Below are 72,089 nucleotides of genomic sequence, written 5' to 3'. Positions count from 1 at the left end.
TTATCCTCCAGCTTGTTAGCTTTTAGAACCCAGACTGAAGTTTTAATAATTGAATTTGCAATTTTATACTCCCTCCTTCCGTAAAAGGATGTCGGAGATTTGTCTAAATTCGCATGTATCTATACACAAAATGTCTAGCTACATCTAAATTTAGACAAACTTGCGACATCCTTTTATGGACAGAGGTAGTACATGTCTTTTGCTTGGGATCAGTTCATGCTTCTGTAAGCTTTCTGCTCACAAACTCATGGTCCATGGATGCCTCGCTTATTTTCATGGATTCTGCTCTTCCAGGCAATGTTGATAATTCACTGCCCTGCAGCAAGCAATTCATATGTCAGTTCAAAATAGACTGTTGTTTTGGTAACTTGATATATGTTTTGGTTAAAGATCTGTTCTGGTTTCAGTGTTGATAGACAGAAACTTTTACCTATTGTGGTGTGAACATTTTTCAACATGTGGCATGATACTGAAGTGTCTAGTGCACGCTGACTCTAGTGTCTACTCTTACTGTATTTGCTTTTGCTCTGGGTTTAGGGGAAATTATATCTGATTTCTGTATTGCATTGTTTCACTATCTACTAATCAGTTTCATGTAAGATTCTTAGACAAAAGAATGAGTTCCTGACTTTCTCATACCATTTGATCTAAATGAAACCTGGGATTAACAATCACGTGGTTCAAAAAATGCTACACTTGCATTAGTTGTGTAGTGTTAAGATAATTGAGCAATGCCCAGTGAATTTTAAAAATAATCATTGTTAATTCGTTAGACAAATAGTCAATTAATTACTGGGTAATTTTGAGTGGAAATGACAGGACTTGTGCTATTATAAGATGCATGCTATTGAACTTTAGGGATGAATCATTCTGTTAGATAAATGTCTTTAGTTAAAAAAATTATAGGCTTGTACATGTTATTTGTTGGTTTGATGAGCCTCGAGTGAGATATCTTTTGATCATTGTTTGTATATATGTGGACGTGATTTGTTAAAGACTTGTGCTCCAGCTTGTTATCTTTTGGAACCCTTAAATACTGAAGTGTTAATATATCAACTTGCAATTTCACATGTCTTTTGCTTGGGCTCAGTGCATGCTTCTGGAAGCTTTCTGCTCTTTTACAAACTCATGCTCCATGGATGCCTCACTTAGAGCATCTCCAGTCGCGTCCCCCAAAGGGATTTGGGGCGCGCTGGACAAAAAAAACGTTCCAGCCGCGTCCCACAAAGCCCATTTTTGTCCGGCGCGGCCCGATACGGTGTCCGGCGCCCCGAGCCCGTCCCCGTCCCACAGGGGACGGTCCGGGGACGCCGGACACAACGAAAAGCGAGGCGAACCGACGCGGGGCCGACCCGTCAGCGGCACAGGGAAAATTCGTCTCACACTCCCGCCGCTCCCGCCAAATCGCGCCTATACCGCCGCGCACAGGCCTCCCAAAACATATCCCGCCGCCGATTCATTTCTCCTATCCCGCCGTTTTCTTTCTCCCTCCCGCCGTCCACCCGCCGCCGCTACCCTCTCTACATGGCCCCGCCGACAGCCCCCAAAAAGATGGCGAAGAAAGCGGCCAAGAAGCCGCCGGGCAATGGGTCGAAAGGGGCGACAGCGCCGTTCGCGAATGTCTCCCCGGACGCGAGCGGCGCACAACTTCTTCAAAGGCCAGATCCTCGACGACATCGAAGCCAAAATGGCGGCGGCGGACGCGGTGGCCCTGGCAGCGGCATCGGCGGCAGCGGCAGCGCAGCAGAGCAGGCTGACGCGTCTTCTCTGCTACACCTGCGTCGGCCTCTGCGTCGGCGACGGAGCGGACGCACCATGCACGGGAACGGGCAGATCGCGACGAGATCGTCGTGCTCGACGGGCCTGCGTCGACTCAGGATACGACGCCGTCGCCCAACCCCTTCCCCTTCTTCTAATTTGCATGCACCACCGGTCTGTAATATGATCGCGCGCCCAGTACTTTGATCGATCGCCGCTACTCTGATCGCGACGAATCGGCGGGAACGATCTTTTTTGAATGCATCTATTTGAATTTCTGATTGGGGGCGGCGTTTGGGGGACGCGGCTGGGAGCGACGTCCCCCAAACGCGGCACGAACAAAACACGTCCCCCAAACGCTCGATCCGGCGCGCTTTGTGGGACGGTTTGGGGGACGCTGCTGGAGATGCTCTTATTTTCATGGATTCTGCTCTTCGAGACAATGTTGATATTTGACTGCCCTGCGGCAAGCAATTCATAAATCAGTTCAAAATATCTTGGTGTTTTGGTAACTGATGTATGTTTTGGTAACAGGAATGCCAATGTTGATCCGAAACTAGCTGATCCATGCCTTTTTCACACGGAAGACAGAGCCACTCGGTCTCATTTGTCAATATTTCTTAGAGGATCATGAGACATCATTGTACGGTCGATTTTTTTGAAAAACTCGTATGTTGTACAGTGCCTACACACCTTGCAGTGTGGCGTATGATTCTGAAAGGTCTCAATAGTTATGAACCTGTTTGTACACTGGGATTCATGTATTTTTTTTTTTTTTGACAATGCCGGGTCTAGAAGACCCCAGGGGAGCAAATATTCAACCACGTGGCAGGTACATAATTACAAAGAGGCCCTTTACATCACTTGCCCTAATGAACCTATTATTTGAAGATAAGGCCTCTTTTTTTGCAGAAAACACCCTGAAAGAAGATTGAAAAAAGCAATCAAGGACAACGGGCACTCCACCACTAGATCACCGGCGACCTCGAGGCTCTGCAGCCGAGATCAGAGAGCCAACTGCTCGCAAGCTCTTCTCCAACGAATGAATCCCACCGCCGGCTACACCAAGGAGACCGGGGACGAACCACTTGGTTTCCTGGGCGTGGCGAGCTCCGGCGATGGATCCAAAGACCTCCGTTCCAGAGGTAGAGATTAAGCCGCTCGAACGGCTGAAGATCGCGGCGACGACTGTCACCGCGTGATGTGCATAAGAACTCCCAAGGCACCTCCTCTGCTTGGTAGCCAGATCAACCACCGCCTGCTCTTCTCCCTCGCCACCGGGGCCGGCCAAGAGGAGCAGCGGAGCAGATTGACCACCACAGAAGAGGAGGCAGATGCGCTTATTTAGAGGGGGCCTCACAGCAACGGAAAGATTCACCGTCTCCCACCTTTGGAGCGCGGTGAAAGATCTCGTCTGCGATTGCCTGGCGCCGCACCAAGACACCAGGTAAGAAGGTGACCCCCAGCCGCGTCCAGATCCCGTCGAGGTAGCAGTCAGCTTCTTCTTCCCCTCGCCTCCATGGCCGGCCGGAGGAGGAAACCACTGCAAAATCACACGAGAAAACAGAAAGCAACAAGAAAGGATCTTATTTGCGGAGATCCCTAGAGCGAGTGGGTTCGCCGTCTCCGGCCGCCGGAGCTCAACGAGGAAGAACCACCCATCCAGTATGCACCAGATCTGATCCCAGAGATCTTGTGCCCTACTCCAAACTACCGGCAGATCGCCAGAAACCCTAAAACTAAACCTACCTACTACATCGGCGCCTTCCCTTTGCCATCTCCGGCCGGCAGCGCCGCCGGAGAGGACTCGGGGTTGGCCCGGTTTGCTTGAGGTGTCTCTCAAAGTACTGTAGACTCACGAGAGGGAGGAGAGGGGAAATGAGCTCTTTGTTGGTCCTTTGATGGGGATTCATGTATTTAAATGCACAAAACATAGAACACTTCTTGTTTTTTTTTTTGTAACTCAAGCCCAAGTTTCGGATGAGCGCTTTGGCAATCCAGTTATTCCAACTAGAAGAGGGAATCGATATGAAATAGAAAAGAGAATCCGCCTTTCTTTTCAAAAGAAACTACTGGAATGAAATCAGCTCCGGGTAGAGATGGAGGGGGCTTCGTAGCTTGACTTTAACGGATCCCTTGCAGCATGAGCATGTAGATGCTGGTTATGGTATCAGATCTGAGGACCAAGAATTTCAAAAGGATAGTATTAGACTCAATAAGAAGCTTTCAAAACATCACTTCTCATATTTGGTCTGTGGGCTACCACGCTTAAGCTTTCTTATCTTACTCCTTTCCACCCGCGACGCGATACCGGAGTTATCAGCTCCTTCGTTTTACTAAAGAGCCAAGTTCGCTGAAGGGGGGAAAACAAAAGGCGTTTTCTGGTCTCCCCTTCGCCTGGGGGTGCTTGTGTGTGTGGGGGGGGGGGGTGCCACGACGAAACAAGTATCATAGGTAAGAATGAAGCCAATGCAATGCTGGTGGAAGGTGTCGAAGGAATTGAATCAATAGTAGGAGCCTGATGCAGCCTTTGATTGAAAGGCAACTAAAGAAACTAGTTCAAGACAGTAGAGCACAGAGGGAATTACCAACATGGGTTCAATATTTCGTTTAGTGAATGCGGAGATAAAGGCAGCTGCTATTGATGCAATGCAATTGGACCGCTGGGTAATGCAAGGGAAGAATGTTCTCATATCCATGCCCCATATTGATTTTTTTATAGAATCAAGCCACTTCTATCGCTTCTCCTAATCTATATCGGGGTTGGCCACTGCTCAAACAAAGGGACCAAACAGAAGAGTCCCCAACCCCGAGTTGGCTCCTCTTCTCAATAATAAAGACGAGATACAACACTCCCACTCCAGGGGTGCGGACACACCTGCGCGGATTACAGGTGACGGTTACAAGAATGACGGGGAAGTGAAGAGTACCTACAATCTCTCTTGGCATGTCTTGGATTTCCATCGAAGAATCAATGCATTCAATCCGCATCTTCCTATTTAGGTTTGGCAGGTCTAGTCTATTTGTTGAGCCCCTTTGCTAAGGGGATGGGGTAGATAAATAACTAGTATCCGACCTCGGGAGGAATTCCTAAAATAGGGAAAGCAAGCTGTTAGTAGATGCATGCGAAGGGACAGGGACTTCGTCTCTCTCAATCGGTGTATCTGCGCCACTGGATCCACTTGGATCTGGCAGAACTGGTGGTGCGTCTGCGGGTTGTGCTGAAAACATGTAAGAATTGTACCATCCAAATCATACATGTAAGAATTGTACCACCCAAACCATGGAATCCTGATTATCCCCAATCTTCGGATGCAAGTAAGGAGTCGTCCACTCTTATGAAAGAGATTAGTGATAGCTTAGGGGATCGGGTAGCGAGCGCTCTCCTCGGCAAAGCAGACAAGGAGCAATTCCACAGATCACGCACCTATTGTATTTAGTGTGATCTTGTCCCTATATGCTGTTAGATGTACTGCAAAAAGGTTTGGCCTTCTGGGTTGACTAAATTTAATTTCATTGACAAACATGGCACCATGTTTTAAACCCATTTTTATGCACCATCCTGGCCTAGCTTACCACCGTCAACTTTCTGCTCGTGGACCTCTTGTGAGAGAACTGCTCCACTCAGTGGTGAATCTAGGACGAAAATGGAGGGTGGGCTCGAACTTATAAATTAATTAAATTGGAGAAAAAAGAAATATTGGTTGTTCAGTTAATATTTAAAATCGCATATCATTCACAGAGAAAGTTTGAAGTTGTGATAGAAGAAATGAGAAGCTACATGTTACTCCGTTTCTCTTGGCGACCGAGAAGACTTTGCGTCGCATCAAATGATCCCACAGCAAGAGCATGAAGTAATAGCAGCAAGCAGAGTTGCAGTACCAAAAGCAGAGTTGCAGCAACCAGCCCAGAGGGCTGCAACAACCATACTAACACACACACATGCCATGTACACACTAGTTTACACAACATATAGCCCGCCACTTAGCATTAGTAACAACCTGTACAAGCTCCACCAGCAACCACCAAACTCACAACATTATCATCGTCGTCATCATGTGCAGAGCAGAGCTTCCAGACGCGACCGGAGGACCCTTACGTCGAAACCATTTTCCTCCAGCAAAGAGAGTCCCTGCTTCTTCTCTTCAAACACTCGTCCAATGTCATCCTGATGAACATCTAGCATGCATATGCTTTCGGCCAAAGTAGCGAAGGATAGCATCAGACCCAATGTCATTCCTTCACGGACCTCGGGACCATGCTGCTGGAACTCATTCAGATTTGGTCGCTGCGGCATCTCACTGAATATTTCCATCGCCTCGATCCTCGCCCATACCGGGAGGTCTTCCGAAATGGAAGATGATGCTGGACTGCCAAGGATTCTGAATCCGCTGCTGAACCACGACCTTGTTGTGACACTGCATGCTGCGAACCTGAAAAATGGAAGGTGAAATGCTAGTAACATAGTGACCAACTCTTCTGTAACCAGTAGTCACATACCTCCTATGTCCTTTGGTGTAGTCGTGGGGCCAACACTATTCACTGTATCTGTTTCTGAAAGCATTCCACATCCAGCAGCTACATTATAATGCAGCTCAACATTATCATCACCATGTCTCGCTTTGGCCACTGCAAAATTACTAGTTAGCATATTGCAGTGTTTTCCTTAGCATGAAAAGTTACTAGTCCAAAACTTACAGTCTTCCAATATAGATACTTTGTTTCTGGCTTCCCCAATACTTTTAGTAGCTATCACTTCCTTTGGCTATAAATATACAAATGCAAGATTTAACTAAGAACAAATGGTAATTTCAATGATTTAGAAGTTTTTTGAAGTATGAAGACCATGTGTTAAAAGTAACAACTCACGGATTGAGGGGCAAGTGACCGCATTCCCAAAGGTGGGCCCTGCAGGAGAGGCCTTGGCTGTTCAAAAGTTTCAGACATCGAAGTGTGTAACTGTAGATGTTGAGGCGCCACCACTGGTGCAGAAGGTATGATAATGTTGGGAGAATGTGCTTGTTCAAGATGACTACTTTGAGCAAGTGAAGGAACACTTAGTTGTGAAAATCCTGCAATTGGTGGCAATGAAGCAGGTACCAACACTGCATTTCCTTGTTTCTTTTTTCCTCCGCGGGAAGAGCTGGACTGACACTTGATTTCATTGCTTTCATTACAAACATGCGAGAGAGGAGAAATTGGTTCTGATACAACATCTGTGTTCTTCAACTTTTTTTCACGGCAAGAACCATGTTTATCACTGGTTTCACCAACTTCTTTTTGTAATGACAAGGCATAAGAAACAGGCCTTTTTCGACAAGCTAACGAAGGAACATTAGCAGATATCTGAAATGCAAAAGAAATTACATCATCAGGGATATAATTCTCATTTGAAAAATCGTGGACATGATTTTGGTTTTAAAAAAATTACAGATAGGAAAAAACACATGAGTACACAATCACACTATGCTTGTTGCTGAATCTACAATCTTCAAGACAGTTCAAGTGGTGGTATTGAATAAGCTTTGTCCTCGTTTAAGAAGAAGAAGAATAGGCATAACATTCAAGGTATTAATGGACTTGCATATTTCTAATTCATTTGCAGAGATTTTTTTATCAGCAAGATGTTTCTGGCTTCACGTGCATATATGTTTGTGTAAACATACAAGATGCATACATTGTAACTGGATCATGTCTATGAGTTAGGCGTGGACCAAGCATTGCGTAATGAACCATATAGTGATTGAAGCTTCTGCTCCTTGAAACATTTCAAAAAAATGCTATGAAATAATAAATGTAACAGAAAAACTAAATAACACTTCATATCCCATCATAGAAAAGAATACCCACAAAGAATGACCGGATATATATGTGTTAGCTATGTGTACCTGATCCAGGCAGCGCACCCATTTTTTTCCGTTCCAGTGAAATTTAGGCCTTACGTGTGTATTTTCAACTGTCAACACATCCAAACATTCCACGTCTTCCATGTCTGTCTCATAGCTCGTCAATTTTACTACATACTTCTTGTTGATTCCACTACCTAAAACATCCAGAAGAACACCAGGCCACCAACTATGTTCATGCATCACCTCAACATGAAAAGATTGAGAAAATCTGTACTTCCGGATGGTTTGCGCTGGCCGAATATATTGAGAAGCTATAATCTCAGTGGCTAGTTCCCCGTCACTGCCAATATGCATGTACTGTACTAAGAATTTTGTAGTGCCAATAACTTTCAGAACAGAAGCTGGACTCCAGGATTCACCGAAGCTTTTTCCAGACCGCCTCACTTCAACTTGGGTTCCCTCCCTAAACAAAGCACTTCCATCGTCCTGCCCACAGCAACATCATCAGGAATATGGTGTTTCTGATTGTAAGCGTTCGCTCGTTTGTACTGTTAACTGTTCACTTTGTTCTTCAAACAGATGTCGAAAGAAAGACTATCAGCTCTTCCATAGGACACTACCATTTTTCATTTAACAAAGAAAATTCTCCACATATGAACAGTTCAAATACTTATTTCCAAAGTTGGATTCATCAAAAGTGTACCAGTGAAACAATTTATAAAAATTTATCTTACCATTTCCCAAATGTCAAAAGGTGATCCCGTACAACTCCATGAGTCTCAAAAGACAAAGCTCGTACAAACTCTACAATAAAATAGCTAAAATAAAATAGGAAGGACTACTGTTCTCGAAGAAAAAAAATAAGATAAAGTTTTGACTGTGCAGTGTTAAGAGTGCATTATTGATTTTTTCTAATATCACACATCATGATATGACTAAACATACAGTAATGGTGCTAACACTTGGAATTTTTCCCACTTTATTGTAGCTTGGTATAATCTCACAAGGGTGAAATAAAAGATTATAAAGTAATTGTGTCTGCTTAATGCGACATTTGGGTAGACAAAAACACCCTTTATCAGAAACTAGCATATGGCTAATTTTACTAAGTGCACAAAGCAGAGGCCAGATTTAGTATATGGGCTCAAACTAGTATTAACTCGAAGACATTCACAACTCCACATGATCAGTACACCTGAGAAACTCAAATGCGAGATTGTGTGTAAATTACGAAATGGTCTGTCTGAATACAATCATAAAACTGAATCCATCATTAATACATGGACCAGTAGCAAATTAATTTTAAAATGGATATATAATAGTATATTTTTTCATTTTTAAATCTTCAGTAATCCTCCATGCAGGCAATTAAGTCCTTTTGATTTCTTCCATGTAACTTTGGTTTCGAAAATTTCAGAACTGACTACTGAGCCATTATTCATCAAAGAATAATTTAACACTGAAGAGAGTTGAATTGTTTCCGTTTGAATAGTTACACAAAATTGTAATGCAAGATCTGCCGTGCATATTATACTCTGGATACTAACTAGTACTAGTATAATTTTACCCCAGAGTTCACAGAGGAAGAAACATGTATATAACACTCCATATATGTTTGTGTGAACATACAAGATGCACACATTGCAGCAGGATCATGTCTATTAGTTAGGCGTAGAACAATCATTGCGTAATGAACCATAAATTGATTGAAGATTTCTTCTCCTTGAAACATTTGAAAAAATGCTATGAAATAATAAATATTCTAGCAAAACTAAATAGCACTTCATGTCCCATCATATAAAAGAACACCCACAAAAATGGCAGGAGATATATGTGCTAGCTATGTGTACCTGATCCAGGCAGCGTACCCATTTTTTTCCGTTCCAGTGAAATTTCGGCCTTATGTGTGTATTTTCAACTGTCAAAACATCCAAACATTCCACGTCTTCCATGTCTGTGTCATAGCTCTTCAATTTTACTACATACTTCTTGTTGGTTCCACTACCTAAAACATCCCGGAGAACACCAGGCCACCAGCTATCTTCATGCATCACCTCAACATGAGAAGATCGAGAAAATCTGTTCTTCCGGAAGGTTTGTGCTGGCCGGATATATTGAGCAGCTATAATCTCAGTGGCTAGTTCCCTGTTGCTTCCAATATGGATGTACTGTACTAAGAAATTTGTAGCGCCAATCACTTTCAGAACAGAAGCTGGACTCCAGGATTCACTGAAGCTTTTTCCAGACCGCCTCACTTCAACTTGGGTTCCCTCCCGAAACAAAGCACTTCCAACGTCCTGCGCACAACAACATAAGCAATATGGTGTTTCTCAATGTGAGCGTTCACTCATTTGTACTGTTAACTTCTCTATTCAAACAGATGTTGGAAGAAAAACTATCAGCTCTTCCACAAGACGCTACCATGTTTTCACTTAACAAGAAAATTCTTCACATATGAACAGTTCAAATGCTTATTTCCAAAGTTGGATTTACGCCAGCGAAACAAGTTATACATATTGATCTTCCCATTTCCAAAATGACAAAAGGTGACCCCGTACAACTATACGAGTCTCAAAAGACAAAGCAAAAGACTATTGTTCTCGAAGAAAAAAAATAAGATAAAGTTTTTACTGTGCGGTGTTTAGAGTGCATTACTGAATTTGTTTCTAGTATCACACAACATGATAGGATTAAACATACACTTGAAAATTTGCCCACTTTTCTGTATCTTGGTATAATCTCACAAGGGTGAAATACAAGATTGTAATGTAATTGTATCCGCTTGATGCGTCATTTGGATCAACAAAAACGCCCTTTATCAGAAAGTAGCATATGGCTAGTTTGACCAAGTACAGAAATCAGAGGCCAGATTTAGTATATGGGCTCAAACTAGTATTAACCCGAAGAAGGTCACAAGTACACCTGAAAAGCTGAAATGAGAGATTATGAAATAGCCTGTCTGAATATAATCATAAAACTGAATCATACATCAGTAACACATAGCAATCCACCATGAAGGCAATTAAGTTCCTTTTGTTTACGACTACTTCAATTAAGATTGGATTCCATCTGAATGAATAAATAAATACAATTGCAATGCAAGATCTGCCGTGCATGTTACACTCAATTTTACACAGAGTTCATAGAAGAAGAAGAAAAGGGTTTACAGTTTACACTGCCCACTTGAGTTGACTTACCAGTACGGCCTGTGCATCTAGGACCCACTGGCCAGCTTGGAACACGCGGTGCGGCCGCAGAGCCGTCTCCTCGAACTCCATCGTCTCCCGCGACGTCGGGAAGGAGCCGACGAAGCCGGGGTCGTTGCTGCGCAGCTCCGCGTCGGCGCCGACCGGCAACGTGAGCGAGTCGGAGTCGGAGGGGGTCTTCTTGGGGCGGCAGCGCCCCATCGCGCGCAGGTGCCGGTGGGTGGTTCTTGCTTGTGGAGTTGGGGCCGGTGATGGTGTGAGGAGGAGGAAGAAGGTGGCAGACCAGCGGAGGCAACGATGTGAGAGGAGAGCAGCACGCCTTGCAGTAGGATTTTGGAAGAGGACTTGCGTGGTCAATTAATTGTCACCGCTGTTTGCTCCAATAGCTTTTCTCCTCATCCCATTTTTGTAAATTTTTTTCTTCATCCTTCTTTAGGAGAGGATAGCTGTCAGGAGGCTAGTCTAATTTTTTTACTACCTTTCATTATATTCCTTAACACTAATATAGATGTATTTAGATACATTTTAATTATAAATACATCTATTTTAGAGGCAAATAGTATGGATCAGAGAGAGTAATAAAAGATGAATCAGGCTGCTGTATTAGATAAGTTCAACAGTTACAAAACATCCGCTAGTAGAAAAAGGACCTTTAAGAGCATCTGTAGTAGAGCCCGTAAATTGTACGGAAACTGAAAAACTCCGACGGTTTACGGGTTTGGGCCGAAAATGAGCCAGAATGGAGCCCGAACCCGCGGCCTGGCCCGTAAAACGAGTTCAGGCCCCCGAAAAATCGAGCGATCGCCCCGTATTAAACTGGGCTGCAGAGGGGAGTTCGGGTTCCAAACCCTACTCCCCTCGGCCGCATCCACTCCCTCCGCCGCCGCCTACCCCGTTTTCCGGCGAGCAATCGAGCAGCCCCCAGCGACCTATCCACCCTCCTCGTCGGCGCGATGGCCTCCCGTGGCGGCTCAGCAGGCCGCGGCGCCGGATTGGGCGGCGGAGACTCGCCACCGCGTCCCCCCGTGTTCCGCACCGAGGCGGAACAGCGGGCATGGAACAAGTCTGAGGGCGTGCGCAAACGCAGCGTCAGCCGGTGGACCAACTGGGGGATCACGCCCCCAGGGAAGCTGGCTAGGTTCGCCAACGCCGACGAGGGGTCCTCGTCCGACGGCTCAAGCCGCGCACCGCAGCTCCCCATCGCCCACAACAGCGACGACGCCCTCGTCTCCGCGCGGTCACCCACCATCTCGGCGGGCGACTACGTCCACAGCAGCGACGAGGAGGAGGCCGTCCTCGCGCAAAGGATGGCCATCAGCGACGCGGAGGCCCGCGCTCGCTTCCGCCAGGAGGAGGCGGGCGCCGTTCGCCAGGTGCGATACTACGAGGCGGCCCGCCGGAAGCGGCACGTCCGCCGCGTCAAGCTCGAAACTTGACGCCGACGAGGAGTGAAGGTCCTCACGACAGCGTCGACGCCGTTTGCCGCCGAGACGCTCCGCCACCACCGGCACCGCCGCACGCATAGGCCACTATTTAGGCCATATTTTGCTTAAACTAAGTAGCGCTCGCCGGTGTATAAGTAATTTATGTTTAATTTCTCGAACCATGTAAGTTTTGATGCTTAATCGGAGCATCAAATTCATCTATATACATAATCATCGCCTAAATTACCCGCACCACGGCTCCTGGTGCTCCTGTCCTGTACCGGCGCCTCGCCATGGCCAGCGACTGGCCCGAGCACGGTCGTCGACGTGGCTGTCCGGAAGAAGCACGCCACCGAGATCCGGGGACCCACGCCGCTGGCCACCACGCGGTGCTCCACGCTCCTGAATATGTCGTTGGACACCAGCTAGCTGCAGCTGCTGGTAGTCGCCGACGTTCACCACCAGAGCCCCCGCCACCGTCGGCACGTCCATCCACCCACACAGCAGACTGCTTGTCGTCGTCGTCGGTCGGAGGGCCATGTGGTGCGCGGCTCCAGGCACGCCGGTTCAGATTTGCTCATCACTGGTTCATAAGACATGGCAGTGGTAGTACTAGCACAACAGCAACAACAGTGAGAACACAAGCTAGGTGACAACTTAATTAGCAACCGGTGGCATGCAGTACTACAATAATCCTGGATACAAGACGCAGATTTCGCCTGCGACAAAGTACAAACATAAACACCACGCACGCACGCACTCCCTAAAGTTAGCCCTGCGATCAACTTAATTTCTAGATTAGCTAACGAAGCTCCCTGCAGCTGATGATTACTACCGCGCGCTACTCCCCACCGGCTGGCGCGACGCAGATCTACTCTCCGAAGATGGCGACCCACCCGAGGCGGAGGTGCACGGCCACGGCCACGACGGCGCACGCGTGGGTCGGCGCCGCGCCGAGGTGCACAATGTGGGCGACTAGCGCTAGTGGCTACTCTTTGCTCGCTCGGTCTGTATTAGTGATTGGTTTGCCTACCGTGTGCGCACTACTCTCATATATATAGGCCAGAAATTACATCGTTTTCGTTATTTTTACTGCTCGATCGCTCCGTGTTACTATTGCTATTTGCGTGGCGTGACCGATGGAGTAGCCAGAGGAGAGAAGGTGAGCAGCGAGTCGCTCAAATCTGGTTCCAGCGTGGAAGAGGACCCGCGGAGTGTGTGCGTGCATGGTCAATTAATTGATTTGCGCTGGATACTACCCGCGCCGTTCACTCGCACGCACACACGGAGAAGACCAGAGCATGAATGCGTCCGTCGCGTTGGATAATAAACGGAACCTCGTGCGCGCTTCACCTTTCTTTTCCTTTTTCCAATAATAAATGGAATCCTTCTCAAACACACACGTACGTCCCTGCGCGCGTGCACGTACATGACAACGTACTCCACCATAATCGCTCCCCCGATTTAATTAATTAATACCACCAAGCAATCCAGTTCCTTAATTAGGAGACGGGTTCTCTCCTCTTTTTTCTTTTTTTCTTTTTTGCCTTCCTTAATTTGCTCTGATCATGGCATGGAGATGCACGCATATGCACTGCCCGGATTACTTCGGGGTACGTAGCTCGACGGCCCCGCTCCGTCGACGGTGCTGTACGTGCCGACTGCGGCCGTTCAGGCACTAAATAAATTTTTAGTAGTAAGTTACAGGTTAACAAGACACAATCACTAAATAAATTTATGACTCAGCCACTTAACTCTTGTAAACAGACCCAGCCACTCAATCAGTCAATTCGATCATGCAAGTCCAGCAAGTACCAAAGCTTTCCCACAAATACAATCTTACGATTCTTTAAAGACAAGAAAAGAAACGCTGGATAAGTTACTTATTAAAACCAAAGGTCTACAGTTGCAACATTAACAGCGCACAGCATATTATCAACAACGAAATCAACGCTGCAACTCAGCTCTCCTAAAGAGACCATTGGCAATTAACTTCTCCAGCAACAAATATTACACACATGAAAAGGAAACAATTACAGCATAATTATCGGTATCGGTGCTAGGACCCTCTCCAGTACCTGTTTTCAACTGCACCTAGCTTGCACAACTACTACTCCATCTATTCAAAATACATACACCCAGAGTCGTACAAGGCCGCCGCTGTTAACTCCTCGTCAGTTATCCTTCAACAAGAACCAAAGCATGGTCAGCAAACACTGAGATTTTCACAAGACTCCTTATAAGAGCCGCTAGTAAACACACATGTACCCTTCATTTGTTACCCAGCAAATAAAAACACTTGAACATAAGAAAGCATGCCAATATGTATCTACTACTTGAAACCAAAACAGAGTTTGGCAAAACTAAATAAATTTCAAAGGAGACCCACACAACTACAAAACATCAACGAGAATTTCAGCGCCACTAGCAACCAGGTTCATCGCCAACACAACAACAAACATCGACCAACCAATTAAACAGTCAACAACCAATTTGTAAGTGTAGATCCATAGCACAAATTCATACATTAATTATAAATAAGGATTTAAGAGGTACATTGACATTGTGAACATTGAGACGTGAGCCATTCAACAAGATGTCCACAATTTGAAGAAAAAATTTAACTGAAGGGAGCAACTAATGTTAAGTATTGCTTACCAGTTTCGCTACAACCCGATATACGATCAATTCTCAAAGAAATTTAAAGCAGAAACAGATGGAAATGACAAATAGTTGAACAGAGTGTTCTCTTGGGAATGTTTACGAAAATAAATATACGGATAGCTGCAATACGTTAGCAGGTGTGAAGACTCAAGAGTTATAAAGTTGGACGAGTTGCTAAAACATAGCAAGAAGGAACAATATCTGCAGAATATCGACTAAGGAAAATAATACCATTGAACTTCAAGGATGCACCAAAGCACTACACGTATACACAAGCATTTTTAAGGAAGTTAAGAAACTACCAAACCAAGTCCATCAGTTATTCCGTTCTTATCAGTTCTACAACCATAACTTAATGGTAGAAAGGATATATTCTTATATAATTCCTTAGCCAAGCAGTAGCTAGCACCTGGGGAAGCATGAAAATCATCGCCACATAAACTCTATTAGTTGAGTGACCGTGCTATAAAGGGGCCTGAACACAAATTACAGAAGCACCTGTAGTTCTATATGCAGAAGGGATTCAAATAATTTGGTTAGTACCTAGTAGCGCCACACACACACATGCAACATTTCTATGTCCAAGTTTTGGTTGATGCCTAACTGATCAATCAAGTCAATAACAATCAAAATCATTCATGAAGCAGACTGACCACAACAACAGTTTCACACAACATGATTGCTTCAACGTACAGGGGAAAAAGGCATCTTTCAGCTTACAATCAATACATGTGTGTACCTATCAATCTATTTGAGAGCATTGTGACCGCGAGTCAAACAAAGAGCACCACTCCTGTATATATTATGCAAGGAATTAATATGAACAAAAAGCAAAACCAAGTTGTTTTTTCTGCACAAAAATGTTCATTCCATGGTCTAGGAATAACCATTGATTGGTATTACAGTTATTCTAGTTTTAACTACTACAGATTGCATTTTCGGACAAGTTGATCTCAATCAGCTAGCCATTGGTGTGCATGCCTCTTTGTACTTATTTTTTAAAATCTAAAACAAGGGAGAATGGAGTAGCCAAGTCAGTAAAACTAACAATTGAACTGAATTTTCCAGCAGGGCATGCACACACACTGCAGAGCGATGAACCAGGAACTCTACTGAAGAGGTCGAAGACGAGGACTGGCTGTGGCCAGCACAACAGCAGCACAACCAGAACCATACATTTCATAGATAATGCATCAGTAAGAAGCTACAGCTCCAAGAGTATAGTGTATTGAAAAACCTTCTAGCACAAAGAAGAAAACATATTGATGGCACATGAAACAGATCCCATCCAGCTAAAACATGAGAGAAAGACACCAACACTTGGAACCCCATAGAATATAAATAGCACAGGAGTGGGAGCATGTTGCCGATAATATCAGGATTTGCAAAATCGACTGGTGAACAAAAGTAGCTTTTCGCAGAAACAAAAGCTTAAAGCCTCACATTGCGTATCAAACAAACCTTGGTGGAATTGAACCATGCTGCAGTGCTACATTCCAATTCAGTGTTCTGAAAGAATCATTCATTGTAACCTCAGGAATCAACTGTTGCGGCAGTTCAAGGTTGCGGAGTTCAAGATGCTAATTTTCTTTCCCATCGGGCAAACACTTGCCATTAGTTAATCCAGAAACATCACATGTTCCATTTTCCTTCTGTACATAGTTACAAAATTTTAGGATTATTATGGGTGCAATGACAGGAGGAAGAAATTAATGCATGATGCAGGGAGTACAAAAGCATAGAATTTAAGCACAAAGTATGGCTAATGGTAGTAGGATAAGACAATTAACCTGGTTATGCAGTTAATAGTTCCATCCAATCTTTCGGTCAGCAAAAATTACCCAAGAAATAACATCAAATTAACGATACACAGCTGTTTCGATAGGTCTGGAATAAACCACAAGACCAACGTATTAACCAACTCTGGATATCAGAAAGGACAAGCATCTCAACAATACCAATGAAGATAAGTCATGAGGAGCACACCTTTTCGAATAGTATCCAACAGCCTTTGGCACAATCCTTGACGAAGATAATCCAAACAAGTAGCGATGAAAGGCAGCTCGGATGCTTTTGTCACATGTAACCTGCAAAAAATAGTAAAGGGAACATCCGTAAACATGGGTGCTGCAAATGAGGGAAAGAACCCTCACAGTGTATGATAAGTTTTTTTCCAATTAATTTTCCAACACTATTTTCATCAAATAGGAAGTTCATGCGCTGAAAATTATTACTTGTCCAAAAATATGAAACAAGTCAGGTTTGGATGCTTCCGTTATGAGAAAGTAATGCACTACCATACATGAACAACATTCAGCGAATAAAAACAGTTGTAAGAAGCATGGATGTACAACAACCAAGAATTTGTATTTGCAAGTAACACCAGAACTAGTGCTCTCTCTAGACATCTGCAAACTACATGTAAAATAAAATCTCGATAGACAGAAGAGAGAGCAGTACATCCACGCTTGGTTGCTTCAAGAGAGATGAGCATTACCGTAATGTACCAGCAGTAAGAGAGAGTTTTTGTAGCAAAATTATTGACCGCACTATTAAACTATTTGCTCGCATTTGGCAAGAAGATAGTACACAAAGAGATGAGCATGTGCAGCAAGCATATCATACCAAAGAACCAGGGGTGGATATTACGTTGACCCTGCCATTCTTGATGGTGATGCCAGTCCTGCTGGAGGAAGCCCTAGTCGTTCAGGGATTAGAAGCAAGACAGTGTCGTCTCGACATAGCAGCGGAACTTGCGGGACCGATGCTGCGACAAGCAAGGGAAGCCCTTCCTGCCAACCAGATATCATTTCAGCAAGTACAGACACAAGAGATTTGAGCGGGGCAGGACTGGGCAAGGAGAAAAACAATACCTTTGGATGCCGATGTCGACAAGGTACTGAACAGCGGTGTCCATGGTGGACCTGTCCTTATGCACTATGCCACCGAAAACATATCAGGACCCTACAACTACAAGAAAAACCCAGGAAGTCAAACTAAATGGCAAAGGACATAAGAGGAATACAAGTACATAATCAGGTATAAAACACGGGGAAATCTCTTGGCCCGTCATTTTCAGAAACTTTCAAGCATGGTATGTGCTCAACTTATAGAAGAATTCTCAATTAAATTGTGAATCATATGCTGAAAACATTTCAGGGATGATCAAACTTTATCACATAATTTAGGAGGCTGCATATGTCATCAAACACTACTCAAGCATGATCAAATCCTAATATTTAGGTGGCAACATATCATCTTGGTTCTGGACATAAAAAAAATTCCAATGCTTTGACAACATACAAGCATATCTGGCACTACATCATTACAAGCAAGAAGATATTATAAATATGAACAAATTATAGAGAATGGCAGACAAAATGAGATCAGGTAGTTGCTGCATCAAATCAGAATACTGAAAAAGTATATCACATTTAAGATTTCACTACTGTGTATGCCAACTCAACGAATAATTATATAAAGACAAATGTGAAAATGAACATAGGCAAAGTAGATATAAAAATGCATACCCTAATACAGTACATATCTGAAAGGCACAAAGCTAACAGGTTAAATCTCTCAAGGTAGAAAAATTAGCTAGATTTAGCCCTCTAAGAAACCATTTTTCATAAGTGAAGGCATTCTTATAAGAAGGCATATATGACTATATGCATTTATGCACCTCGAACAAAAAGAAAAAAAAAACTTAGAGAAAGATTAAAACAGAATATAACCCACAACCACAAGGAAGAGGTCCACAAAGTTTCCATATGCAACATCATAAAGTGACTACTATAATCATGGAAAAATTGAAGTATAGACTGGAGGAAAAAGGTTACCAGAAAAAGAAACTGATATTGTACATGCATACACGTGTAGCTACTACCTATAAAAATGTGATAGGTATGTATATCTTTGAATTTACATATAGCTCCACACCTATTACTAAAACATCTCCAAATATTCAATCCTTACTGCTAAAACATAATTGACACAATTTCTAAACATATCGCTTCGAAAGTATATCAAAACAAACAAAACCATAATAGGTCCCATCAAATCAACAAGACTATAAAACATGACTTGTGTGTAAAATATTGTCTAGGTAGCTGGTACTCCACAGATCCATCACTTTGTACCGATTGTACAGAACTCAGTCTTCCAACTGGCTTCTCTATTAAAATTGTTAACTTATTCGTCTATACTCATATAGCATCAGAATAAATATGAAAAGATTCCGACTTGTTGTACATAGGCTGGATACAAAGGAATCGTCAAACTATATCATAAGACTACTGCCAAGAGTTATCATAGTTAAAAGATAGAAATAAAAAAGGTTTAAATTTCAGATATAAACACTTGCAAATACAAATCCAATCCCCCAACCCTTGGCACGAACATATTTTTAATTGCCCTATTAAACTGATGAAAAGTAATACTGAATATTGATGCTTTGTCGTGTGAATCTACCATACATTATCAGTTTGAAAGGTTACAAGTTGGAGACACATGTGGCTTCCTGAACTTGCAAGGCTGCCAGATACACCACCGGTGGGGTGCACCAGCGTGTGTGCTACAAGCTGCATGATGCAGCCAAAGCATCGAGGGGCGAGAGGTCTCACCGGCTAGGCCTTGTTTCCGGCGGGCGAGCCCACGGGGGGAGACGGCCGGGTCGGAGCCGAGGCGCTGCTGGAGCGGAGAGGCCTCCTCCGCCAGATCTCACGGCCAACGGCGTCAGGGACGTCCTGCTAGCCTCCCTGGGCCGCCGACGCGCGCGCGGACACAGGCAGGCCAGCTCGACGGGGCTCCGTGCGTCGTGCTAACGACGGGCACGCGCGCGTGGTTCCTGGGTCGGCACGCGGAGGCGAGATTGGATGCGGCGCTGGGGAGGCGAGGAAATGCGCCGGCAGGTGGGGGACGCCGGCGACGGGCGGAGGTGAGTGGCGGCGTGAGCGTGGAATGGGGATCGACGAGGGATCGCTCGAGTCACGGCGTTGGGTGAGGGCCAAGATCACATTTTTATGTGACACGCATGCATGCCACATTCATGGGAATGGGATCCAATCCAAGAGGCTGATTTTTCTCCCCAAAATCTTTTTTCCAAAATTCTGCGACGCATTAGTATTAACTTTGCCTTGTTAAAGGCATGATCTTGGTCTTCGCGATTGAAATTTGTCCTAAAAATGTGCAACGCATTAACTTGCTTTGATCTTTCCCAGTTTGTGCATTAATCTGCATCCCAAAATTATGCAACGCATTAACTTGGTCATTAAAGCATGATCTTAGCCTTCACGGCTGAAATCTGTTGCCGCTCGATCAGGTCAAAGATTAGTGCGTCCAAATTTGGTGTGCAAGTGTGTCACAGACTGCAAAAAAAAAAAAAAAAAAGCCATTATATTGCCTACATGTATCTAGCACGTAGCTCCTCCATGCACAAGCTTGCTGCTGGATCAATCGAAAATAGTCCCTCTGTCCTAGAATATGTTGCGTATTAGTTTTAGTCAAAGTATAATTTAGTAAACTTTGATCAACTTATGGTCTGGTTTCCAACGAGGAAGAACACGTCGCCAGCTCGTGCGGTCCGACGCGGCCTAGAAACACGGAGCGCGCCGTATCAGCGACTAGGCTCGTCTCCGAGAGACGACGTCGCCGCTTATCGTGAGGAACCGCGCCATCGTTGAGGCATTCCGCGGCAGCGCCACGCCAAGGCTCTTCTCCGGGAGAACGAAGCCGAGGCAGTGGCGAACCCCGATGACGAGGACGCGCGCCACCGCGTTCTCGGCACGCAAGAGGAACAACAGCTCGTGGTTGCGCTCCACATCTCCCTTGAGACTCTCTCTTCAGACGAATTACTGTCTCTGAGCGCTAGGAGACGAGCATTATGGCGTCTTTGTCCTTAGGTAGATCAAGGGTTAGGGTTAATGTTGTTGTTTAGGTTGTCTTTCTCCCCACGCCAATGAACTATGTATAAATGTATGATCGTGTGGAAATGAATGAACTATGATATAAATAAAGTGTGTATGCATCTTTTTCTTAATTTGCAGTATAAAATTTAGTGTATCCGCTACAAATGCTCTTAGCTAGTTCAGATTCAGTGTATATATACAAGTATTCATGAACCTTAATCCCCAAATCTAGTGTAAGAATCGGTCATTGGTCTGGGCATCTTTAATATATTCGATACTGTTAATGGTTCAATTATGATTCTCCTAATAGTTTATTTAGGTCTAATTTGGTCATGCCGTACTTTTTTAAAATATAAAGTTCATGACCATGTTTTAGCTTAAGTACGTGATAATAGTGGATTGCAGTGGCAACTCCAGAGGTGGCAGAGGAAGACGACACAAGAATAGTGGTCGAAGGATGCATATGACAACGTTGGATCTAGGAAAAAAACAGAGACATGCTTGTAGACTTGGATATTAGCTAGCTAATAGATATGGTGGAACCCCACCTGGTGATATGTAGCGCTTGGCTCGTGAGTTTATGTGATTTTGAGTGCAACGTAATATTTGTATCTCGAAAGTTCAAACTAGATTTGAAATTTTGTCGTCATGTAGAAAGATTGAGTTGGGTGGCACTAGACATTGTAGGAAACGATGATAACAATGCATGCATGTGTAGCTCCGTCGTGCTTGGGCACAGATCCGGGGGTCATTATTCATGTTGTGAGATGGTTAGTTCCTATTATTTCATGTGCAAGATGACCATGTGGTTACATTGTAGTTTAAGTTGTTGGCGCTAATGGTGGAGCTAAGCAATCGCGCGAGGAAGCATCGAAAACCCTACAAATCTTGCATGGGGTACTTACATTATAAGGGTGGTGGAAATAGGAAAATCCAAATGGTACACGACTCTAAAGTGGCATTGGCTTTGCAAATAAAGTTACGAGGGAGGAAGATCCTCAACTTATAGGGCAAAACTTCCACTTTGAAGCCATCCGGCCAAACTATTGTAATAACTTTGCCTCTTTTGGGGTTAGTCATGTTCGTATGACCAATTGTAACACAAACAAAGATAAACGACCACATGGAATCACCGCTTTTGATGGAAAAGCCATGGGGTTGGATGTAGTGGAGCCCATAGAAAGGGTTTCACCTGGAATCACACAAGGAAGGGGCAAAAAAACTATCCTAGTAATATATTGGTATATGGGGGTGGTGTATGTAATAAAGAGGCAAATACACAACGCTGAATTAGTGATGTTGCTTCACTATCCCTGAAAACCATGTGCTACCGAGATGGGCTCACATATGGAGTACTGTGGTCGAGTCACTACTAGGAAAAACCCTAGCAGTGGTGCACCACTTTTTGCCCATCAATGGCACACATGTGGTTCGCCACTACTCACACACCATTGCTAACAACTAGTAGTGGCGCACAAAGCACCATCTTGTGCGCCACTACTAGTTTCTAGGTCCACCACTAGTATTTATTCGAGGTGCGCCACTAGTAGAAAATTAGGTGCGCCACTTCTATTTTTGAAATCTAGATCTGGATCTCTGTCACCAATTTGTTTGCTCGTTTTTCTTTTCCAAAATATTAGTTCTCTAACCCTAGCCGACGGCCGAAGAGGGGAGATGAGTGTCGATGGCCAGTGAGGGGGGAGGGGTAGGCGGCCGAAGTAGAAGAGGATGGAGGGGTCGGTAGCCGAAGTAGGAGAAGAGGAAGGAGGGAGGAGGAGAAGAGGAGGCCGGGGGAAGGGAGGAGAAGGAGGTCGGACGCCGGAGAGGAGGGGATCTTGGGCGGAGAGGGGGTGGAGGAAGGAGGAGAGGATGGATATGATGGATGAGGAATGGAGAAGATGAAGGAGGGAGGAGGAGAAGAGGAGGCCGGACGAGGAGAGAAGGAGGAGGTCGAGCGCCGGAGAGGAGGGAGCTTGGGCGGAGAGGGGTGGAGGAAGGAGGAGAGGATGGAGGGAAGGAGGAAAGGATGGATATGATGGATAGGATGGATGAGGAAAGGAGAAGAGGAAGAAGGAGGATAAGAGGAATATGTGGAAGAGGGAGGTGGGATAAGGGTAGTGGGGGTAGAAATATTGGAGCTAGCTGTTTTCCTAGTAATAGGTACGTGGTGTGCAAAGTCCGAGATAGTACGTTATCAGCCAAATATTTTGTATTATGAAAGATCAATGTACTTTTCCATCTCATCATACGGAAAAAGAGAACGAAAGAGACAAAAAAAGTGAAATAAATAAATACATCGACTAGCTTTGCTTTGTGCATCTATAACATGGCAAAGCCATGCATCGTGAGCCTGGCGAGCTACTAGCTATGATTACATCTGCCTATATTGTAATGCGTAAAGGACCTTATAGTAACTAGTAATGTGGACGTTCTTCAATGTGCATGCATGTCGATTTTAAACTTTTTAACTGGCAAGCTAGCTTCTTCTATGGGCATAACAAGTAGTGATTTATCCCGGAAGCCACGATGCATCTTCCGTGTCCTGGTGGCATCCATTTCACAACGATCGAACATATGTTGACATGTGAGTTCGCTCGTTCTAAGCTGGCATGTGTGGGCATCGTCGCCTCGACATTAGCAAGCCGTGTAACCAATTTTCACCAAAACAATGGGCCGCAACTCATAAAATTTGCTCTCAATTTATTGTTGTTCATGAGATACTACAACAGAGGGGACCGAGAGTAGCTGGCACCATGGCGAACTGATGCAGAATATCCCACACATCATTTATGTATAGCCGAAATCTATGGAAGGCACCGATTTCACGGCCATGACCCATACTATATATTGTACTACCTCTATCTATTTTTAGATGTCTAAAATTTATTTAAATTTGGATGTATCTAGACACTTTTTAGTACATAGATACATATAAATTTAAACGAGCCTCTCGACATCCATTAATAGAAGGAGTAACAACCATTATTAAAAGACATTCTTTAAAGCAGCTGTTCTGTCGAGTTCCCCAAAAGCAGAGTTTGTACTGTGTTTCGGAAAAAAAAAATAGCACGAGAAAACTGCGGTGCAGCAAAAGAAATAGAGCAAATTAAGAAGTTGATTCGTGCATGCTTAGATTAGATTAATTAGCGCAACTTTTAAAAGGGAGGTTCATTAACGCAAAGCTTAATTAGTGGGAGGACCCAAAATCAGTCTTGAGGCGAAACAAAAAGAAGCACGATCGATCCGCATTCTACCCAACAATTCCTCCCCATCCTCTCCGATGGTGGGCGCAGCCCTCGCCCGCCGCCTCCATCCGCAACCCCCGAAGCCCTGGCGGCTCGTCTGCCGGCTCACCATCCAGCTCCGGCGGAACGACACCATCTAGCGCAGCCATCTTTTTCTCGCCCGCGACATCAAGCGCAGCTCCTCCCAGTTCCCTGGGCACCGGCAGCCTCCAATCCATGGACCGTCGACCCCATCTCGATCGAGTTCTCCTCGGCCAGTGTCGGGATCCTAATGCGTCTTCATCTTCGATTGCCGCGCTGCTCACACCCGGGTCACCCCTTGTGCTTCGATTCATAGCACCGACCAGGATGACGGTCATGGAGAAGATGGGGAAACCGCTGATCTCGCCGTCGAGCCCCACGAGCAGAGCTGCGAGTGGACGACGCACACAGGCTTGTAAGGATCTTTGTTTCCAAAACGCAATGGATGTTTGATTAGCAAGGTACTAGAACTTGATTACTATTTACTAGTACCCCTGTATTGTTCTTGTTTGTGAGCATACAAGTTTGTTTTTCTGCTGGTCATGGTTGACTCGTGGTTCTGCTGCCGGTCTTTAGATATGTAGCTGCTGCAAGCCTGTAATTAGTTTTTCTTTAGCTTTTTTGGTCTGTGAACTACTGAATTATCTGAATTTTCTTGATTCACATCAAGAGGTCTCTTTTCCCCATGTTCTGCTATGTGCTACTCCCTAGTTTCCCATGCATGACCATTTGGTTTGCAAGTTTGCTACTGTACAAAAACATTGTGGCTAGCAGCAATAGCCAAGTTGTGGAATTCCTTGTGTTTATATGCAAGATCTTTGTTCATTACGATGAAGAGAAATATGTTTGGTGCCCTTGTCGTCAGTGTAGTTTCAATTGGAATACAATACAATGTAAGCTAACACACGTTTTCAACCATATGAGAATTTGTGTCAATTTTTTCTTTAGCATCTTGTCCATTTGGTCTCCGCTTGCTGAAGTGGAGTGGTTTCCTACATACGGTACCTGTGTTTATTTGGTAGTTGCTAAGAAAATGTAAGTTCATTTTGTGTGAATGTATTTACTTCACCTTTCCTTCCATTTACTGCAAATGGATCTGGGATTTTTTTTCATTTCCTTGAGGGTAAGAACATCCAATTTTTTTTTGTTTAATTATTGCTTAGCTTATCTCGATGTATACTGTAATTTCTTTGTTTTAGTGCTCAGCTGGTCATAACTAAAGTCATTTAATTGTTGGGATACTGTTTTGATTTGTTACTCTCATGGTATTACAGAGGATCCATCTCATAGAAATAATCACCAGCAAGGTGAAACTGCTCAAATCCAACGGCCCCAATCCAACACCTTTTCTGCTCTTTCGTTGCCTTAGCCATCAAGGTAAACTCCATCATATTCAGATGATTTCTCTTGTATAGCTATGATTAATAATAGTACGAAAGATTTTTTTTGCATTACTTCTATGTGGTTGATACCAATAATAGGAGGTAACAATAGATTTTGTGAATTATCAGCCCTTAAGCCCTTATCAAGTGCATATAGTCTCATAAAACATAGGAATAGTCACATGAGCATTATGAGTGCGCAATGGCCCGTGGCGTCTCTCCATCGCCAACATACCAACAAGATGGCTACATGGGCGTTGGGAGTGCGCAAGGGCCCCTGGCCTCTGGCGTCTCATTCAATCATGATCTTTTTCAGATATACTTCATTCTGAGTTTGTTTTGGTGGATTCCTGGTATCCAATTTTTTTTTCTATAAAGTATGAATTATGCAAAGTATTTCAATCATATAGTTACTTTCAATATTGTAAATTTGAAGCCATTGCTGAAACTACACTTCCTAATTATGCCAATCCCTACAAAACTTGCGAATAATAAAATATTTCATGCAGTTTAATCTTGTTAGCTATGGTCGTGTTCTGATACAAGCTAGTTATCACTTTGAGTACTTCGTTTTCTATAAGACTTACGATTTGAATCCTACAAATTAGAATGACTTCTATCGTTTTACCTGATCCCAGTGCTGGACACCGATGTAGGAGTTCGGTGCGGCACACAACCATTTGTCACAACTCCAAGGATATGAAGATATATATAGTGTAGACATAGCAGGAGGTGATGCTGCTAGAACTTATGCGATGTTGTATGCGTGCAGCAAATACTGTTGGTAATATCGGATTCAAGCATCTGCTTCTGCTCTATCACCACCATCGTGCCTAAAGGAGAACTTGTGCCTTTATGTATATCCCAGTAAGACATGGGAATCGACCTATCCAGCCAAGAGATTCCTAGACCAGTATTAGGAATCAAATTTGCTAGGGATGAAATGAATGAGAAGGTTTGGTTGGCACTAGTTGCAGTTCCTAGCGATTCCTGGTCACTGTCGTTAGCATTCTACTTTCGAGCCTGCTACTGCAGAACATGTAATGTGTTATGTTCAAATTTCTTACTACAGAACATGTAAACATAATAGTATGCTACTATGCACCATCAACCATTAATTTTGGATTAATTGGTGTATGTGCGTGCGTGTGTGTTTCTGTTCAGAGAAGTGTTTCTTATGATGCCGTACTGTTCTAATTTGTTTTGCACTTGTAGGCGGACGGATGATCAGATCCTCGGGGATGGGTTCGCTAACCCTGGTGAAGCCATTTAAGTCATCTTTCTGTTCCTGATTCTCATTTTCATATGGATAAAAAAAAATGTGCTCCTGCATATGGATAACGACTCTTGTTTCTTTCGTTCAGCCAAGGTAATCAATGATCGTGAAACTTGAAGGTTGTGGAGGTTTGGTTCCATCCCGGAATGGATGGGAAGGTGTGTCACGTATTATTCGTCAAACCATTTCCACTTGGCATGCAATATGCTGAGGGACACGCTTTGATTTTTTGCTCATCCAATTCTTCTCATGGCTTAGTAGTTAGAAATGCTCCAAATGTGTATGTGGCGTAATAGCTTGGAAGGGACACTAATTGGTAATTGCTAAGACGGTCTTGTGATTTAATTATTAGATTATCTTTAAAATTTGAAGATATGTTAACAAATAGCATTTTATATGGTACACTAATATGTTGTGCTATTGTATATTGGTATGTGTGGAGTTCCTTTACCATGGTATTGCAGCACAGTTTTCTTTGTTCTACCAGCGTTTACCAAATTCCTTTTTACAAATTTGTTTTTTTATGTATAACCTCAACACTTCCAATACCGATGTGTTACTGTTTTTTATCTTTGTTTAGGGGCTGAGTATAACATGAAGCTGCTGTCTTCAAGTGCTGGTATCCTTCTAATTGGAAATAATGAAGCATGGAAAGGAACAACACTTTGTTTTCTTAGTCCTAGGAATCAACCCATAGATCTACATCTACCACAATGCAAAAATATTTGCGTTGCCCATGTTGCTTGCATGATTTACAAGAGTGTTAACTCTTATTTCACTTTCAGCCATGACATGTTAGCATATGAAGTTATGAACACTCATAATCATCACTTGCTTGTTGAGCATGATATTTGTTTGTGTTGATGTGTGTCCTAGCCTGTGTTGAACATGATTTCTGTCATTCTTGTGTCGTGGGGGTTACCGCTTATTAGTTTGTTGTCGTGCAGGTCATTTCTCCATCCAGTGGGAGGTTTGAGTGGTGATTTGCAGTGTCGTGCCTCATCCTCGACGGGGTGGTTGCTTCATGGCTTCCAGTCTGGAGGCATGCTGAAGATGAGCATGGAGCTACGAGGCATGTGCGGCTGCTTGATCTGGTGGCTATTGGGATGTGAGTTCATGGCATGGTTTGTCCCTGCCAAGTTGGGCCCACATCTAGGGAAGGCAGCGGTGCCTTACTGATGAGTTGTGGGTTGCAAACACACCGCAAGCAATGATCTGGGTGCAACCCGGATCCATCCGGTGGGTTCAGTCCTGATGGTGAGCGTGTCGACAACAGAATTGAAGTGCGTGATGAAGTTGACATGAAGTAGGCGGGAGGACCTTCGCCAGAGACGTCCGTTGTGGTTGCACGGCAGGGTAACAAACTGATGAGTTGTGGTCGGTGGATCTACAGCAGAAAAATCTAGCAAGTTCCTTATGTACAGAGTTACTCCCTATCCTAAGTCCCACCGAGGCAAACTCGAGCTTTATCATCATCTTGGAGGTGATTTTGGGTTTCACAATTTAGAGATTTGATAGTGGAAGCTTGCAAGTGTTGCAGTTTTGGAATATGGTTCTCTAATGTGAGCGATGCCTTGCTATTGTAGATGTAGCATTGTAGGAGGAACACATTGGCTCCGGATTTATTGTTGTGCTTCATTTTTCTTCTCAAGAGGAGTTTCTTGAAAAAGAGCTTGTTTGCAAATGGTGATCATTCTACTGCTCTTGAGATTTACTTTGGGAAAAGTTGTTGGAGAACGAGCACAAAACTCTGGCTTTTATGATGGTAAATATTTTCCGGAAAATATTTTTTTGTTTTCTTGCGATGAATAAGTTTTTTTGTTGATAGTGCTAGCATACTATGAGTATATTTTCCTCTGTATGTTACTCAAGTTCTCCTTTTTTTGGAGAAGTGGATCATATTATTTTAGTAGTTGATAGGAATGCAGACTCAGTTTGTCTCTTGCTTTGTTTGTTTGGTTCCTTGCCAACTGTTGTTAGCAGTAGTGTGCCAACAAATTTCTTTATATATGCTGGTTATGTGCCACTCACTTGATCCTCTAATGCGAATAGAAAACAAACATATTGGAATTTTCTGTTTCAGGTAATTTGTGTACTAGGGTCATCTGTGTGTCTTATTCCTTTCTTGGTCAGGTGGAGAGGGGTGTGGATCCATCGGCCTCATGAGCCTCATCTTCATTCTGCACACGCTCTACCTTGGTGGCGTCCCCTTCAAGGTGTATGAGGTACTCAGGGCCCTCACCATTTGCTTATTTGGGTCCTAAAATGGAGATTTTATTATAAAATAAGATTCCATCTTGGTTATTTGTTTTGTAGTGATTCAATTTGTTTCTTCTAAAGCATTCCAGGATTGTTGTTGTGAGGTTCCAAGGTGCACAGAGCTGCAGTACCTGGTGCCAACCGTGCCCGCTTTTATCATCTCCATTTTTTCTTCGTAGGAAAGGCAATTTGGCACCCTCCTCCTAAACTCTCATGACATCATATTTGGAAGATTTTCAATGTGGATCTTTTGCAAGTCAATTCGAGTTCTAGAAATGGATACTACCTTAGAATATGACACAATTGTATGTCATGTGCTTATATTTTATGAATCTCATTAAGAATTATCTTTTAATTAAATTGTACCTTACTTTGATTTATGTTTCATTGTTTGTAAAAATCTGGTTCTTTAATTTAATGCACACTAATGGGAACTAGTGCCATGTAGTTGCTTGAGAAGTATGGTCTCGCATTACACAATCATCCCTCTTCCTTGACAAGAGTTTAGCTGTAGAAATTTTGTACTGATTAAAAATAATGAAGCATATAAAGGAACTATGGAATAATAATTTGTTTTGCTTGGTCCTAGGAATAAATCCATATATGTACCATGGTACACAAAATACGTGGCTTTGCTTTTCTCATATCAGTTGAGTGGTACTATTATTTCACTAGAACACCTTCCAGTCATCGAATGCTAGTATATAGCTATAAACAATTATAATTGTCAATTACTGAACATGCTTTGTGCCAGTGTTGATGCTTTGTCTTGCCTCGTATATCTTGAATGTGTGTTAATAGTTTCTTGTGCCATGGAGTTGAATATGTTTTCTCTTGTTGTGCAAGTGATGGACGAGCCTAGCTTCTTGGACCAGTGGTAGTTGCTAGAGCAGCACACGGAGCAGCAGATTGCCATGGTGTTTGTGAAGGGGGGAAGTGGATGCTACCCTGACGCAGCAGGGGAGAAGTGGAGCTGCTGCTAGCCAGGAGGTAGCCATGGCCGCCGACTACTTCATCCTTCACTTCCGCCTGTGTTGCCATGCAAATGGTGTAGCTGGGTATCTGCATCTCTCCCTTGTCTCCTCTATGTGTTCTGTGGTCATTCTTATATGACCATTGAGACAATAACATGCTGGTTTAGGTTTAGTGATGGTGGTTGTATAGTTAAAACCTGGTCATGCACTTTGTACTAATAAAGTGTTATTCTAGCTACTTATTTTTATTGATGTTTAGGATTATGGACTGTTTGAATTTATTGCCTCTACTTTCCTAAAGATGCAACGAATTCCATGTTTACCACAAGTGCTAGCATGTTTGGTAGTAGCCCAACTTATAAGTTCCTTGTTGTAAAAAAGGTTTTGTGATATACTTGGGCTAATAGCATATGAAACTAGTGGCGGTATATCTCTTATGTGATATGCGTGTATAGTCCCCCTTTGATTTCTCATATAAAATTGTAGATTCTAGTGGTGTTAGCGGCGAGGTGCCCCTAGAAAGTGTAGAGATTTTCAACTTCAGCTTGGCGGGCAAGCTTATTTCCTTTAGCTATCTTGTTGTTTAATTAGTTGAACTTTCGGCCTATTTGCTGCTGCTGATGCTCTAAGTATTCCTTGGTTTTCCATTAGCATGCTAGTGAACACGTGATTGTTTTCACTAAGCATCTGCGTTCTATTTGCAGGATGGATAAGTTGAGCTGGAGTTGGCCCGGAGCGTTAGCGGTGGCCTTCCTCTACGTGTTATGGTGGTTTAGGCGAGTTTCTCCTTGTCTCTTCTTACGTATTATGTGACACGATTGAGCCTTGGCTGCACTATACTCCAACCATCTAGACGATTACCCCAATTTGAGTTACTGTGACGATCATCATCTAGTGCCTAGTGTCTATGTCATGTCACCGGCAATTTGACATTAGGGACTGGTTATTAGAGTTCCTTGAGATAGTATTTCTGGTAGATTTCATTAGGTTATTTCCCTATGCTCTTTTTATGAGTCACCTTCTCACAGGCGCAAAGTAGAGATCATAACATGTGTGGTGCTGCTAGGTAAAACTTGTTTTCTCTAAACTATAACTATCGATCGCCTGTGCCTATGTGTTGATGTGTGCTCAAGAAGTGATTCGAGGTGGGCGAACGATGAGGATGAGCATGCCACATCATTCCGTGGTGAAGTTCGTTCCTGGAATTTGTAATCGGAGATTACGCTCTGCGATGACTTATATATTGCTTGATACTAGTAAGTTTGTTCCTGAATTTGCAATCGGAGGTTACGCTCTGCGATGACTTATGTATTGCTTGATACTAGTACTGAAAGTGCTTGTGAATTCCGAGTTGTTGCTCTCAAGTATTATGTCATATTTGAATTGAGCTTTGAAAAACGTTTCATGTTTAACTCGCTAGACTAAAACTTTTCTCTACTTGTCTACTTTGACACTTTGACTTGCTAGTGCATTTTCATGTATACGTGAACCTGGATATTTCTTCTTCTTTTCTTAAGATGATACCAACCAATAAGTGTCGGTTGTAATTTATTCAGCTAGCTCTTGTATACTTCCAACTCATTCAAACTACTATTGTATTAGTCAAGTATTACTTTTCTTTATGGAAAAGCTCATCCTTGTTTTTTTTCAAGTTGTGTTTCTAGTTAATGAGGTTGTTGTTGCTATCAAAATTTCAACTCTATTTGTGTTGGCATGTTCTTTCTTGTAAGTTTGAGAAATTCCTTGAAAGATATAAGATCCAATTTGAGTCTAGAGATTATTTCAGCACTATACTGATTATATTTTTTTTGTCATCCTCATCATCTTTCACTTTTCATATTTCAGGCGACAACATCGGAGCTCTGGTACATGTGTTGGAGGCTCGTTGAACCGAATAAAATGGGAGTCTCATGAATAGTTTTTGGACCGATAGTATTTTGGCGGCGGTGGTGACGAAGGAACGTACTTCACAGGTACAGGATTGGCTGCCACTGATATCATCAATGATGAGAGCCCGTTTTCACGTGGTAACATATATGGGTGCATCTCTGCTGTCGCGATCTTGTACACTAGCCCGTTTCCATGATGGGGCCTCACCTGCTCCTGTTGACTTGTTGTGCCGCTCTTGATCTTGGACTTGCTGTGTTGCTTTTGTTCTTGGACTTTCAAGAGTCAGGTACATCTCTTAATATACTTCTTGGTAATAAAGGTTCTGGAGTGAAGAATTGAGAATGCAATGCTACTGATGGACACATATCCGCCCCTGATTTTAGAACTTGTACGGTTGGAGAAGGTATAGGAGATGCTAACCCACATGTGAACTATATTAGATCACAATGTAGTAGTTTATATAATTTGAAGTGTTATTAACTTTCAACCTACCATGCCTAGGATTTTGTCCTGGCTCTAGAGAAATTTCCACTTTTGCCCCATTAGATTGATGGCTGGTATAAACATATTTGGAGCTATCTCCTTTTTAGTTCTAGATATGTATCAACATAGGTACTTATTTGATGATAAAAAAGTACCGATGATTCCAAAATTTATGAATAAAGAAGAATTAAGTTGTAGGCATCTTTGCTGATGATCATGTATTTGTACTAAATCCCGACTCTGTCGTGTACCCATTTCCATGCGGGCGTTTGCCTTGTTGTCCAGACGGAGATGAAAGACTTTGTAAAAGGAGATGATAGGTTTGTTTTGGTGTTGCTGATTCATGAAACTGCATCTATGTTGTGTTGGTGGGCACAATAGTTTAAAGCATTGTGGTTTCCCCGCATCTCTACATGTCAGTTTAGCTCCTCCGTGTTAGCAATTTTAGAAATAATAGATCAGTCTTGTGTTATTTCAGGTACCCTATGAGTAGTTTTGTGGTATTCCGGTACCACATGCGTGTGCTTGCACCATGCTCGCGAGGTCCCGGATGGCAGCCACCAATCGCAAGGTGTTGGATGATATGGCGGGCGTCGGGCTGCCATGTCTTAAATGCCATGCTGTAGATGTGCCTCAAGGATGGGGGGGGGGGGCGAGCATGCGTCAATGGGAGCTGGGCTCCAAGTCACCCTTGGGACCAAGAATAAGTAGCTGGGATAAAAGATTCAGTCATAGACGTTTATCTAATCGAGACAGGAGAAACTTTCAAATGCACGTTAGTTCTGTTGAAAATTCAAATAGGTTACATTACCTGCGTTGAACGCATGTTATTTTTTATGATTTTATTTAAACGGCGCATTACTTGTGGTAGTAATAAAGAATGCTTCATTTTGAACATCTACTTTTGTTGACAATATTCATATCTTTACAAACTTGATGAAGCTAGCTATGTATTTTTGTGTGTCCATCTACTTTTAGTTTCAATGGATGTTAGTCTGTTCCTAGGTTGGAAAAGTAAAGAATTGTATGATGATCATCTAGTGTAAACAAATCTGATCTAGCCTGTATTCAATATTCCAGTGCACTAACTACTAGTTGATACTCCAACCAATCTTTAAAAAAGAGTTATTACTCCATCGGCTCCAAATTTAAACTAAAACGACAAGACAGGATTATAGAACTGATGGAGTAGTGAAATGGACATTAGCCTTTCTCAAAAGTCAGAAAGAAGTACTCCCTCCGCTCGGAAATAAGTAACGTATCGTTGTTGTCTAGATTCAGATGCATGTAGAGAATTTTAGCATGTAGATGCATCCTTATGTAGACAAAGCCAGTCACTTATTTTCGAATAGAGGTTGTATAAAATAATATAATCAACTATGGTTCTACTTAAGTTATAATAATATATTGATTTGATATTATAGATAGGTGGTTCATAGTTTCTTAAATAAATCTTGGTCAAACATGGCATTGCTGAATTTTGGCAAAGTCTGCACGCCTTGTTTTATGACACGGAGAGAGCAAACTCATACATGTGTCGTCGGAGCATCAAATGGAAGAGAATTTGTGTTATACGGCGACAAATCCGGCCACATCAGTAGCACCTACTTGTTCATCACATAGAGACACTTGGTTTTATGACTCCCTTAAATCAAGGAATTGTTAGTGCAATCATTTTTGAAGAAAATGGAGCGGGCGAGATGCTTGTGATGCACCAATGACTGGATATGCATCTAATTATTGGCCGTGATACCATATGCCCTAGGAGTAGTTTTATGAACCATAATTAAATCCCCCTTGTGTTTATGTTTTTTTCGTAAACGAGGAGCAATAGATGGTAACAAAAGCAGCGGTAACCAACCACCGGTTGAGAGTAAAAAAAACCGGCGGCAACTTTTGAAATTTGAACGAAAAACTTTGCCTCCTCCCTTCTATAATAGCAAGAAGAACATACTTACATAGTTAGACGTATTTTGGTGTGTAGATGCATCCATATGTAGATAAAGGTGAGTCACTTGTTTGTAAATAATGGAGGTTGTATACAAAAAATTATAATCAACTGTGATACTACATATATAGAGGTTTATGATTTTTTCTTCTTCTAGAAGCTTGGTCGTGCTTGGCATTGTTGTTTTTTAACAAAATTTACACGACTTGTTTTAGGGTAGTAAACTCATGCATGTGTCGTCGAAGGATCAAATAGAGAGAAATTGTGTTACTCATTCATGGCGAAATAAATATTGCCGCATCAGCACCACCTTAGGCCTTCCATAGTGGGTGTTTCTTAGCGCCATATTCTAGGTACTTTGCTTATGTGACATCCTATTTATTGATGAAAGAGAGTGGTGTTATATCTTAGCTACTAAGTACTCCGTCCATCCCAATATATAAGGCGTGTAAGCCTCCTCCATTTTTCCCAAAATATAAGGCGTGTTAGCTGATTTTGGTGGATTGTTCCAATTCTACCCTCCCACGCATGCAGCAGTAGTCTCCTCCGGTCCAAAAATTGTGCTCCCTGCATGCAGCTGGCAACTGGCAACGATCGATTTCCGCAGCCACGGCCATGTACACCACGTCCAGCTACGCCGCGGCCGGCGACGTCGGCCGGATCGTGGCCACGGCCATTTGCACCACGTCCAGCTACGCCGCGGCCGGCGACGTCGGCGGTACCGTGACCACGGCCTTGTACATCAAGTCTGGCATTACCACGTCCAGCTACGCGACGGCCGGCATCACCACGTCAGGTACGCCACGCCCGGCGTCACCACGTCCAGCGATGCCACGGCCAGCATCAGCATGCCCCGCGTGGCCACGACCAGCATGCCCTCGACCGGCGAGGCCAAGACGTCCACGCCCGCCACCGCGGACGCCGCTGTGTCCGCGACCCACGAGTCCGTGTCCTCGTCCGCGCGCGCCATTGGCATCTTCTTCTTCATCGTGATCGTTCTCTTCTCCACCACTTTCAGAACCTTCTCCATCGTCCGAATCATCATCTGTTCTTGCACACAGTCGAGAACATCGAGTAATTAGAGATCAGCAGATCAAAGAAGAAGCCTGTACAAATTGACCGAAACTCACCTTCCTCGCTGTCGTCCCACTCCAGGTCGTAGTTAAGGTCGTGGATTGGACCACTGTAATCTTCAAATTCGTCCCATATGCCCTGATCCAGATCAATTTCTGCCATGGTTTGCAGCGAAGGCAATGGTGGAATTCTAAGATGAGGAAAGGAATTGATTGGCTGGTCATATAGGTGGATTCGGGGCGCCCAAACGATTTGAATTTTTGACGATGATGGCGCTCCTCTAGAATTTCCGTCATTGCCGCGTTCTGCCTAAGCTTTTCCCTCGTCGGCCATGAAGTGATCGAGGCGCTGGCGGGAGTCCTTTTTTCCTTCGCGCTAGCGGCAAGGAATCAGCTGCAATCAAGGGAGGAACGTAGATGGAAAGAGCAGCATGCAGATCCCGGAGGTTACGCTCCTATTCTCTGGTCAATCACACAGCGCGCAGGGGCAAAAGAGTCTAAATTAGACTGCGCTAATTTTCGTGCTAATTCTCTTACACGCCTTATATATTGGGATGGAGGGAGTACAACACTTGCATGCATGATCCAAAATCATTAAATTTAGATACAACACTACGAAACAATGCGTTGTGGTACTTACTGTATATCATAAGAAACATCACTGCCTATGCTAGCATGCTAAGAGCCAACCTACTGTGCAAGGCCTTACTATAAAACAAAACTAGATTTTGTGGCTCCCTTAAATATCAGAATAATTAGTGCGAGCAGTTTTGAGGAAAATGAGGTGGGCGAGATGTTGTGCTGACCTAATGACGGTAGGCACCAATTAACATTGGGACGATTAATTGTATGGGACGATTAATATCTGGGATACCATGCCTTGTGTTTGTGCTTCCTAATTGTATGGGACGATTAATATCTGGGATACCATGCCTTGTGTTTGTGCATCAAATAGGGAGAAACTGTATTAGACGAAACAAGTCCGGATGCATCCGTAGCAACTTCTGTTAACATAGAAAGTAATAAAGCGAGACTCTGTTTTGTGGCTCCCTTAAATATCGGAATAATTAGGGAGAGCAGTTTTGAGGAAAATCAGGGCGGGGATAGGCACCCATCTTTAACCGAGCAGAGGCATTAATGGTTGAGATACCATACTTGGTTAGGCGCTAGTTTTGTGGATGACCAATCACCACTATGTTTGTGGTTCAGTGTATTCAAGGGCAACACGGATGGAAATAAAATTAGCGGCAACAAAGCAGCCGGTGGGTGGAGAGACCCAAAAATTGGCGCCAGCTTTTGAAATTCGAACGAAAACCTTTGAGGCCTCTTCCTGCCTATAAATACTAGGAGGGGTGAAGCCTGCCGCGTGCGGCTAACGCGTGCGACACGACTTAGACTTTGACTCTTGCTCGTCGAGGAGAGGAGAGGAGAGGAGAGGAGACATCACTCGGTCGTCGCCGACTCCATTTCTCGGCGGTGCATGTATAGAGCCGTCGTCGTCCTTGTCGTGCATCCTGCAGCAGGTAACTAATCAGTCAGCCATGCGGCTTGTTGAATCGATCTCTTGTCGCCTGCTGGTTCCATCACAAGTGGTGAATGGATTGGATTATAATGTAGTAACCATCTGTTGGTCCGATGTCCGTCATACACGGTTGCAGGCCATTGTAGACAAGCTGTTGTGTGGTCCGTCATGCAAAGAAACCGATCTCCGCGCGGGACGGCCGTCCGCCGCGCGAGGCAGCATTTTCTTCCGATGGATCCGGCGGCCAGCAGGTAACCACGGCACGCATGCAGTCCTTTCTTTTCGTGATCTAGTGGAGCATATATTTCTGGCTTCTTATTGCCGGCCCTGATCCCTCAAATACTAACTAGTCCTTGAGGTCGGTCGGGTTGATAATTGACTGCCCTGCAGCAAGCAATTCACAAACAAACTCTAAGAGAGGTGCTCCCCACACCATATTTGGTTTGGGTGCAAATAGAGATGGATCAGCTAGCGCCTTATCAGGCACCATCCATGCCATAGATGGCTTGTTCATCAAATCGTCCTGCGCACAACAGCATAAGCAATATGGTGTTTCTGAATGTGAGCGTTCGCTCGTTTGTACTGTTATACTCTGGATACTAACTAGTACTAGTATAATTTTACCCCAGAGTTCATAGAGGAAGAAACATGTATACACACCCCATATATGTTTGTGTAAACATACAAGATGCACACATTGTAGCAGGATCATGTCTATTAGTTAGCGGTGGAACAATCATTGCGTAATGAACCATAGATTGATTGAAGATTTCTGCCACACAGTTTGTGGTGTCATAAACACTAGAAAGTGATCAGATGTCTTGACACCCGTTTGAAGACAGCAGTGTTGGAAAGGTATCGGGGCATCGAGTTGCAAATTAACTTTGTTGCATTCTTTGTCTTGAACGAGAGATTGCTAGAGTTGATGACACTTGGCATCAGAACAAGGAATAACATTGAGGAATTTTGGCAGAACATCACAGGAAGCTTCAGCTAGTCAACAGGGTTTTCAGTAATGCTCCGTTTTACTTTACGACTCATAGATTTGCCCGCAATTATTGGTGTATCAACCATTTTCATGAGTTGGATTTAACTGATCCATTTGCACATATATAGATGTTGAGGCTGGATTTGTTCTTTTGGCTGTGGACCGGCCTGTCCGGCGCCAAATCCGGTCGACCGGGTTTCTCGACGAATCTGCTGATGTGGCAAGTGACCAACGGCCAGTTTTTGAAGAACACTATAAATACCCCTTCTTCTACCTTGGAAGGGTTAGGCACTACACTACAAGCTGTTCTTGAGCTCTCTCTCTCTTACTCCATTGCTAGAAACACCAAAAGCCTCAGATCTCCCTCCTCCTCCACCCAAACTCAAATCCCTCCGGGGAATCATTAGAGGAGGACCCGATCTACCGTTCTACCAAGCCAAATCTCATTCCCCCTTGTATTCATTGAGAAGCTTGCTTCCTAGGGTTCCTTGGAAACCCTAGGTAGGCAAGAGGAGTCCGGAAGCATCCGGGCTGTGGATTTGCTCCGGGCAAGATTGTGAAGGTTTGGAGGCTACCTCAAAGTCTACCACAAGTGAGTGAGCTATTCCTTCGTGGGATAGGCTCCGGAGAATAGGGTGAGCCTTCGTGGCGCGGGGAATCCTTCGTGGGACCTCCACTCCTCCAAACGTGACGTACCTTGTTGCAAAGCAAGGGAACACGGGAATACATCCTCGTCTCCGCGTGCTATCGGTTATCTCTAACCGAACTCCTTACTTGTGATTTAACTGCCTGTGAGAGCCTTCGTGCTCGAGTTAGTTGTATCCTCATATAGGTTGCTTCACCTAGTTTGCATTAGGCTCATCTTTATATTCCGCAAAGCCTAATATTGCAAAGAAAGAATTAAAATTTGTAGAAACCTATTCACCCCCCCCTCTAGGTTTACCATCTCTATACTTTCACTTCTACGCCTATGTTTCCACCCAGTTCGGTCGCCCCATTCACGCCCTACAAACTGACAACGGAAAAGAGTTTGACAATGTCGCCGTCCGCACCCTACTCTCCTCTCACGGCACTATTTTCCGTCTAACCTGTCCATACACGTCCCAACAAAACGGCCGCGCCGAGCGTATCCTCCGCACCCTCAACGACTCGCGTCCGCACACTCCTATTCCACAGCCCATGTTCCCCCCACCTTTTGGCCTGACGCATTAGCCACCGCCACCCTCCTTGTCAACCTTCGTCCGTGTCGTCCCCGCTGGAACTATGCACCTCATCACCTCCTTTACGGTTCCCCTCCATCCTACGACGGTCTTCGGATTTTCGGTTGTCGTTGTTATCCTAGTATCGCCGCCACCACTCCTCATAAACTCGCCCCTCGTTCCGTTCCGTGTGTTTTCCTCGGTTACCCGGCTAACACCAAAGGCTACCGCTGCTATGATCCGGTTTCTCACCGCGTCATCACCTCCCGACACGTGTACTTTGATGAGCATTGCTTTCCTTTTGCACAGAGACAGGTGGTCGCCACTCCTCCTTCGACTACTGATGGTCCCCGGCGTCGACCCCCTGCAGGTCCGCCGGCTGCAGTACCCTCGAGCTCGGACTCGGGCACTGCCTCGTCATTCTCCGCCGCGCCCTTGAGCTCTGGCTCGGGCGCTGCCTCGCCACCCTCTGGGTCACCCTCGAGCCATGCCTCGGGTGACCCCACGCCGCCACCCGCGCCGACACCTGCGCCGACGCCCACCTCGACGCCGCCTGCGTCGCCCTCGAGCCTCAGCTCGGGCGCCGCGCCGTCTTCGCCGGGCGACGCTTCTTCGCCGGGTTCATCCGCCTCGACATCGTCGCCCTCGAGCCTCAGCTCAGGCGCCGCACCGTCCTCGCCGGGCGACGCCTCGCCTACGGCTCCGCCACCGCCTCCTCCGCCGCCGGCCACGGGGCCCCTCACGCGCGCCCGTGCAGGGATTCGCGTCCCGAGCACGCGGTACCCCTCGGACGAGTACGTCTGCACCGCGTCGACTTCCGCGCCTTCAGCATCCACGCCATCGCCCCTGCCCGCCTCTGCCCGGGCTGCTCTCCGCGACCCGCAGTGGCTTGCGGCCATGCAGGACGAGTTTGACGCCCTGCAGCGGAACCAGACATGGACGCTTGTTCCCCGACCCCCTCACGCCAACATCATCACCGGGAAGTGGGTCTTCAAGCACAAGTTCCATCCGGACGGTACTCTCGACCGTCACAAGGCGCGTGGGTGGTTCGTGGCTTTCGCCAGCGTGCCGGCGTTGACTTCACCGACACCTTCGCCCCGGTTGTCAAGCCCGGGACGATCCGCACCGTCCTTCAGCTCGCGGTCTCCCGTGCGTGGCTCTGTGCACCGGATGGACGTCTCCAACGCCTTCCTTCACGGCCATCTCGAGGAGCAGGTCTTCGCCAGCAGCCCACGGGTTTCATCGACGCGCGCCCACCCCGACCATGTGTGCCTGCTCTCACGCTCGTTATACGGGCTCAAGCAGGCCCCACGCGCCTGGTACCAGCGCATCGCAGCGTTTCTTCACCAACTCGGCTTCCGCTCCACACGCTCCGATGCCTCGCTGTTTGTGTACAACAATGGTGCCACCACCGCGTACCTACTGCTCTACGTCGACGACATCATCTTGACGGCCAGCTCCACGGACCTCATGCGATAGATCACCGAGCGTCTTCGCGCTGAGTTTGCCCTCAAGGACTTGGGCCCCCTGCACTACTTCCTCGGCATCGAGGTCGTACGTCGCACCGACGGCTTCTTCCTTCATCAGCGCAAGTACGCCCACGAGCTCCTGGACCGCGCCGGTATGCTTAATTGCAAACCCGCGGCCACGCCTGTCGACACGAAGTCCAAGCTCTCCGCCACGGATGGTTCGTTGGCCACGGATGCGTCATTTTATCGCTCCATCGTCGGTGCCCTGCAGTACCTCACCTTGACCCGCCCCGAGCTGCAGTATGATGTCCAGCAGGTGTGCCTTCACATGCATGCTCCGTGGGATCCTCATTGGGCTGCGGTCAAGCGGATCCTCCGCTACATTCGTGGCACCATGGACTTCGGCCTCTCCCTCCAAGCCTCCACCGCCACGGACATCGTCGCCTACTCGGACGCCGATTGGGCAGGCTGCCCCGACACGCGTCGCTCCACGTCTGGCTAGTGCGTCTACTTCGGACCTTCGCTCATCTCCTGGTCGTCTAAGCGACAACCCACGGTCTCTCGCTCCAGCGCCGAAGCGGAGTACCGGGCTGTTGTTAACGCGGTTGCCGAGGTCTCTTGGCTGCGGCAACTCCTCGTTGAGCTCTCATGTCATGTTGCCAAAGCCACCGTGGTCTATTGCGACAATGTCTCCGCCGTCTACCTCTCCGCCAACCCGGTTCACCATCGCCGCACCAAGCATATTGAGCTGGACATCCACTTTGTTCGGGAACAGGTGGCCCTTGGACACATTCGAGTACTTCATGTGCCCACCTCCCAACAATTTGCGGATATCATGACCAAGGGTCTCCCTACGGCATCATTTGAGGAGTTCCGGTCCAGTCTATGCGTTCGACCAGGCGACGCTTCGACTGCGGGGGTGTTGAGATACATATCCTTGTATATCCGGATGTGTATCTTCTGTAGTTATGTATAGCGATACATATCTTTGTATTGATTATTGGGCCCGCCTCCTTCCTTGTATAGTCGAGGACGTGGCCTATATATGTAACGCCATATGCACCCAATCAATACGTTGTGAATTGCATCCCTTTCTACACTTCAGTTTCGTGCGGAGAGGGATTTCCTTGCGGCCGCCGGCTCCGCGCAGAGGCTGCGCAAGAACATCCAGGACGAGGCGGGCAGATTCCGCCGCCGCCTTTGGGAGCAGAGGTTGGTTCATTTCCTACTCCCTCGGGAATTGCCTCGTTCTCATGGTGCTGCTTGTTCTTGAATCATGAACCTTCCATGTGGTGGCATGCGCGAGCTTCGTAAATCTTGATTGGAACAGTATAGTGTTTCTGCAAGATATTTACAACTCATGTGTGCTGCATTGCTGTCTGTTAATGCTGTTCGAGCTAGGGGAATTATGCCTTTTATTGGAGTCATTTTATAGTACTATTGTTTGGGCTTAGATTAATTCATGCACTAGGTGAACGCCCAGGCCTGAAAATAGTCTATCTACTAGACCTTGGAAATCTTTCAACAAAGCACCACATTGTGTAAACTTAGATAAATCTGAACGATGATATCCTATCTCTGCGTGGCAAGAGAATTAGAATCTTAGCATATATATTTCTTTATTCAAATATTTATTTGGTAACCTGTTTGGATTCTTCAATACAATGTAGGCGCGGGAGGCGCGGGAGCTTATCAGATATCTTGACATCCCTCTCAAGACAATTGTGTTGGAACAGTATCGCGGCACCAAGTCACAAGTTAGCTTTCTGACATTCTTTGTATTGCATGCGAGATTGCTAGAGGTGATGACACTTGGCATCAGAACCACGGACAACTCTGAGGAGTTCTTGGCAGAACAACGCAGGAAGCTTCAGCTAGAGAACAGGGTTTCCACAGATGCTCGGTTTTATTTTACAACTGACAGATATATACGCAATTATTGGTATATCACTACTTCCGTAAACTGGATTTAACTGATCCATTCGCATTTACATAGATGTTGAAAAGCTGGATTGGTTCTTTCGGCGAGTATCTTGTCTGTACTTTCTTCAGACTCTCTTAGTTCTTGTGCTTGTAGTGTTTCTGTACTATGGGAACCTTAACACCATCAAGTCCTACTTACTGTCTAAAATTCGTACTGATTGCTTTGTGTCCCTGAGATATGTGCTAGGGGATTAGTTGTTTCGAGTTAATGGTTTTGAGGATGTTTTTATCTACTATTCTGGAATTTGATTTTGTCTTGTGCTGTGCTCTTATTATCTAGAATGTTTAGAATTTGTACTGCACATATTAGTTCTATTTTCCCTAGCACTGAACAGCACAAGTGTCAAATCTACTATGACATTCTTGGATATACTTCTCTAGTGTTGAGGTCATTAAGCAATTACCTATGGATTTGAAGCTAACCTTTTCTGAGCATGGTACTAGATAAATTTGAGTGGCCTTGAGGCGAATCACATTCACAGGACGTGTTTACGATAAGTGATACATACAGTTAGCTTTATTTATTTCTCTCGTTTGTTTGGAGAGTTAGCTTTCCAATTTTTCGTCAGATTGGACAATCACTAGTGTAATGTGTGTTCTGATAACTGTCAATATTCATGGACATATCATGTTATATCTTAGTGTCTTCTGGAACTTCCTCTTTTACTCAAGTAATGAAGATAAACATTCACTCTCTCTACGGAAGTGGTTAATCTTTGTTTTATGTTTCCTATGTTCTTTTCAGACATCTGAATTAAGGCCAAACAGTTTGTGGTGTCATAAACACTAGAAAGTGATCAGATGTCTTGACACCCGTTTGAAGACAGCAGTGTTGGAAAGGTATCGGGGCAGCAAGATACAAATTAACATTGTTGCATTCTTTGTCTTGAACGCAAGATTGCTAGAGCTGATGGAACTTGGCATCAGAACCAGGAATAACAGTGAGGAATTTTTGGCAGAACATCGCAGGAAGCTTCAGCTAGTCAACAGGGTTTTCAGTGATGCTCTGTTTTACTTTACAACTCATAGATTTGTCCGCAATTATAGGTGTATCAACCTTTTTCATGAGTTGGATTTACTGATCCATTTGCACATATATAGATGTTGAGGCTGGATTTGTTCTTTTGGTGAGTTCTTGTTGCTTATCTTGTTGTGTTTTCTTCAAACTCTACTTGGTGTTGTGCCATAGTGTTTCTTTATAGTTTATACTATCCTGGAACCTTAACAGCATCTACCTCTATTGACTCTCATGTTGCTTTGTGTTCCGAAAATAGTTCTCAAGCATTCAGATCATCAAGCAATGACCTGTGAATTTCATGAGAACCAGTAATTTGTGGACATAATATGTTGTATCTTAATTGTCTCTTTCATTAAATAATTAAGGTAAACTTTGCTTTGTTTGGCAGAATGTATACTTTGATGTTCTGTATGTGGTCTCTGCAGTTACATGTTTTGTTTCATGGAAGCTTGCTGTTTCAGACTTTTCACTGCCCTGCTGCAGGGATTGATATTTGACCTGAAGTTAGATCTTGTTCGGTTAATATAATAATGTTATTTTGGGTGTTTAGTGTGGAAGGATAGAAATTTCTACGTGTTTTGGTGTGATTGAGAGCTGCGCATACATGGTTTTTCTGATCCCTATGATTTTGCTCTCGGAATGAGAAGCATCCTATTTTGGTTCCTCTTGCTGTTAGCCACCAGTCCTAGCATGTATGTGAAAGCGGAAAGTGAATTTTCAAATTTTCACTTTCAAATTTGTAAAAGCCAGAAACCCAAGCCAGGTGACGTCATATTTTCAAATTTGTAATCAGGGAGGTGCATTTTCCTCCAACGCTTGTGAATTTTGCACAATGCCCGTTTTGCCTATCTCCTATTTACATTGGACTCTGAATGGCAAGTGCCTTATTTCTGCTTTTACCTGTTTCTGCAAATCACCATGGTCTCTGGTTTAGTATGTGACAGTCAAGAAAAGCTCACATCATATGTTCCTTCTCTTATCTCGAAGTTACAATTGTGGCTATATGTTTTTTGAATTTATCTCCTGATAGGTGAATTCTGAGATGAACTTGGAGCTTATGATTTTTGGTCTGCATGCCATTTTATCACACTTGTTATTTCGTTTTTGTTTCACCAGTAACTACGTTTTTACTCTTAATATCTCTTTTTTTTGTGGTAAAAGAATTATTTCGTGTTCTACTAGTTATTTTATTTGTTTCAAGCAGCTAGGCATTTTTAATGTCAGTGGAACACTCCTGACTGTAGTTAGGAAAGATCTGACAAGCTGCAACAACATTGAAAGAAAGGAGCATTTTTTAACCTGTGGCATGATACATTGTTAGACGTCATTTTATATATGTCTGCGTCTAGTGTTTAAGAGGAGTTATATCGGATTTGATGTTTTGCATTGTTTCACAATCTACTAATCAGTTTCATGTACTATCTTTAGACAAAAATAATGTGTTCCTGACTTCCTCATACAATTTGATCTAAATACACTCTGGGATTAGCGACCATGTGGTTCAAGAATGCTACACATGCCTTGCTTGTGCAGTGTTAAGATCACTGAGCAATACCCTGTGAAATTTAAGAATAATGAATGTTAATTCGTTAGACGAATTGTCAAATAATTACTGGGTAATTTGAGTGGGAATTACAGGACTTATGCTATGATAAGAGGCATGCTATTAAACTTTAGGGATGAATCATTCCTTTAGATAACTGTCTTTGGTTATTACTTTCGTTGCTTTGGAATTTACCTTTACATTTTATTGTCGGTTTGATGAACCTCCAGTCAGATACGCCCTCGATCATTGTTTCTATATCTGTGTACATGATTTGTTATAGGCTTATCCTCCAGCCTGTTAGCTTTTAGAACCCAGACTGAAGTGAATTGAATTTGCAATTTTATACTCCCTCCTTCCGTAAAAGGATGTCGGAGATTTGTCTAAATTCGGATGTATCTATACACAAAATTTCTAGCTACATCTAAATTTAGACAAACTTGGGACATCCTTTTATGGACAGAGGTAGTACATGTCTTTTGCTTGGGATCAGTGCATGCTTCTGTAAGCTTTCTGCTCACAAACTCATGGTCCATGGATGCCTCGCTTATTTTCATGGATTCTGCTCTTCCAGGCAATGTTGATAATTCACTGCCCTGCAGCAAGCAATTCATATGTCAGTTCAAAATAGACTGTTGTTTTGGTAACTTGATATATGTTTTGGTTAAAGATCTGTTCTGGTTTCAGTGTTGATAGACAGAAACTTTTACCTACTGTGGTGTGAACATTTTTCAACATGTGGCATGATACTGAAGTGTCTAGTCCACGCTAACTCTAGTGTCTAGTGCACGCTGACTCTAGTGTCTACTCTTACTGTACTTGCTTTTGCTCTGGGTTTAGGGGAAATTATATCTGATTTCTGTTTTGCATTGTTTCACTATCTACTAATCAGTTTCATGTAAGATTCTTAGACAAAAGAATGAGTTCCTGACTTTCTCATACCATTTGATCTAAATGAAATCTGGGATTAGCAATCATGTGGTTCAAAAAATGCTACACTTGCATTACTTGTGTAGTGTTAAGATCATTGAGCAATGCCCAGTGAATTTTAAAAATAATCATTGTTAATTCGTTAGACAAATAGTCAATTAATTACTGGGTAATTTTGAGTGGAAATGGCAGGACTTGTGCTATTATAAGATGCATGCTATTGAACTTTAGGGATGAATCATTCCGTTAGATAAATGTATTTAGTTAAAAAAATTATAGGCCTGTACATGTTATTTGTTGGTTTGATGAGCCTCGAGTGAGATATCTTTTGATCATTGTTTGTATATATGTGGACGTGATTTGTTAAAGACTTGTGCTCCAGCTTGTTATCTTTTGGAACCCTTAAATACTGAAGTGTTAATATATCAACTTGCAATTTCACATGTCTTTTGCTTGGGCTCAGTGCATGCTTCTGGAAGCTTTCTGCTCTTTTACAAAACTCATGCTCCATGGATGCCTCACTTATTTTCATGGATTCTGCTCTTCGAGACAATATTGATATTTGACTGCCCTGCGGCAAGCAATTCATAAATCAGTTCAAAATATCTTGGTGTTTTGGTAACTGATGTATGTTTTGGTTAAGAAACTGTTCGTATAGGTGCAAATTTACACGGTTCAAAATAATTTTACCTATTGTGGTGGGATTTATAGGGTGCACATTTACATGGTTTGCTCAATAATTTTTGTTACTCCCTCCGGTTCATATTAATTGGCTCTAATATGGATGTATCTAGACATATTTTAGTTCTAGATACATCCATATTGAAGTCAATTAATATGAATCGAAGGGACTATAGTATTTGCAGAGTTTAAATGACCTACGTTTGGAGTGTGTCAGTGCAGAAATACCCATGGTACTCACTGTAACGCATGTGACAGTGAAACAAGGTCAAGTTCTTTTTCTTCTTCTTTTGATCGAGACAATGGATTATGCACAAATGCTTCTGAGTTTTGCTCCGGTTGCTGAATTGGTTTGATCCACTTAGCAGAGCCTGCGAAATATTGTCCTGATACATCTAGTTTTTTTCTTCTTATGAACAGATGAATTACAGGACGTATTTTCTTAGCAAAACTTGATAATACCCGTGGTGCTGCTTTTTTGGGGGGATGGGGAAGAACCTGTGCCCTGTGGTACTGTTGTGTGTGAGTCGTGATGATTCACACCCGTTTTCATCTTCTAACTAGGCCAATCTCCTAGGATGCCATTTGTCAACAGCAATGCCAATGTTGATCTGAAACTAGTTAACCTTGAGCGATCCATGCCTTTTTTTCGACAGAGCCACTCCGTCTCACTTGTCATTATTTCTTAGAGGATCATGAGACATCATTGTACAGTCAAATTTTTGATAATAAGAACTCGTATGTTGTACAGTGCGTACACACCTTGCAGTGTGGCGTATGATTCTGAAAGGTCTCAATAGTTATGAAGCTGGTTGTACACTTGGATTCGTGTATTTAAATGCACAAAACATAAAAGCACTTCTTCTGGTTTTTTTCTGTAATTTGGGGTTCTGGGTTGACTAAATTTTAATTTCACTGACAAACACGACACCGTGTTTTGAACCCATCTTTATGCACTATCCTGGCCTAGCTTACCACCGTCAACTTTGTGCTGGTGGACCTTTCGTGAGAGAACTGCTCCACTCCAGCATTTGAGGATCACACATGAAGTTACAAATATGAACCATGGAAATAAATGTTCAAAAAACGTGAGAATTCCCCAAGGTGCACTTGATCTCACACTTCAGTTCTCATATCAATTAGGACTAAATATGTTCAGAAACCTGAGATTACACCTACTTGTACATAATCTGGACAAGCATTGACTCAGATAAAAGTTACAGTTTAGAAAGCAATCTGAAAAATATTTCATCATAAACACCATCTTAGCCATCAGCATGAAGGCCCTCCATGGAAGGATTGGTTCTGGTGCTGCTCCACTCTCACAAGGATCTCAGTGACGACCCTAGGACACCCTCCTTCACCGGCTGCATCGTGACCGAACGTTTGACAATCTACCTGCCCCGAGATTTATGAAACAAAGGGCACCCTTTTGGGACGGATAAGTGGCTACCCATAGACCGGAGTTCCCCTCTATACCAGGTTTCGTGGACTTTTTCGGCTGTCTAAGGCCGAGCGTATTTGTGGTGGGTTGTCCTATCTCCCCGGCTTCGCCTTCACATGCCACAGATCAGGAGCTGCTATGGGTGCCACATTTGACCTCTGACATTGCTATTGGCGACCGAGAAAACTTTGCGTCGCATCAAATGATCCCACAGCAAGAGCATGAAGTAATAGCAGCAAGCATAGTTGCAGTACCAAAAGCATAGTTGCAACAACTAGCCCAGAGGGCTGCAACAACCATACTAACACACACATGCCATGTACACACTAGTTTACACAACATATAGCCCACCACTTAGCATTAGTAACAACCTGTACAAGCGCCACCAGCAACCACCAAACTCACAACATTATCATCGTCGTCATCATGTGCAGAGCAGAGCTTCCAGACGCGACCGGAGGACCCTTACGTCGAAACCATTTTCCTCCAGCAAAGAGAGTCCCTGCTTCTTCTCTTCAAACACTCGTCCAATGTCATCCTGATGAACATCTAGCCTGCATATGCTTTCGGCCAAAGTAGCGAAGGATAGCATCAGACCCAATGTCATTCCTTCACGGACCTCGGGACCATGCTGCTGGAACTCATACAGATTTGGTCGCTGCGGCATCTCACTGAATATTTCCATCGCCTCGATCCTCGCCCATACCGGGGAGGTCTTCCGAAATGGAAGAAGATGCTGGACTGCCAAGGATTCTGAATCCGCTGCTGAACCACGACCTTGTTGTGACACTGCATGCTGCGAACCTGAAAAATGGAAGGTGAAATGCTAGTAACATAGTGACCAACTCTTCTGTAACCAGTAGTCACATACCTCCTATGTCCTTTGGTTTAGTCGTGGGGCCAACACTATTCACTGTATCTGTTTCTGAAAGCATTCCACATCCAGCAGCTACATTATAATGCAGCTCAACATTAGCATCACCATGTCTCGCTTTGGCCACTGCAAAATTACTAGTTAGCATATTGCAGTGTTTTCCTTAGCATGAAAAGTTACTAGTCCAAAACTTACAGTCTTCCAATATAGATACTTTGTTTCTGGCTTCCCCAATACTTTTAGTAGCTATCACTTCCTTTGGCTATAAATATACAAATGCAAGATTTAACTAAGAACAAATGGTAATTTCAACGATTTAGAAGTTTTTTGAAGTATAAAGACCATGTGTTAAAAGTAACAACTCACGGATTGAGGGGCAAGTGACCGCATTCCCAAAGGTGGGCCCTGCAGGAGAGGCCTTGGCTGTCCAAAAGTTTCAGACATCGAAGTGTGTAACTGTCGATGTTGAGGCGCCGCCACTGGTGCAGAAGGTATGATAATGTTGGGAGAATGTGCTTGTTCAAGATGACTACTTTGAGCAAGTGAAGGAACACTTAGTTGTGAAAATCCTGCCATTGGTGGCAATGAAGCAGGTACCAACGCTGTATTTCCTTGTTTCTTTTTTCCTTCGCAGAAAGAGCTGGACTGACACTTGATTTCATTGCTTTCATTACAAACAGGTGAGAGAGGAGAAATTGGTTCTGATACAACATATGTGTTCTTCAACTTTTTTTCACGACAAGAACCATGTTTATCACTGGTTTCACCAACTTCTTTTTGTAATGACAAGGTATAAGAAATAGGCCTTTTTCGACAAGCTAACGTACGAACATTAGCAGATATCTGAAATGCAAAAGAAATTACAGCATCAGGGATATAATTCTCATTCGAAAAACCGTGGACATGATTTTGGTTAAAAAAATTACACATAGGAAAAAACGCATGAATACACAATCACACTATGCTTGTTGCTGAATCTACAATCTTCAAGACAGTTCAAGCAGTGGTATTGAATAAGCTTTTACTTCGTTTAAAAAAAAGAAGAATAGGCATAACATTCAAGTTACTAATGGACTTGCGTATTTCTAATACATTTGCAGAGGTTTTTTTTATCAGCAAGATGTTTCTGGCTTCACGTGCATATATGTTTGTGTAAACATACAAGATGCATACATTGTAACAGGATCATGTCAATGAGTTAGGCGTGGACCAAGCATTGTGTAATGAACCATATAGTGATTGAAGTTTCCGATCCTTGAAACATTTCAAAAAATGCTATGAAATAATACATATTATAGAAAAACTAAGTAACACTTCATGTCCCATCATATAAAAGAATACCCACAAAGAATGACCAGAGATATATGTGCTAGCTATGTGTACCTGATCCAGGCAGCGCACCCATTTTTTTCTGTTCCAGTGAAATTTAGGCCTTACGTGTGTATTTTCAACTGTCAACACATCCAAACATTCCACGTCTTCCATGTCTGTCTCATAGCTCTTCAATTTTACTACATACTTCTTGTTGATTCCACTACCTAAAACATCCAGAAGAACACCAGGCCACCAGCTATGTTCATGCATCACCTCAACATGAAAAGATTGAGAAAATCTGTACTTCCGGAAGGTTTGCGCTGGCCGAATATATTGAGCAGCTATAATCTCAGTGGCTAGTTCGCCGTCGCTTCCAATATGCATGTACTGTACTAAGAATTTTGTAGCGCCAATAACTTTCAGAACAGAAGCTGGACTCCAGGATTCACCGAAGCTTTTTCCAGACCGCCTCACTTCAACTTGGGTTCCCTCCTGAAACAAAGCACTTCCATCGTCCTGCCCAGAGCAACAGCATCAGGAATATGGTGTTTCTGATTGTAAGCGTTCGCTCGTTTGTACTGTTAACTGTTCACTTCGTTCTTCAAACAGATGTCGAAAGAAAGACTATCAGCTCTTCCACGGGACACTACCATTTCTCGTTTAATAAGAAAATTCTCCACATATGAACAGTTCAAATACTTATTTCCAAATATGGATTTATCAAAAGCGTGCCAGTGAAACAATTTATAAAGATTTATCTTACCATTTCCCAAATGTCAAAAGGTGACCCCGTAGAAAAAAAAGGGTGTTACAAACTCTACAATAAAATAGCTAAAATAAAATAGTAAAGACTACTATTCTCGAAGAAGAAAATAAGATAAAAGTTTTGACTGTGCAGTGTTAAGAGTGCATTACTGATTTGTTTTCTAATATCACACATCATGATATGGCTAAACATATAGTAGTGGTGCTGGCACATGGAAATTTTCCCACTTTATTGTAGCTTGGTATAATCTCACAAGGGTGAAAGAACAGATTATAATGTAATTGTATCCGCTTAATGCGACATTAGGGTTGACAAAAACACCCTTTATCAGAAACTAGCACATGCCTAGTTTTACTAAGTACACAAGCACATGCCAGATTTAGTATATGGGCTCAAACTAGTACTAACTCGAAGAAGTTCACAACTACACATGATCAATACACCCAAGAAACTCAAATGAGAGATTGTGTGTTAATTACAAAATGGCCTGTCTGAATACAATCATAAAACTGAATCCATTATCATATATGGACTAGTAACAAATTAAGTTATAAATGGATATATAATAAAATATTTTTTCATTTTTAAATCTGCAGCAACCCTCCATGCAGGCAATTAAGTACTTTTGATTTCTTCCATGTAAATTTAGTTTCAAAAAGTTCAGAACTGACTACTGAGCCATTATTCATCAAAGGATAATTTAACACTGAAGAGAGTTGAATTGTTTCCATTTGAATAGTCACATAAAATTGTAATGCAATATTTGCCGTGCATATTTATACTCTGGATACTAACTAGTACTAGTATAATTTTACCCAAGAGTTCATAGAGGAAGAGTGTAAACATGCTAGATGCACACATTGTAGCAGGATCATGTCTATTAGTTAGGGGTGGAACAATCATTGCGTAATGAGCCATAGATTGATTGAAGATTTCTGCTCCTTGAAACATTTCAAAAAAAATGCTATGAAATAATACATATTCTAGCACTTCATGTCCCATCATATAAAAGAACACCCACAAAGAGATATATGTGCTAGCTATGTGTACCTGATCCAGGCAGCGTACCCATTTTTTTCCATTCCAGTGAAATTTCGGCCTTATGTGTGTAATTTCAACTGTCAAAACATCCAAACATTCCACGTCTTCCATGTCTGTCTCAGAGCTCTTCAATTTTACTACATACTTCTTGTTGATTCCACTACCTAAAACATCCCGAAGAACACCAGGCCACCAGCTATCTTCATGCATCACCTCAACATGAGAAGATCGAGAAAATCTGAACTTCCGGAAGGTTGGTGCTGGCCGAATATATTGAGGAGCTATAATCTCAGTGGCTAGTTCCTTGTCGCTTTGGATATGTACGTACTGTACTAAGAAATTTGTAGCGCCAATTACTTTCAGAACAGAAGCTGGACTCCAGGATTCACTGAAGCTTTTTCTAGACCGCCTCACTTCAACTTGGGTTCCCTCCTGAAACAAAGCACTTCCATCGTCCTGCGCACAGCAGCATAAGCAAGATGGTGTTTCTGAATGTGAGCGTTCGCTCGTTTGTACTGTACAAACTCTACAATAAAATAGCTAACATAAAATAGGGTGAAAGAAAAGATTATAACCTAATTGTATCCGCTCGGTGCCGCATTTGGGTCAACAAAAACACCCTTGACTAAGTACACAAATCAGAGGCCAGATTTAGTATATGGGCTCAAATTAGTATTAACTCGAAGAAGGTCACAACTACACATGATCAATACACCTTAAAAACTCAAATGAGAGATTGTGTATTGAACTGTTAATTATGGAACGGCCTGTCTGAATACAATCATAAAACTGAATCCATCATTAACTCATAGCAATCCACCATGAAGGCAATTAAGTTCCTTTTGTTTACTACTACTACTTCAATGTACTTACTTTAGTTTCCAAAAGTTCAGGACTGAGCCATTATTCATCCAAGGGTAATTTTAAGTTTTTAACACTGAAGCTAGATTGGATTCCATCAAGATCTGCCGTGCATATTACACTCAATTTTATATAAGAAGAAAATGGTTTACACAGGAGCGCACTTGACTTACCAGTACCGCCTCTGCAGCTGGGACCCACTGGCCAGCTTGGAACACGCGGTGCGGCCGCAGAGCCGCCTCCTCGAACTCCATCGTCTCCCGCGACGTCGGGAAGGTGACCTCGTACGCCCGCCGCGGCCCGGGAACGACGGCGGACACGACGCCGGCCCACCACCCCTCGTCGTGGAACGCCTCGACGGCGTCGTGGACGGCGAACCCGCTACTCGCACTCGCGGACGGCGGCGGCCGCGGGCGCACGTCGGCTGCGGGCGCTGTCTCCTCGAGCGGGCCCCCGTCGTCGTCGGCCACGAGAGTGGTGTAGGCCACCGTGTAGCTGGCGGTGGATACGAGGTGGCCGGTGACGGTGACCTCGTAGAAGGAGCCGGCGAAGCCGGGGTCGTTTCTGCGCAGCTCGGCGTCGGCGCCGACCGGCAACGTGAGCGAGTTGGAGTCGGAGGGGGTCTTCTTGGGGCGCCCCATCGCAGACCGCCCGTGGGTGGTTCTTGCTTGGGGAGTTGGGGCCGGTGATGGTGTGAGGAGGAAGAAGGTGGCGGACCAGCGGAGGCGATGATCGGAGAGCAGCACACCTTGCAGTAGGATTTTGGTAGTGACGCGTGGAAGAGGACGCGTGTCAATTAATTGTCACCGCTGTTTGCTCCAACAGCTTTTTCTCCTCATCCCATTTTTCGAGGTAAATTTTTTTTCTTCATCCTTTTTTAGGAGAGGGTAGCTATCAGGAGGCTAGTCTAATTTTTTTACTACCTTTCATTATATTCCTTTAACACTAATATAGATATATTTAGACACATTTTAGTTATAAATACATTTTCTATTTTAGATGCAAGTAGTATGGATTAGAGAGTAATAAAAGATGGATCAGGCTGCTGTGTTAGATAACTGCTGTGTTAGATAAGTTCAACAGTTACAAAACATCCACTAGTAGAAAAATGCCTTTAAGAGCATCTCTAGCAGAGCCTGTAAACTGGACGGAACTGAAAAACTCCTACGATTTTACGGGTTCGGGCCGAAAACGAGCCAGAACGGAGCCCGAACCTGCAGCCTGGCCCGTAAAACGAGTTCAGGCCCCCGAAAAATCGAGCGATCAACCCGTATTAAACTGGGCCGCAGAGGGGAGTTCGGGTTCCAAACCCTACTCCCCTCCGCCGCATCCACTCCCTCCGCCGCCTACCCCGTTTTCCGGCGAGCAATCGAGCAGCCCCCAGCCACCTATCCACCCTCCTTGTCAGCGCGATGGCCTCCCGTGGCGGCTCAGCAGGCCGCGGCGCCGGATTGGGCGACGGAGACTCGCCACCGCGTCACCCCGTGTTCCGCACCGAGGCGGAACAGGGGGCATGGAACAAGTCCGAGGGCGTGCGCGAGCGCAGCATCCGCCGGTGGACGAACTGGGGGATCACGCCCCCAGGGAAGCTGGCCAGGTTCGCCAACACCGATGAGGGGTCCTCGTCCGACGGCTCAAGCCGCGCACCGCGGCTCCCCATCGCCCACAGCAGCGACGACGCCCTCGTCTCCGCGCGGTCGCCCACCATCTCAGCGGGCGACTACGTCCACAACAGTGACGAGGAGGAGGCCGTCGTCGCGCAAAGGATGGCCATCAGCGACGCAGAGGCCCGCGCTCGCTTCCGCCGGGAGGAGGCGAACGCCGTTCACCAGGTGCCATACTACGAGGCGGCCCGCCGGGAGCAGCGCGTCCGCCGCGTCAAGCTCGAAACTTGACGCCGACGAGGAGTGAAGGTCCTCCACGACAGCGTCGACGCCATTTGCCGCCGAGACGCTCCGCCTCCACCGGCACCGCCGCGCGCATAGGCCACTATTTAGGCCATATTTTGCTTAAACTAAGTAGCGCTCGCCGGTGTATAAGTAATTTATGTTTAATTTCTCAAACCATGTAAGTTTTGATGCTCAATCGGAGCATCAAATTCATCTATATACATAATCATCGCCTAAATTACCCGCACCGACGGCTCCTGGTGCTCCTGTCCTGTACCGGCGCCTCGCCATGGCCAGCGCCGCCGACGACCGGCCCGAGCACCGTCGTCGACGTGTCTGTCCGGAAGAAGCACGCCACCGATGGAGATCCGGGGACCCACGCCGCTGGCCACCACGCGGTGCTCCACGCTCCTGAATATGTCGTTGGACACCAGCTAGCTGCAGCTGCAGGTAGTCGCCGACGTTCACCACCAGAGCCCCCGCCACGTCCATCCACCCACACAGCAGACTGCTTGTCGTCGTCGTCGGTCGGAGGGCCGTGTGGTGCGCGGCTCCAGGCACGCCGGTTCAGATTTGCTCCTCCATGCCTGCTCCAGCGCTCCCGACAGTGCATCACTGGTTCATAAGACGTGGCAGTGGTAGTGCTAGCACAACAGCAACAACAGTGAGAACACAAGCTAGGTGACAACTTAATTAGCAACCGGTGGCATGCAGTACAATAATCCTGGATACAAGGCACAGATTTCGCCTGAGACAAACACAAACACCACGCACGCACTCCCTAAAGTTAGCCCTGAGATCAACTTAATTTCTAGACTAGCTACCGCAGATGTTTACTACCGCTACTTCCCACCGGCTGGCGCGACGACGACGGCGAAGATTCGATCTACTCTCCGAAGATGGCGACCCACCCGAGGCGGAGGTGCACGGCCACGGCCACGACGGCGCACGCGTGGCTCGGCGCCGCGCCGAGGTTCAGAATGTGGGCGACGTCGTCGATGACGTTGAAGAAGAGGAGGAGGCTGCCGGCGGCGGCGAGCAGAAGGAGCCAGCGGAGCAGCGCCCGCTCCCAGCGCGCCTTGATGTCCATGATCCCTCGGCCGCCGGCGAGGGCGAACCTGACGGTGCCGACCGCGACGTACGACGCCACCACGCTCTGGACGGTGGCCCACTGCCGGTCGGTGAGCGCCTGGCCGCGGTAGGTGGAGACGGCGAGGACCATGGCGAGGAATGCCGGGCCAGGAGCGAACCACAGGAGACGCTTGGCAGTGGCCATGGGGGCAGAGAGATGATCCTGAGGACTAGCGCTAGTGGCTACTCTTTGCTCGCTCGCTCGGTATTACTGATTGGTTTGCCTACTGTGTGCGCACTACTCTCATATATATAGGCCAGAAATTACATCGTTTTCGTTATTTTTACTGCTCGATCGCTCCCATGTTATTATTCCTACTGCATCGCGTGACCGATGGAGTAGCCAGCGGTAGAGAAGATATTTACTTCTGCAGCCGGAGCTAGCAGACACAGCTAGCTTATCTCTGCATGCATGCATCAGAGTAGCTCATGATGACGTACGTTGGCGATAGAGCAAGCAAAGGCCAGCAGGGAGATCGATCCATCACGGGCATGGCTGACATGGGAAGACACACAGCTTGGAGCTCATGCTGACGTACGCTGAGGCTCACGTACGTTGGACGTATCACGTATATATGTAGGTGTCGTCGCCAGATCGACAAACTGGTAATACTTCCCTGGAAAGAAAGGAGAGATTGGAGCTAGCTGCATATCTTGTCTCACTCGTCTGATTTGAGGGGTTCTTAAAATTATAGAAATGGAAAAAATATAGAATTAGAGCATCTCCATTCGCACAAAAAAATGTTTTCAGCCGCGTCCCCCAAACTCACTTTTTTTTTCGCCACGGCCCGATACGGTGTCCGGCGGCCCAAGCCCATCCCCGCCTCACAGGGGACCCTCCGGGCACGCCGGACACAAGGAAAAGCGAGGCGAATCGACGCGGGCCCAACGCGTCAACGGCTCGGAAGCCTAAAACCCCGTCACCTACCTTTGATCAAGAGATGTTAATGGCGTCCCTGTTTTTCCAGTCGACGCAGGGACGCGTCTCGTCGTGCATGGCCGCGTGGCCGTCCGCGCCGGCGTCATTGCGTGCAACCACCCGCTACCGCCGCTGTACATTAAGAGTCCCTGCGGTTCGTCCCAATCTCTCGCCGCTCCCAAAGCTTCTCCTCGCCGCCCCCTGATCTTCTCCTCGCCCTTCCAAGCAATGTCATCCTCGTCCCCCCGCAAGATCACCGCGGCGAACGGCTTCGGCCGCGGCAGCCTCACCGTGAAAGAGGCGTGGGCGCTGTACCACGCGGGATATCCCGTCCCGCCGGACATGCGCCTGCCAAGCAGCGGCGACTGGAAGATGGACATGAACGGCATTGGCGTCCCACCACCGCCGACGCAGGGCACGGAGCGCTGGAAGAACGTGATACGTCCAAAACGTATCTACTTTCCCGAACACTTTTGCTATTGTTTTGCCTCTAATTTGTGTATTTTGGATACAACTAACACGGACTAACGCTGTTTTCAGCAGAATTGCCCTGGTGTCTTATTTTTGTGCAGAAAATCAACTTTCAGGAAAATCCCCGGAAATAATTGCAATGGGCCTATTTTTACAGAAGACCCACGGAGCCAGAAGATGAGACGGAGGGGGGCCACGAGGCGCGCACACCATGTGGAGGCGCGGTGGGCCCATGGCCGCGCCGCCACATGGGGACGCCGCCTCGGCCAGCCCCAGGCGCCCCCCTCTAGACTACTTAAAGCCCTTGACCTAAAAACACACGGGGGTTCGACCAATCTGCCAGAAGACATCCAGAACTCCGCCGACATCGAAAACCTTATTTCGGGACCAGAAACTCCGTTCTGGCACCCTGCCGGGACGGGGAATTGGAGGAGATCATCGCCATCATCACCACCAACGCATCTCCATCGACCATCCATGCTTCGCCCATCCATGTGTGAGTAAATCCCCCGCTATAGGCTGAAGGGGATGGTAGGGATTGGATGAGATTGTTCATGTAATAGACATAAAATTGTTAGGGCATGGTGCCTAGTATCCGTTGTTGGTACTTTTATGATATTGTTGCAACTTGTTATGCTTAATGCTTGTCACTAGGGTCCGAGTGCCATGATTTCAGATCTGAACATGTTATTGGTTCATGATGATATTCATTGTTTTATGATCTTACCTGCAAGTTGTATACACATATTGCTGTCCGGAACCCGAGGCCCCAAAGTGACAGAAATTGGGACAACCGGAGGGGTAGGCTGTGATATGAGGATCACATGTGTTCACGGAGTGTTATTGCTTTGCTCCGGTACTCTATTAAAAGGAGTACCTTAATTACCGATAGTTTCCCTAGAGGCCCGGCTGCCACCGGCTGGTAGGACAAAAGATGTTGTGCAAGTTTCTCATTGCGAGCACGTACGACTATATACGGAACACGTGCCTATGGTTATTTAGTACTTGGATATTGTTTTATTATTATCTGCAAATGCTTTGTCTTGATTATTACATGAGTTATCTTATCCATACAGCGCCCGTTCATCCATCCCTATGCCTACAGTATTTTAATCCTGTTGTTTACTATAATCACTACTTCTGTCTTTATTACACTTATGCTTATATTTCACTACTGCTACTGCTATAAAACTGTTGCTACTGATAAACTATTCTGAGCAAGTCTGTTTCCAGGTGCAGCTGAATTGACAACTCCGCTGTTAAGGCTTACAAATATTCTTTAGCTCCCCTTGTGTCGAATCAATAAATTGGGTTTTACTTCCCTCGAAGACTGTTGCGATCCCCTATACTTGTGGGTCATCAAGACTATTTTCTGGCGCCGTTGCCGGGGAGCATAGCTTTATTTGCAAGTTCACCTGAATTGATATTGTTCGCTGCAAATCCTTAATCATGGGTAAACCTCGCGATACTAAAGTCGCCATATTACCATCCACTACAAGAAAAGGTACAACTCTGAGTACCTCTGCTGCTCTTGATTCACCATCTGTGATAAGTTAACTTGTTTCACCACCACAAGCTTCACGTGTTGGTACTTCTGCTGAATCTGAAAATTCCTCTGATAATTTTGATGATGCTTCTACTGTGCTTGATGATAACGGTTCATTAGGTCCTTTTCTAGATGCTACAATTGATAGGTCTAGACAAATTAAAAATACTAAAATTCCTAATGAAAATACGGTTACACCTTTTAATTCACCTGAGTCTGTTGAACACTCTAGTGATGATCCTGATGAAGATTATGTGGAACTTGATGACGATTTTATTGATAAATGTAATGCTACTACTGGTGCAAGTAACATTAAAAAGCTTCTTGCACAACATGTTGTTAGATATAAACTGTCTCCTGATCCTAAATTTGCCACATCTCCTATAAACATTAAGGATAAGGATCATGATTTTTCTCTTGATTTATCTCATATATCTATTGTTGAGAAAACACCTTTTTGTGGTACTGAAAAGGAAAGTGTTGTAGAGCACATGAATGAGCTTTCTACTTTGAGTAGCTTGTTTTCTGATGATATCAAGAAGCGTACTTATTTTGTTGCTAAAATTTTTCCTTTCTCATTAAAGGATGATGCTAAAACTTGGTATAATATATAGTTTGCCTCCTGATTCTATTGATAGTCCAAGTGGTTTGCTTGATGTTTTCTTTCAAAAATATTTTCCTGCTAGTGCTCAACATATTGCCTTGCAGAAAATTTATAGTTTTGACCAGGAAGATGGAGAGAAATTGCCTGAAGCTTGGGCAAGGTTTTGCTCTCTTCTTAGAGCTCGGCCTGGACATGATTTGGAAAAGCATGACTTACTTGATATATTTTATAGTGGACTAACCATTGAGTCTAGGGCATACCTGGATAGTTGTGCTAGTTGTGTTTTCAGGAAAAGAACTCCAGATGAAGATGAAGAATTACTGGCTAGAATAAGCCAAAATCATGATGATTGGACTACACCTGAACCAACCCCAACACCAATATTGAAGAAGAGGGGTATGATTGAATTAAATGATGAAGATATGAGGGAAGCCAAGAAATCTCTTAAAAAGAAAGGTATTAAATCTGAAGATGTGAAGAATTTACCTCCCATAGAACATTTATGTAAGATAACTCCCCCTTCATCCACAATTGAGGTACATTCTCTTCAACGCTTTGATAGAGGAGACATTCCTTATTCAAAACCTCCTGATCAATGTTTAGATGAATTTGATAATTATGTTGTTAAGCAAGATAACTTTAATATGAGAGTAGAGAATCATTTAATGGAAAATTCTCAAGCTATTAGTAAATTGCATGATATTGTGGAGAGAACCTCCAATGATGTTAAGATGCTTGTTAGACATTTTCATATGGTTCAAACTCAAATTGATCAACTCACTAAAGTGCAAAATGACTTGTTAAAAAATACATCTAAAGAAAAACATGCTTATGAAGTAACAACTAGAAGTGGTGTTTCTACTCGGGATCCTCTATATCCTGAGGGGCATCCCAAAAGAGTTGAACAAGATTCTCAACGAACTAAAGAAACTAGTGCCCCTTCTAAGAAAAAGAAGAAGAAACATAAAACTGTTGTAGACTCTTCTGCACCTGCTAATGATCCTAATAGTATTTCTATTTCTGATGCTGAAACTGAAAGTGGTAATGAACATGATAAAGATAATGATAAGAATGATGTTTCTGATAAAGAAGATGTTGAAGATGAACCTGAAAAGCATGCTAAGAATAAAAGGTACACTAAAGAAAATTTCATTGCTAAGAAACATGGTAGTGAAAGAGAACCTTGGGTTCAAAAGCAAATGCCTTTTCCTGTTAAGAAACTAAAATCAAAGGAGGAAAAATACTATAATAAATTTTGTGATTGGATGAAACCTTTGTTCTTGCAAATCCCTTTGACTGATGCTATTAAATTGCCTCCTTATTCAAAGTATATGAAAGATATTGTCTCTAACAAAAGGAAAATTCCTAATGAGGAGATTTCCACTATGCTTGCTAATTACTCTTTCAATAGCAAGGTTCCAAAGAAGCTGGGAGACGCTGGTATACCGACTATCCCTTGTTCCATCAAGAATAATTATGTTAGAACTGCTCTATGTGATTTGGGAGCAGGATTTAGTGTTATGCCTTTTTCTCTTTACAAGAGACTTTATTTAGATAAGTTGATACCAACTGATATATCTTTGCAAATGGCTGATAAATCTACTGCTATTCCTGTTGGTATATGCGAGGATGTTCCTGTTCAAGTTGCTAATAATTGCTTAATATTAACGGATTTTGTTGTGTTGGAAATGCCTGAAGATGACAATATGTCTATTATTCTTGGAAGACATTTTCTTAACACTGCAGGGGCTGTTATTGATTGCAATAAAGGAAAAGTTACTTTCAATGTTGATGACAAGGAACATACTGTTTATTTTCCTAAGAAGATTGATAAAGTATATGGAGTTAATACAATTTCTAATTTGAGATCTATCAAAGTGGGAGTTATTGATTGTCCTATATATGAGCCTAAAGAAGGATATCAAAATATTATGATTGGATCCATATCAATACAATATAAGGTAACATGATTGATTTGAGGTTTATTTCTTCTTATGTCATGTAAAATTTATTTGGTGGCAATACTTGATCAACCTTGTTAACAAGTACATTTTAAATGCATGGAAGAGCGAAGCAACATTTCTTTCTTTCTCCACACTTATTTTACTTTCAGTAGTACTACTTGTTTTGCAAGATGCTTAGTTGTTTAAATTTTTGAAAATCTTTTTCTGCCCTGAAATAATTATTTTAACACCCCGAAATATGCATTTTTCGAAGTTTTCAAAAATTTACAAAAATTATACCACTGGTCCTATTTTTAATTTGCAACCTGGGAGTGCCTGGGGCTGACCAGTGGGGCACCCCAGGGCTGCACCCCATGTGCTGGCGCGGCCAGCATGGGGGGCGCGCCGCCCTGTGGTGTGGGCCCCACCTGGCCCCCCACTCACTCATCCACCTACCACTCCACTCTCTTCCACGGGAAAACACAACACCATTGTTCAAACCCGAGTTTCTTGCTGTTCTTGCTCGAGATTTTCGATCTCCTTGCTCAGCCCATCTTTGCCGCTGAGATTTGGAGCATTTGTTCTCCGGTATGTGACTCCTCCGATTATCCAAATAGAATTTTGTTTAGTTGAGTATATCTTGAGTATTTTGCTGCTGTAGGTGACATGTTAAGTAAGTTTGCATGCTTGTTCTAAGTTGTAAAAATTAGTTTTGATGCATGTTTAAAACTCTATCAAGTTCCTATAGTAGTTTCCCTCATTTATATGTCTCAAAATCAACTTTTATAATGATTGTTGAAAAATTTCTGAAAAGGAAAATGCATAATCACACCTTTGGAGAAGTGTTTGAGAGGGATACGCCAAGAGCGGCCAGGTCTTCAAGGGCAGCCACTCGAGTTAGGCGATCCTATGATGAGGATGTCATTGCACCTAGTTTTGAAGCTGAAGAGGATAATGGAATTCCTAATGCTTCATCCTTTCCGTGCATTGATTTTTTGCGTAATGCAGGGCTACTTGATGACTTCTTGTTTCTCATTAATAGGGTGGGCTTGTCTACCTATATGGAAGATGAAAGTGATCAATTTTATATGCTAACTAAAATCTTTGTTGAAAGCTTTAAATTCAGCAACACACCTTTCACACCATCAGTTAAATTTAAGATTTATGATATGCCTATTACTATGAAATTGGGTGATTTTTGTGCTGCATTGGACATTACTCCTATAGGTACAGCGAAGAAGATCGAGAACCGCCCCAAAGCTTTGATGGAACTCTATCGAGAAGTTACCAACGATGATGACCGTACCATTCAGCGCGGCAAGATAAGGAACATTCAGCTCCCTGCCATTAGATATTTCACTTACTATCTTGCTACTAGCATTCTTGGTAGAGAGAACACTAGCAACATTTCTAGTTATCATCTTGCTTTTCTAGGTGCTGCACTTACTGAAAGTACACCTTATCATCTTGGTGCTCTCATTGCTCGTCGCTTATCTAATAAGGGGCCTATTTATGGAGGAATTGTTGCTTCACGTATTGTTGCATATCTAGGTCTTTCTGTTGATCCTAGTGATGAGAAATTAATTCCTATTAAGCTTGATATTGCTGCTATGAAGGTTCACCAATTTGTAACAACTAACTCTAATTTAGAAAATATTGTCTATAGAATGTTGTTTATTGACGGGGATGAGAAGGAAATCCCTTTGCTGTTAGCCGATTTGTTCAGTGTTCGCAGGAGGTCGTGGTCGCGCTCCAAGGAGGAGGTGGATGAGCAGTTGAGGATAGTTGGCTTTCACCAGCAGCACGACTCCGAGGATGCCGAGCCCTCTGACGGGTACAATGTTACGTATCCTGGTGCGTCCTCCAGCTTGTACCAAGGACATGATCCTCCTTCATCATATTACGGAGGCGCCACCTCATGGGCACCGTGGGGTTGATCTCCACTTAGGCCAAAAGCCTAAGCTTGGGGGAGGTACGCCGGCATCACTCATTCATTGAATATTACAATTGTCGGTCATTTGTATATACTCGTTTCGCTTCTTTTGGTTGTTTCTCTTTTGGTTATTTTTATTTCAGTAGGTTCTTATTTTAGTTTTTGAAGGTTGTTACTACTGTAGTAACCTTTAATTTTACTTTTTATTTCATTTGTGTGCCGATGGTTGCCTCTAATATGAGGAAGATGATATTTGGGGAAGTGCTGTCTAAAAAACAGATTCTGGACTGATACTGGAAAAATACCTAAACCTAGCCAAGACGTTATTTTGAGCTGCCAATTTTTGTGCATGCTCCCCAGGTTATTATCTAACTTTCATTAGTTGAGCACTTTTTGAGTTGAACAGCAGAAGATTTTCGAAAAAAATAATTACTGTACTGCTGTCAAGTTTTTGCAGATTTCTGCCACTTTGCTTTTGTGTGACTCTTTTAGTTTTCATTCTGTTGTTTTGCTTTGTTTCTTTTCTAAAACATAAAAAGACCAAAAACATTTCTGTTGTTTCTCTTTATCATTTGTTTATTGGGTTTCTTTTTCTTATTTTGCTTTACTTACTATCGTTGGTTTGCTATGAGAAAATCTAAAAAGATTTTACTTTCGTTCGGTGACTCTAATATCGAAAATCCAAAAATATTTGTTGTTCTTCTTTGGTTTTGTAAAGTTTATTATGGATTTCAGCGGTCTCCGGTGGTTGGAGCTTGGTTTTCATTTCATATTATTCAAGCTACACAAGTGAAAGGCAATAATGACGATCTACGACAACTCGACTGTGGTGAGAGACTGGTATGAACTCTATTTGTTTTCATTTTTGTACATATACTCATCCATGTGAGCATGCTTAGTTGGTTCATGTGAGGTATATGTCATTTAATGAAAGTCTAGTAGTTCATGATCTCTCATGTTTAGCTCCAATTTATTAATATGAGTAGCATGTCATAAATATTTGCTTGCATTGTTTTATTCATAGATAGGTATGACATTGTGGTATCCTCCTCCGAATAACTCGTTTGAATTGACTTGGCACATGCTCACGCATGCATATGACTGAAAAACAAAAAAGTCAATTAAGCCTCGATGATTTACTTTGCTTCAGAGTTCTTGTATCACTTTTATGCCTCCGTTAATTTTATTTTGTCGCAAGCATGATTATGACGGTTATTGCTCTCTTGATTGTCGCTTCCCAGTCTATTGCTAGCCTTCACTTGTACTGAGCGGGAATGCTGCTCGTGCTTCCAAATCCCTGAAAACCAAGTTATTCCAAAGTGTCCACCATAAATACCTATGCATGGCATTTCAAACCATTCCAAGTAAATTTTCATGTGCTAACTTTAAAAACCATCAAAGTACTTCTCAATTTGTGTCAATGTTTTATAGCTCATGAGGAAGTATGTGGTGTTTTATCTTTCAATCTTGTCAGTCAGACTTTCACTAATGGACTAGTGGCATATACATCCGTTTATCCAATAATTTTGCAAAAAGAGCTGGCAACGGGGTGCCCAGCCCCAATTAATTACAACTTTCATAAATAATTCTCTTCACATGTTTTGCCCCGATTTATCAGTAAGCAACTTAATTTGCAAATAGACACTCCTCCATGGTATGAGAATGTTGGAAGGCACCCGAGGATTCGGTTAGCCATGGCTTGTGTAAGCAAAGGTTGGGGGGAGTGCCATCCATAATGAAACTAAAATACATGTGTAAACAAAAGAGAAGAGGGATGATCTACCTTGCTGGTAGAGATAACGTCCTTCATGGGAGCCGCTCTTGAAAGTCTGGTTGACAAGGTAGTTAGAGTGCCCACTACCATTCGTTGACAACAACAAAGACCTCTCAAAACAATTTTACTTCTGTTTTAAAAATGAAAAGCTCTAGCACATGTTAATCCCTGCTTCCCTCTGCGAAGGGTCAATCTTTTACTTTTATGTGGAGTCACAATCCTTTCTTTGAGCACCTTCTTGAGAGCATAATTGTCATTCTTAGTGTAATATGTTTGTCCCAAAATATGGTTAACCGCGGTATAATTTTGATGCTTTTATCTTTGATAATCTTTACTTCTAGTCTTCCCATGAACTTCAGAGGTGCCTGGGCATTTATGTTTTTCTGTACAAATACGGGCAAGCGAGATACCACTTTATCATATCTTTTTATGAGCATTGCAATCCTGCTTATAGATATGTTTCATGATGCTTATTATTAGTTTGTTGGTATCTTTTTCATGATTGACATAACTATTAGATGAATTTATTTCCATTTATCTTATTATGAATTGCCTAAGTACTCGTCCATATAATGAGAATATTTACATCATATGAGCAAATGTGTTCGTGAAAGTTCTTTTATCGCACTCAGTTGTTAACTGAATTGCTTGAGGACAAGCAATAAGCTAAGCTTGGGGGAGTTGATACGTCCAAAACGTATCTACTTTCCCGAATACTTTTGCTATTGTTTTGCCTCTAATTTGTGTATTTCGGATACAACTAACACGGACTAACGCTGTTTTCAGCAGAATTGCCCTGGTGTCTTACTTTTGTGCAGAAAATCAACTTTCAGGAAAATCCCCGAAAATAATTGCAATGGGCCTATTTTTACAGAAGACCCACAGAGCCAGAAGATGAGACGGAGGGGGGCCACGAGGCGCGCACACCACGTGGCGGCGCAGTGGGCCCATGGCCACGCCGCCACATGGGGACGCCGCCTCGGCCAGCCCCAGGCGCCGCCCTCTGGACTACTTAAAGCCCTTGACCTAAAAACGCACGGGGGTTCGACCAATCTGTCAGAAGACATCCAGAACTCCACCGCCATCGAAAACCTTATTTCGGGACTAGAAACTCCGTTCTGGCACCCTGCCGGGACGGGGAATTGGAGGAGATCATCGCCATCATCACCACCGACGCCTCTCCATCGACCATCCATGCTTCCCCCATCCATGTGTGAGTAAATCCCCTGCTGTAGGCTGAAGGGGATGGTAGAGATTGGATGAGATTGTTCATGTAATAGACATAAGATTGTTAGGGCATGGTGCCTAGTATCCGTTGTTGGTACTTTTATGATATTGTTGCAACTTGCTATGCTTAATGCTTGTCACTAGGGCCCGAGTGCCATAATTTCAGATCTGAACATGTTATTGATTCATGATGATATTCATTGTTTTATGATCTTACCTTCAAGTTGTATACACATACTGTTGTCCGGAACCCGAGACCCCAAAGTGACAGAAATTGGGACAACCGGAGGGGAAGGCTGTGATATGAGGATCACATGCGTTCACGGAGTGTTAATGCTTTGCTCCGGTACTCTATTAAAAGGAGTACCTTAATTACCGATAGTTTCCCTAGAGGCCCGGCTGCCACCGGCTGGTAGGACAAAAGATGTTGTGCAAGTTTCTCATTGCGAGCACGTACGACTATATACGGAACACATGCCTAGGGTTATTTAGTACTTGGATACTGTTTTATTATTATCTGCAAATGCCTTGTCTTGATTATTACATGAGTTATCTTATCCATGCAGCGCCTGTTCATCCATCCCTATGCCTTCAGTATTTTAATCCTGTTGTTTACTATAATCACTATTGCTGTCTTTATTACAATGCTGCTTATATTTCACTACTGCTACTGCTATAAAACTGTTGCTACTGATAAACTATTGCGAGCAAGTCTGTTTCCAGGTGCAGCTGAATTGACAACTGCGCTGTTAAGGCTTACAAATATTCTTTGGCTCCCCTTGTGTCGAATCAATAAATTGAGTTTTACTTCCCTCGAAGACTGTTGCGATCCCCTATACTTGTGGGTCATCAGAACGCCATCAGGGCACAGCGGGCTGAACTCGACGGCGAGGACCTAGCCGATCCGACCTGGGCGACCAAGAACAATGACGACTGATGGTCCACGTACTTCAAGGCCAAGTACGACATGGAGATGCGCAGCACCAGCGGCCTCATCGGCGAGCCGAACAGCTGGAACAGGGATGGGCGCGCCCTGTTCTGGGGCGTTCCGGGGCGCACCCTCGAGAGCGTCATCCGCCGCATCCGCAACGACGCTCCAAGGTTGGAGGCGCCGTCCTCACAGCCACCGTCTCCCGCAGCGCAATGGCAGCCGAGGAGGACAACGTACTCGTCCTCCTCGAACTCTTCTTCCTCAGGACCGGCCCGATCGACGCCGTCCTCGTCGCACCGCTCAACGCCCTATACCGTCCCCAATCGCGTGAAGGAGGAGCCGGCGACGCCCGTCAATCCGAGTCGCGGCGGCAGCGGCAGCCGACGCCAGCAAGAGAGGCGCGACGGCGCCCTCCTCATCCCGAAGCCAGAGGTGAAGGAGGAGCCGGATGAAGCGTCGAAGGCAGCGCTGCTGGCGGAGTACGAGCGGCAGGAGCGCCTCATCGCCAGCAGCGACGACCCCGAGGACTGCCCAGGGCTTCGAGCGGCGTGCTTGGCGTCGCTGGACGACAAGGACGCCTGGAGGGGCGACCTCGAGACGGCGATCGCCTTGTCCATCCGCGACTCCGGCAAGCCGCTCGTGGACCTTACCGATGACGGCGAGGCAGGGCCAAGCGGCCTGGTGAAGGACGAGCCGACGCCATGTATGACTTCCATCAGTACTACGACGCCTCCGGTCGCCGCAAGTACTTCTAGATTAGGTTTAATTTAAATTTAGTTGAATCTCGTTCGAATCTATGTAATATATGCCAAGTTTGGATGAATTTAATCGAATCTCGCTTAAGTTTAAAATTTTCGAAATTTTGTTTGGGGGACGCGACTAGAGAGCGACGTCCTCCAAACGCGGCACGAACGAAACACGTCCCCAAACGCTCAATCCGGCACCGTTTGAGGGACGGTTTGGGGGACGCGACTGGAGATGCTCTTAGGTTGTCATTGCTAGAGCTGCAAGAAAAGATCGAGACTTACGGGCGGCTCGAGATGGACTCGAAAATGTAACGAGCCGAATGTGAGTGCCTTACGTAGCTCGACCTAAAAATGAGCTGATCTTGAGCGACCACTAGCTCGTTAGCTTGAAATGATTTAATTACCTCTAATGATTTCGCAATATGTTAAAAACAAATAGGATAATTTGTTACCTTGTATGCTATAAATGTATTTTTTCCTTTCCTTTTGTACGCAACAAAATCTGAAAGGTCAATTAAGCGAGCAATTTTAGGCATTAAAGATATCATGTCTGTCTCTATAATAGGTTCAAGTTTTTACTGCAAATATATTTTCCCTACCCCTTGCTAGACGCTAGTTCATATCATCCATGATGAGCTCTCTTGAGGAGGAGACAGTTGTTCCTACGGTTGAAGTAAGATTTTCCTCTCTTTCACGTCGTATATATGTAGCCTATAGTTGTATATAGTTATATACATATGAAAGGACGAGATGTCGCCTAGAGGGGAGGGGGAGGTTGAATATATGTTTTAGAAACTTTTACGAATTTAGTTTGTAAGAATCCGGAATTAACTAATGTTTATTTTACAAGCATAAAATCTAAATATGCTAGGCTCAACTAAGTGCAAAACAACAACTAGAGCTAAGCAAGATAGGCACAAGATCTTGAATCCTGTCGATTAAATCTTGATTTCTGGGAAACTTGCTACTGTGCTCATCACACCTTCCTCTTGAATTCTTCACTTGAAATCAAGCACTCAAGATTTTGATCATTCATTGCTTAACACATAAGCTAGAGCATGGCTAATATTGATTTCCACATAATAACTTCATCTTCATTTTTTCTTCTTGATCATATAACATATATGTCTTCAAATCTCAAAGTATATCTTTTATCTTCATGGCATCCATACTTAAATCCAACACATGGACTACAAGTATTACCTATGAAATAATCTTTCATATAAACTCAATGCAAACATTAATACATAGGGGTTATCATTAATTACCAAAACCACATATAGGGACAATGTACCCTTCCACATATATCTCTCAAGCTTTCTCGATCTGGGTGGTAATTATATTATCTTAGTTTTGATTGAAATAATATTTAGTAATGTTTTATTACGATATCGTTGTGTCTCTTACTAGTTAAAAATTGTTTATAAAAATGGGATTTTTTCTTGCCATTTATTAGCTCGAAACTAGCTCGAGATCGACTCGAGATTGTTACAAGCTGAGTATGAGCCAACTTTACGGCTCGACCTTCCACTCGACTCAATGAGAGCTCGCCCAAATTTTAATATGAGCTGAGCTGAACCTAGTTAAGTAGCCCGAATTCAATGAGGTATGACCTAATTTTTTTTCTATAGAATTTACATTACAAGATTTATGTGTTTATATACAAATTAAGTTCATTTAATCCTATCTTAAATCAAAGCATATTTAGGTTTGAAAAATGTATAAAAAGAAGTATAAAATATGAAGATACCGTATGTACATGTGCTAGCTCATCTCTAGGTAATACTCCACTTTTTACAAAATAAATGTTATAAATTCATCTAGATTCATATGAGGTATGACCTAATATTTTTTTCTATTAAATTTGCACTACAAGATTTCTACGGAAATTCAATTCGGCTCCCGGGTGCATATGCTCCCTCCACCAAAAAGCACATTTCTAATTGCCAAAAACTTCTAACAGTTTTTTTTGCATATACATCTCGACAATCTATGTGCGTTCGTGTAGTTTCGTGAAAAATCAATATTTTTTTATGGTTGATGTGAAAAATACAAAACAAGTCTCACAAAAAGCCTTACTTTTAGAAATAAATTTTTATCTTTTTTACACAACCCAACCGATCAAGAATAGCACATGTACATACGGTATCTTCATCTCAACCGTGAGAGGAAATCGCAGACGTACATACGGTATCTCAAACATGAAAATCGGTATTCTCATCACTCAGACTGATAACGTGGCCGAGCTAACAACGTATCTTTCATCTCAACCGTGAGAGGAAATCGCAGAAACAATCAACCAGTTTATGCAATTTTCTCCCATTGCCACTCAGTCGGTCTGCCTCTCACAACTAGCACTGATGTAGGCTGCAAGATAACCTGCTCGAGAGTAAAGACGCAACACTTCTAGTGAAGCTTATGCATGTACCCTCAGAAGCTTTCGTGTTGAAGAGCAGAGCCGAATGTGGAACTGCAATAATACACAGCTGTGTTTAAGTGCTGCCCTGGATTGGCAACCTGTAAATGCTAGCAATAGTGTTTCTGCGCAAAGTTGCAGCACCAACCTGCTGCGAAGTTCATAACTGTTATAGGATCTTTTGACAAAATTTCTTTGCAACCTGAACTGTTATTTCCATAGATTAGATATTAGGAAAATGATCACACCATGACACCACATCCTCCAACGTTAAATGAGAACCTTGGGTTGACAGACATAAAGACATCATCTCCAGCGGCCCCAAGCATTTCTACGCTAACCGTTTGCGAAGGTGGACGCTGATCTGGACTCCGGTTCAGGCCGCCCCCGACAGTGCATCACTGGTTCATAAGACATGGCAGTGGTAGTACTAGTACAACAGCAACAATGAGAACATAAGCTAGGTGACAACTTAATTAGCAACCCCCGGTGACATGCAGTACATCAATGGTGGATACAAGACACAGATTTCGCCTGAGACAAACAAACGCCACGCACGCACTCCCTAAAGTTATGCAGCACGCCGGCTGCCTGAGAATCAGACCAACTCAATTTCTAGACTAGCTAACGAAGCTCCCTGCAGCTGATGATTCCTACCGCTACTACCCACCGGCTGGCGCGACGGCGAAGATCGGTCGTCGATCTACACTCCGAAGATGGCGACCCACCCGATGCGGAGGTGCACAGCTACGGCCACGACGGCGCATGCATGGCTCGTCGCCGCGCCGAGATGCAGAATGTGGGCGAGGTCGTGGATGGCGGTGAAGAAGAGGAGGATGGTGCTGGCGACGACGAGCAGAAAGAGCAAGCGGAGCAGCGCCCGCTCCCAGCGCGCCTTGATGTCCATGATCCCTCGGCCGGCGAGGGAGAACTTGACGGTGCCCAGCGCGACGAACGACGCCACCGCGCTCCGGACGATGCTCCACTGCCGGTCGGTGAGCGCCTGGCCGCGGTAGCTAGCCACGGCGAGGGCCATGCCGAGGAAGGCCGGGCCCGGGAGGAACCATAGCAGACGCTTGCCGAAGGCCATGGGGCCAGACAGGAGGTGAGGCTGATTCCTGAAGACTAGTGCTAGTGCTACTCTTTGCTCGCTCGCTCGGTACTAGTGATTGGTTTGCCTATTGTGTGCGCAGTACTCTTTTATAGGCCAGAAACTACATCGTATTCGTTATTTTTACTGCTCGATCGCTCCGTCTTATTATTCCTACTGCATCGCGTGACAGATGGAGTAGCAAGCGGTAGAGAAGATATTTACTTCTGCAGTGTGACAAGATATGCATCAGAGTTGCTCGTGATGACATACGTTGGGCGATAGAGCAAGCAAAGGCCAGCAGGGAGATCGATCCATCACGGGCATGGCTGACAAGGGAAGACATACGTACAGCTGTACGTAGACGCCAAACTGGTAATACTTCTCTGGGCAAAGAAAGGAGAGGTTGAAGCATATCTTGTCTCACTCGCCTGGTTCGAGGGATCCTTAAAATCATAGAAAAAACATAGAATTGAAC

The 72,089-nt window shown here is 44.1% G+C and overlaps 1 long non-coding RNA gene across 1 annotated transcript; it reads right to left on the bottom strand.

Moving 5' to 3' along the window:
• Nucleotides 1-14,167: 14,167 nt before the first annotated feature.
• Nucleotides 14,168-17,629, bottom strand: LOC124653880. The gene is made up of 4 exons (XR_006988081.1): nt 17,527-17,629; nt 16,888-16,988; nt 16,692-16,788; nt 14,168-16,553 (listed from the first exon to the last, which is right to left on the bottom strand). It is a non-coding gene; the product is annotated as an uncharacterized LOC124653880 (long non-coding RNA).
• Nucleotides 17,630-72,089: the final 54,460 nt, after the last annotated feature.

Source organism: Lolium rigidum, chromosome 5 (assembly GCF_022539505.1).
Source record: "Lolium rigidum isolate FL_2022 chromosome 5, APGP_CSIRO_Lrig_0.1, whole genome shotgun sequence".
Classification (NCBI taxonomy): Eukaryota; Viridiplantae; Streptophyta; class Magnoliopsida; order Poales; family Poaceae; genus Lolium; species Lolium rigidum.
This window is presented reverse-complemented; position numbering and strand designations above follow the sequence as displayed.